Source organism: Populus trichocarpa, chromosome 13 (genome assembly GCF_000002775.5).
Source record: "Populus trichocarpa isolate Nisqually-1 chromosome 13, P.trichocarpa_v4.1, whole genome shotgun sequence".
Taxonomy (NCBI): Eukaryota; Viridiplantae; Streptophyta; class Magnoliopsida; order Malpighiales; family Salicaceae; genus Populus; species Populus trichocarpa.
Window position 1 is genome coordinate 8,548,438 of NC_037297.2, and position 72,089 is coordinate 8,620,526.

Sequence of the window (72,089 nt, forward strand, 5' to 3'; positions counted from 1 at the left end):
CAGCTGAAGCTCAAATCTTCAGCGCGCATAGACTACTGCAGAAGCAAAAATCATTGACGAAAATTGAGTCGCTGCAGACCCGAAAATCAACACCGGAAGCCAGTTCTCCAGCTGGCGGTCAAATCTTCTTTACACATAGACTACTGTAGAATCAGAAATCATTGACGAAAACTGAGTCAATGGACACCCGGAAATTAACACCGGAAGCCAGTTCTACAGCTGAAGCTCAAATCTTCAACGCGCATAGACTACTACAGAATCAGAAATCATTAACGAAAACTGAGTTGCTGCAAACCCACAAATCATCATCGGAAACCAGTTCTGCGGTTGCCCCTGAAATCCTTAGTGCACATAGACTGCTACAGAATCAGAAATCATTGACGAAAACTACGTCGCTGTAGACCCAGAAATCATCACCGGAAACCAGCTCAACAACTGACAATGAAATCTTCTCAGCGCATAGACTGCTGCAGAATCAGAAATCCTTGACGAAAACTAAGTCGCTGCACACCCGGAAATCATCACCGGAAGCCAGGTCTACAGCTGAAGCTCAAATCTTCAGCGCACATAGACTACTGTAGAATCAGAAATTATTAACGAAAACTGAGTCGCTGCAGACCCACAAATCATCACCAGAAACCAGTCGAACAACTGACAATGAAATCTTCTCGGCGCATAGACTGCTGCTGAATCAGAAATCATTCACGAAAACCAAGTCGCTGCACACCCGGAAATCATCACCGGAACCCAATTCTCCAGCTGAGGCTGAAATCTTCAGCACTCCTAGACTCCTGCAGAATCATAAATCACTGACAAAAACTGAGTCGCTACAGCAGCGAAAATCATCACCGAAACCCAGTTCTACGGCTGACGGTGAAATCTTCTTTACAAATAGACTACTGCAGAATCAGAAATCATTGACGAAAACTGAGTCGCTGTACACCCGGAAATCAACACCGGAAGCCAGTTTTACAGCTGAAGCTCAAATCTTCAGCGCGCATAGACTACTGCAGAAGCAGAAATCATTGACGAAAACTGAGTCGCTGCAGACCCGCAAATCAACACCGGAAGCCAGTTCTACAGCTGAAGCTCAAATCTTCATGGCGCATAGACTACTGCCGAATCAGAAATTATTAACGAAAACTGAGTCGCTGCAAACCCACACATCATCACCGGAAACAAGTTCTGCGGGTGCCGCTGAAATCGTTAGTGCACATAGACTGCTACAGAATTAGAAATCACTGATAAAAACTGAGTCGCTACAGAACCGGAAATCATCACCGGAACCCAGTTCTACGGCTGACGGTGAAATCTTCTTTACACATAGACTACTGCAGAATCAGAAATCATTGACGAAAACTGAGTCGCTGTACACCCGGAAATCAACACCGGAAGCCAGTTCTACAGCTGAAGCTCAAATCTTCAACGCGCATAGACTACTCCAGAATCAGAAATCATTAACGAAAACTGAGTTGCTGCAAACCCACAAATCATCATCGGAAACCAGTTCTGCGGTTGCCGCTGAAATCCTTAGTGCACATAGACTGCTACAGAATCAGAAATCATTGACGAAAACTACGTCGCTGTAGACCCTGAAATCATCACCGGAAACCAGCTCAACAACTGACAATGAAATCTTCTCGGCGCATAGACTGCTGCAGAATCAGAAATCATTGACGAAAACTAAGTCGCTGCACACCCGGAAATCAACACCGGAAGCCAGTTCTCCAGCTGACGGTGAAATCTTCTTTACACATAGACTACTGCAGAATCAGAAATCATTAACGAAAACTGAGTCGCTGCAGACCCGGAAATCAACACCGGAAGCCAGTTCTCCAGCTGACGGTGAAATCTTCTTTACACATAGACTACTGCAGAATCAGAAATCATTGACGAAAACTGAGTCTTTGGACACCCGGAAATCAACACCGGAAGCCAGTTCTACAGCTGAAGCTCAAATCTTCAACGCGCATAGACTACTCCAGAATCAGAAATCATTAACGAAAACTGAGTTGCTGCAAACCCACAAATCATCATCGGAAACCAGTTCTGCGGTTGCCGCTGAAATCCTTAGTGCACATATACTGCTACAGAATCAGAAATCATTGACGAAAATTACGTCGCTGTAGACCCTGAAATCATCACCGGAAACCAGCTCAACAACTGACAATGAAATCTTCTCGGCGCATAGACTGCTGCAGAATCAGAAATCATTGACGAAAACTAAGTCGCTGCACACCCGGAAATCAACACCGGAAGCCAGTTCTCTAGCTGACGGTGAAATCTTCTTTACACATAGACTACTGTAGAATCAGAAATCATTGACGAAAACTGAGTCAATGGACACCCGGAAATTAACACCGGAAGCCAGTTCTACAACTGAAGCTCAAATCTTCAACGCGCATAGACTACTACAGAATCAGAAATCATTAACGAAAACTGAGTTGCTGCAAACCCACAAATCATCATCGGAAACCAGTTCTGCGGTTGCCCCTGAAATCCTTAGTGTACATAGACTGCTACAGAATCAGAAATCATTGACGAAAACTACGTCGCTGTAGACCCAGAAATCATCACCGGAAACCAGCTCAACAACTGACAATGAAATCTTCTCGGCGCATAGACTACTGCAGAATCAGAAATCATTGACGAAAACTGAGTCGCTGTACACCCGGGAATCAACACCGGAAGCCAGGTCTACAACTGAAGCTCAAATCTTCAGCGCGCATAGACTACTGTAGAATCAGAAATTATTAATGAAAACTGAGTCGCTGCAGAACCACAAATCATCACCGGAAACCAGTTGAACAACTGACAATGAAATCTTCTCGGCGCATAGACTGCTGCTGAATCAGAAATCATTCACGAAAACCAAGTCGCTGCACACCCGGAAATCATCACCGGAACCCAGTTCTCCAGCTGAGGCTGAAATCTTCAGCACTCCTAGACTCCTGCAGAATCATAAATCACTGACAAAAACTGAGTCGCTACAGCAGCGAAAATCATCACCGAAACCCAGTTCTACGGCTGACGGTGAAATCTTCTTTACAAATAGACTACTGCAGAATCAGAAATCATTGACGAAAACTGAGTCGCTGTACACCCGGAAATCAACACCGGAAGCCAGTTTTACAGCTGAAGCTCAAATCTTCAGCGCGCATAGACTACTGCAGAAGCAGAAATCATTGACGAAAACTGAGTCGCTGCAGACCCGCAAATCAACACCGGAAGCCAGTTCTACAGCTGAAGCTCAAATCTTCATGGCGCATAGACTACTGCCGAATCATAAATTATTAACGAAAACTGAGTCGCTGCAAACCCACACATCATCACCGGAAACAAGTTCTGCGGGTGCCGCTGAAATCGTGAGTGCACATAGACTGCTACAGAATTAGAAATCACTGATAAAAACTGAGTCGCTACAGAACCTGAAATCATCACCGGAACCCAGTTCTACGGCTGACGGTGAAATCTTCTTTACACATAGACTACTGCAGAATCAGAAATCATTGACGAAAACTGAGTCGCTGTACACCCGGAAATCAACACCGGAAGCCAGTTTTACAGCTGAAGCTCAAATCTTCAGCGCGCATAGACTACTGCAGAAGCAGAAATCATTGACGAAAACTGAGTCAATGGACACCTGGAAATCAACACCGGAAGCCAGTTCTCCAGCTGACGGTGAAATCTTCTTTACACATAGACTACTGCAGAATCAGAAATCATTGACGAAAATTGAGTCGCTGCACACCCGGAAATCAACACCGGAACTAGTTCTACGGCTGACGCTGAAATCTTCAGCGCACATAGACTACTACAGAAGCATAAATCATTGACGAAAACTGAGTCGCTGCAGACCCGGAAATCAACACCGGAAGCCAGTTCTACAGCTGAAGCTCAAATCTTCAGCACGCATAGACTGCTACAGAATCAGAAATCATTGACGAAAACTGAGTCGCTGCACACCCGGAAATCAACACCGGAACTAGTTCTACGGCTGATGCTGAAATCTTCAGCGCACATAGACTACTGCAGAAGCAGAAATCATTGACCAAAACTGTGTCGCTGCAGAACCACAAATCATCACCGGAAACCAGTTGAACAACTGACAATGAAATCTTCTCGGCGCATAGACTGCTGCACAATCAGAAATCATTCATGAAAACCAAGTCGCTGCACACCCGAAAATCATAACCGGAACCCAGTTCTCCAGCTGAGGCTGAAATCTTCAGCACTCCTAGACTCCTGCAGAATCAGAATTCACTTACAAAAACTGAGTGGCTACAGAACCGGAAATCAACACTGGAAATAGTTCTACGGCCGACGCTGAAATCTTCAGCGCACATAGACTACTGCAGAAGCAGAAATCATTGACGAAAACTGAGTCGCTGCAGACCAGGAAATCAACACCGGAAGCCAGTTCTCCAGCTGACGGTGAAATCTTCTTTACACATAGACTACTGCAGAATCAGAAATCATTGACGAAAACTGAGTCAATGGACACCTGGAAATCAACACCAGAAGCCAGTTCTACAGCTGAAGCTCAAATCTTCAACGCGCATAGACTACTCCAGTATCAGAAATCATTAACGAAAACTGAGTTGCTGCAAACCCACAAATCATCACCGGAAACCTGTTGAACAACTGACAATGAAATCTTCTCGGCGCATAGACTGCTGCACAATCAGAAATCATTCATGAAAACCAAGTCGCTACACACCCGAAAATCATAACCGGAACCCAGTTCTCCAGCTGAGGCTGAAATCTTCAGCACTCCTAGACTCCTGCAGAATCAGAATTCACTTACAAAAACTGAGTGGCTACAGAACCGGAAATCAACACTGGAAATAGTTCTACGGCCGACGCTGAAATCTTCAGCGCACATAGACTACTGCAGAAGCAGAAATCATTGACGAAAACTGAGTCGCTGCAGACCAGGAAATCAACACCGGAAGCCAGTTCTCCAGCTGACGGTGAAATCTTCTTTACACATAGACTACTGCAGAATCAGAAATCATTGACGAAAACTGAGTCAATGGACACCTGGAAATCTACACCAGAAGCCAGTTCTACAGCTGAAGCTCAAATCTTCAACGCGCATAGACTACTCCAGTATCAGAAATCATTAACGAAAACTGAGTTGCTGCAAACCCACAAATCATCACCGGAAACCAGTTGAACAACTGACAATGAAATCTTCTCGGCGCATAGACTGCTGCACAATCAGAAATCATTCATGAAAACCAAGTCGCTGCACACCCGAAAATCATAACCGGAACCCAGTTCTCCAGCTGAGGCTGAAATCTTCAGCACTCCTAGACTCCTGCAGAATCAGAAATCACTTACAAAAACTGAGTGGCTACAGAACCGGAAATCAACACTGGAAATAGTTCTACGGCCGACGCTGAAATCTTCAGCGCACATAGACTACTGCAGAAGCAGAAATCATTGACGAAAACTGAGTCGCTGCAGACCCGGAAATCAACACCGAAAGCCAGTTCTACAGCTGACGGTGAAATCTTCTTTACACATAGACTACTGCAGAATCAGAAATCATTGACGAAAACTGAGTCAATGGACACCCGGAAATCAACACCGGAAGCCAGTTCTACAGCTGAAGCTCAAATCTTCAGCGTGCATAGACTACTGTAGAATCATAAATTATTAACGAAAACTGAGTCGCTGCAAACCCACAAATCATCACCGGAAACCTGTTGAACAACTGACAATGAAATCTTCTCGGCGCATAGACTGCTGCAGAATCAGAAATCATTCACGAAAACCAAGTCGCTGCACACCCGGAAATCATAACCGGAACCCAGTTCTCCAGCTGAGGCTGAAATCTTCAGCACTCCTAGACTCCTGCAGAATCAGAAATCACTGACAAAAACTGAGTGGCTACAGAACCGGAAATCAACACCGGAAATAGTTCTACGGCCGACGCTGAAATCTTCAGCGCACATAGACTACTGCAGAAGCAGAAATCATTGACGAAAACTGAGTCGCTGCAGACCCGGAAATCAACACCGGAAGCCAGTTCTCCAGCTGACGGTGAAATCTTCTTTACACATAGACTACTGCAGAATCAGAAATCATTGACGAAAACTGAGTCAATGGACACCCGGAAATCAACACCGGAAGCCAGTTCTACAGCTGAAGCTCAAATCTTCAGCGTGCATAGACTACTGTAGAATCATAAATTATTAACGAAAACTGAGTCGCTGCAAACCCACAAATCATCACCGGAAACCTGTTGAACAACTGACAATGAAATCTTCTCGGCGCATAGACTGCTGCACAATCAGAAATCATTCATGAAAACCAAGTCGCTGCACACCCGGAAATCATAACCGGAACCCAGTTCTCCAGCTGAGGCTGAAATCTTCAGCACTCCTAGACTCCTGCAGAATCAGAAATCACTGACAAAAACTGAGTGGCTACAGAACCGGAAATCAACACCGGAAATAGTTCTACGGCCGACGCTGAAATCTTCAGCGCACATAGACTACTGCAGAAGCAGAAATCATTGACGAAAACTGAGTCGCTGCAGACCCGGAAATCAACACCGGAAGCCAGTTCTCCAGCTGACGGTGAAATCTTCTTTACACATAGACTATTGCAGAATCAGAAATCATTGACGAAAACTGAGTCAATGGACACCCGGAAATCAACACCGGAAGCCAGTTCTACAACTGAAGCTCAAATCTTCAGCGCGCATAGACTACTGTAGAATCATAAATTATTAACGAAAACTGAGTCGCTGCAAACCCACAAATCATCACCGGAAACCTGTTGAACAACTGACAATGAAATCTTCTCGGCGCATAGACTGTTGCAGAATCAGAAATCATTCACAAAAACCAAGTCGCTGCACACCCGGAAATCATAACCGGAAACCAGTTCTCCAGCTGAGGCTGAAATCTTCAGCAATCCTAGACTCCTGCAGAATCAGAAATCATTGACAAAAACTGAGTGGCTACAGAACCGGAAATCATCACCGAAACCCAGTTCTACGGCTGACGGTGAAATCTTCTTTACACATAGACTACTGCAGAATCAGAAATCATTGACGAAAACTGAGTCGCTGCAGACCCGGAAATCAACACCGGAACTAGTTCTACGGGTGAAGTTGAAATCGTCAGTGCACATACTCTACTGCAGAAGCAGAAATCATTGATGAAAACTGAGTCGCTGCAGACACGGAAATCAACACCGGAAGCCAGTTCTACAGCTGAAGCTCAAATCTTCAGCGTGCATAGACTACTGTAGAATCATAAATTATTAACGAAAACTGAGTCGCTGCAAACCCACAAATCATCACCGGAAACCTGTTGAACAACTGACAATGAAATCTTCTCGGCGCATAGACTGCTGCAGAATCAGAAATCATTCACGAAAACCAAGTCGCTGCACACCCGGAAATCATAACCGGAACCCAGTTCTCCAGCTGAGGCTGAAATCTTCAGCACTCCTAGACTCCTGCAGAATCAGAAATCACTGACAAAAACTGAGTGGCTACAGAACCGGAAATCAACACCGGAAATAGTTCTACGGCCGACGCTGAAATCTTCAGCGCACATAGACTACTGCAGAAGCAGAAATCATTGACGAAAACTGAGTCGCTGCAGACCCGGAAATCAACACCGGAAGCCAGTTCTCCAGCTGACGGTGAAATCTTCTTTACACATAGACTATTGCAGAATCAGAAATCATTGACGAAAACTGAGTCAATGGACACCCGGAAATCAACACCGGAAGCCAGTTCTACAACTGAAGCTCAAATCTTCAGCGCGCATAGACTACTGTAGAATCATAAATTATTAACGAAAACTGAGTCGCTGCAAACCCACAAATCATCACCGGAAACCTGTTGAACAACTGACAATGAAATCTTCTCGGCGCATAGACTGTTGCAGAATCAGAAATCATTCACAAAAACCAAGTCGCTGCACACCCGGAAATCATAACCGGAAACCAGTTCTCCAGCTGAGGCTGAAATCTTCAGCAATCCTAGACTCCTGCAGAATCAGAAATCATTGACAAAAACTGAGTGGCTACAGAACCGGAAATCATCACCGAAACCCAGTTCTACGGCTGACGGTGAAATCTTCTTTACACATAGACTACTGCAGAATCAGAAATCATTGACGAAAACTGAGTCGCTGCAGACCCGGAAATCAACACCGAAACTAGTTCTACGGGTGAAGTTGAAATCGTCAGTGCACATACTCTACTGCAGAAGCAGAAATCATTGACGAAAACTGAGTCGCTGCAGACACGGAAATCAACACCGGAAGCCAGTTCTACAGCTGAAGCTCAAATCTTCAGCGTGCATAGACTACTGTAGAATCATAAATTATTAACGAAAACTGAGTCGCTGCAAACCCACAAATCATCACCGGAAACCTGTTGAACAACTGACAATGAAATCTTCTCGGCGCATAGACTGTTGCAGAATCAGAAATCATTCACGAAAACCAAGTCGCTGCACACCCGGAAATCATAACCGGAACCCAGTTCTCCAGCTGAGGCTGAAATCTTCAGCACTCCTAGACTCCTGCAGAATCAGAAATCACTGACAAAAACTGAGTGGCTACAGAACCGGAAATCAACACCGGAAATAGTTCTACGGCCGACGCTGAAATCTTCAGCGCACATAGACTACTGCAGAAGCAGAAATCATTGACGAAAACTGAGTCGCTGCAGACCCGGAAATCAACACCGGAAGCCAGTTCTCCAGCTGACGGTGAAATCTTCTTTACACATAGACTACTGCAGAATCAGAAATCATTGACGAAAACTGAGTCAATGGACACCCGGAAATCAACACCGGAAGCCAGTTCTACAACTGAAGCTCAAATCTTCAGCGCGCATAGACTACTGTAGAATCATAAATTATTAACGAAAACTGAGTCGCTGCAAACCCACAAATCATCACCGGAAACCTGTTGAACAACTGACAATGAAATCTTCTCGGCGCATAGACTGTTGCAGAATCAGAAATCATTCACAAAAACCAAGTCGCTGCACACCCGGAAATCATAACCGGAAACCAGTTCTCCAGCTGAGGCTGAAATCTTCAGCAATCCTAGACTCCTGCAGAATCAGAAATCATTGACAAAAACTGAGTGGCTACAGAACCGGAAATCATCACCGAAACCCAGTTCTACGGCTGACGGTGAAATCTTCTTTACACATAGACTACTGCAGAATCAGAAATCATTGACGAAAACTGAGTCGCTGCAGACCCGGAAATCAACACCGAAACTAGTTCTACGGGTGAAGTTGAAATCGTCAGTGCACATACTCTACTGCAGAAGCAGAAATCATTGACGAAAACTGAGTCGCTGCAGACACGGAAATCAACACCGGAAGCCAGTTCTACAGCTGAAGCTCAAATCTTCAGCGTGCATAGACTACTGTAGAATCATAAATTATTAACGAAAACTGAGTCGCTGCAAACCCACAAATCATCACCGGAAACCTGTTGAACAACTGACAATGAAATCTTCTCGGCGCATAGACTGTTGCAGAATCAGAAATCATTCACGAAAACCAAGTCGCTGCACACCCGGAAATCATAACCGGAACCCAGTTCTCCAGCTGAGGCTGAAATCTTCAGCACTCCTAGACTCCTGCAGAATCAGAAATCACTGACAAAAACTGAGTGGCTACAGAACCGGAAATCAACACCGGAAATAGTTCTACGGCCGACGCTGAAATCTTCAGCGCACATAGACTACTGCAGAAGCAGAAATCATTGACGAAAACTGAGTCGCTGCAGACCCGGAAATCAACACCGGAAGCCAGTTCTCCAGCTGACGGTGAAATCTTCTTTACACATAGACTACTGCAGAATCAGAAATCATTGACGAAAACTGAGTCAATGGACACCCGGAAATCAACACCGGAAGCCAGTTCTACAACTGAAGCTCAAATCTTCAGCGCGCATAGACTACTGTAGAATCATAAATTATTAACGAAAACTGAGTCGCTGCAAACCCACAAATCATCACCGGAAACCTGTTGAACAACTGACAATGAAATCTTCTCGGCGCATAGACTGTTGCAGAATCAGAAATCATTCACAAAAACCAAGTCGCTGCACACCCGGAAATCATAACCGGAAACCAGTTCTCCAGCTGAGGCTGAAATCTTCAGCAATCCTAGACTCCTGCAGAATCAGAAATCATTGACAAAAACTGAGTGGCTACAGAACCGGAAATCATCACCGAAACCCAGTTCTACGGCTGACGGTGAAATCTTCTTTACACATAGACTACTGCAGAATCAGAAATCATTGACGAAAACTGAGTCGCTGCAGACCCGGAAATCAACACCGGAACTAGTTCTACGGGTGAAGTTGAAATCGTCAGTGCACATACTCTACTGCAGAAGCAGAAATCATTGACGAAAACTGAGTCGCTGCAGACACGGAAATCAACACCGGAAGCCAGTTCTACAGCTGAAGCTCAAATCTTCAGCGTGCATAGACTACTGTAGAATCATAAATTATTAACGAAAACTGAGTCGCTGCAAACCCACAAATCATCACCGGAAACCTGTTGAACAACTGACAATGAAATCTTCTCGGCGCATAGACTGCTGCAGAATCATAAATCATTCACGAAAACCAAGTCGCTGCACACCCGGAAATCATAACCGGAACCCAGTTCTCCAGCTGAGGCTGAAATCTTCAGCACTCCTAGACTCCTGCAGAATCAGAAATCACTGACAAAAACTGAGTGGCTACAGAACCGGAAATCAACACCGGAAATAGTTCTACGGCCGACGCTGAAATCTTCAGCGCACATAGACTACTGCAGAAGCAGAAATCATTGACGAAAACTGAGTCGCTGCAGACCCGGAAATCAACACCGGAAGCCAGTTCTCCAGCTGACGGTGAAATCTTCTTTACACATAGACTACTGCAGAATCAGAAATCATTGACGAAAACTGAGTCAATGGACACCCGGAAATCAACACCGGAAGCCAGTTCTACAACTGAAGCTCAAATCTTCAGCGCGCATAGACTACTGTAGAATCATAAATTATTAACGAAAACTGAGTCGCTGCAAACCCACAAATCATCACCGGAAACCTGTTGAACAACTGACAATGAAATCTTCTCGGCGCATAGACTGTTGCAGAATCAGAAATCATTCACAAAAACCAAGTCGCTGCACACCCGGAAATCATAACCGGAAACCAGTTCTCCAGCTGAGGCTGAAATCTTCAGCAATCCTAGACTCCTGCAGAATCAGAAATCATTGACAAAAACTGAGTGGCTACAGAACCGGAAATCATCACCGAAACCCAGTTCTACGGCTGACGGTGAAATCTTCTTTACACATAGACTACTGCAGAATCAGAAATCATTGACGAAAACTGAGTCGCTGCACACCCGGAAATCAACATCGGAACTAGTTCTACGGGTGAAGTTGAAATCGTCAGTGCACATACTCTATTGCAGAAGCAGAAATCATTGACGAAAACTGAGTCGCTGCAGACACAGAAATCAACACCGGAAGCCAATTCTACAGCTGAAGCTCAAATCTTCAGCGCGCATAGACTACTGCAGAATCAGAAATCATTAACGAAAACTGAGTCGCTGCAAACCCACAAATCATCATCGGAAAGCAGTTCTGCGGGTGCCGCTGAAATCCTTAGTGCACATAGACTGCTACAGAATAAAAAATCATTGACGAAAACTACGTCGCTGTAGACCCAGAAATCATCACCGGAAACCAGCTCAACAACTGACAATGAAATCTTCTCGGCGCATAGACTGCTGCAGAATCAGAAATCATTGACGAAAACTAAGTCGCTGCACACCCGGAAATCATCACCGGAACCCAGTTCTCCAGCTGAGGCTGTAATCTTCAGCACACCTAGACTCCTGCAGAATCAGAAATCACTGACAAAAACTGTGTCGCTGCAAACCCGGAAATCATCACCGGAACCCAGTTCTACGGCTTACGGTGAAATCTTCTTTACACATAGACTACTGTTGAATCAAAAATCTTTGACGAAAACTGAGTCGCTGCACACCCCGAAATCAACACCGGAACTAGTTCTACGGCTGACGCTGAAATATTCAGCGCACATAGACTACTGCAGAAGCAGAAATCATTGACGAAAACTGAGTCGCTGCAGACCAGGAAATCAACACCGGAAGCCAGTTCTACAGCTGAAGCTCAAATCTTCAGCGCGCATAGACTACTGCAGAATCAGAAATAATTCACGAAAACTGAGTCGCTGCAAACCCACAAATCATCACCGGAAACCAATTCTGCGGGTGCCGCTGAAATCCTGAGTGCACATAGACTGCTACAGAATCAGAAATCATTGACGAAAACTACGTCGCTATAGACCCAGAAATCATCACCGGAAACCAGCTCAACAACTGACAATGAAATCTTCTTTACACATAGACTACTGCAGAATCAGAAATCATTGACGAAAACTGAGTCGCTGCACACCCGGAAATCAACACCGGAACTAGTTCTACGGCTGACGCTGAAATCTTCAGCGCACATAGACTACTGCAGAAGCAGAAATCATTGACGAAAACTGAGTCGCTGCAGACCCGGAAATCAACACCGGAAGCCAGTTCTACAGCTGAAGGTCAAATCTTCAGCGCGCATAGACTACTGTAGAATCATAAATTATTAACGAAAACTGAGTCGCTGCAAACCCAAAATAATCAACCTTTATCTATAGGATTATTCAAACCAATGGATTCATTTGCACTAGGAAAATTATCAAAGTAAGGTTTCAAACGATGTCCATTTCCCTTAGAAACATTGTCATTCTTTGGATTCTCAATATCAAAGGCCCCATAAGGATACACATGTTTCTCAATAAATGGACCGCTCCATCTTGATCTTAGCTTTCCAGGAAATAAATGGAGTCGAGAATTATAAAGCAAAACTTTTTGACCAGTATCAACTTTTTGACAATTTTCACAAGTTTTGCAGAATGCATGTGTGTCCTTGAACATGGTGGGCCAATAAAATCCATTTTGTAAGATTTTCACAGCTGTCTTTTTTGACGAGAAATGACTCCCACATGCTTCAGAATGACAAAGTTTAATGACATTACTTACCTCATTGTCAGGAATGCATCTTCGAAATATTTGATCAGGACAATATTCGAATAAGTAAGGGTCATCCCAATAAAATTTCTTCACTTCGTTCAAAAACTTACCTTTGTCTTCGGTACTCCAATGAGTTGGCAAATCTCCTGTAGCAAGAAAATTGATATTTTTAGCAAACCAAGGCATTGAACTAAGAGAAAGTAAGGATTCATCAGGAAAGTAATCGTCGATTGGTGTGATGTCGGATGCTGAATCTGTTGTCACTCTTGACAAAAGATCCGCATCAACATTTTTCGGTGTCTTTTTCATCCGTGATTTCTTCCTGAGAATACATCATTTGCAAATCTTCAGATTCATCCAATTCAATTTTACTCAAAGTAGATTCAAGTTGATCATAAACTAATTCTTCAATAGAATCTACTTCTTGTACATCATTATCATCTCCAGGTTGCTTGCAAATGTTGAAAATATTCATCTCCAATGTCATGTTTCCAAAAGATAGCTTCATCAGTCCATTCCTACAATTAATCAATGCATTAGAAGTTGCAAGAAATGGACGTCCTAAAATAACAGGAAATGAATTACATGCTTCAACAGGTTGTGTGTCCAAGACAATAAAATCTACAGGGTAAATGAATTTATCGACTTGTACTAACACATCTTCAACTATTCCTCTAGGCACTATTACAGATCTATCGGCAAGTAAAAGAGTCACAGAAGTTGGTTTTAACTCACCTAGATTGAGACTTTGAAAAACTGAATATGGAAGTAAATTCACACTAGCTCCAAGATCAAGTAAGGCTCTTTCAATTTTATGTTCTCCAATAAAGCATGAAATTGTAGGACAACCAGGGTCTTTATATTTCAAAGCATTATTGTTTTGAAGAATAGCACTTACTTGTTCGGCTAAAAAGGCTTTCTTTTTCACATTCAATTTTCTCTTCACAGTGCATAGATCTTTCAAAAATTTAGCATAAGAAGAAACCTGTTTAATAGCATCCAACAAAGGTATATTGATCCTTACCTGTTTGAAAGTTTCAAAGATTTCAGAGTTGTGATTAACTTTCCTTTGTTTGGTCATGGCATGAGGAAATGGAAGTGCTGGCGGGGAATCAGTCTTTTCTTTGTAATGATCAGATTCAACCCCTTCCTTACCCTCATAGATTGACTCATCATCATTCTCACAAGGTTCAAGAATGGGTTTTTCAATAACCTTACCACTGCGAAGAGTGATGACTGATTTGGCTTGATCAATGTGTTGGCTTCCAGAACTACTTGCATTCGCATTGTATTGCCCCTTTGGATTTTGTTGAGGTTGAGATGGAAACTTACCTTTCTCTTGGAAACTGAGAGCAGTTGTGAACTTTGCAAGAGTATCTTTAAAATCTGTCATGCTTTGAGCAAGTTGAGTGTTAATTGCCTCTTGCTTTTCCATAAATGCATGCAATGTTTCCTCAAGATTTCTTCTTGGAGGCGGAGCATAAGGAGGTGCATATCCATGAGAATTTTGGAAATTATGGTGTGCTTGAAACGGTGGCTGTGAGGTTTGAGCATTATTGTTCTCACTCTTCCAATTAAAATTTGGGTGATTTCTCCAACCAGGGTTGTATGTTTGCGAGTATGGGTTATGATTGGGCCTTTGGAAACTGTTTAATGCATGGGCTTGTTCATGGAGACATTCTTTAAAAGAAGGCAAGGTTGGACAATCATTGGTTGAATGTTCGTTGGTTTCACAGATTTGACACGCAATGTCTTGAACAGATTTTAATTGACCACTCTTTTTCAATTCTAGTGCCTCGACTTTTCTAGCTAAGGATGCAAACTTGGCTTGGAGGTCATGATCTTCCCTAAGGTTGTACATACCCCCATTAGATGTATGAGGTTGGGTTTTACTTGGTGCCTCATAAGTACCTGTGGTGTCCCAATTTTGTGCATTTTCAGCTAGCAAATCTAAGTACTCCATTGCTTCATTAGGGTCTTTATCTTCAAAAGTTCCATTGCACATCAATTCAACCATTTGCCTATCTCTAGGTATTAATCCTTCATAGAAATGTGAAACTAATCTCCATGTTTCAAAACCATGATGGGGGCAAGTATTAAGCAAGTCTCGATATCTATCCCAACATTGGTAAAATGTTTCTCCTGGTTTTTGAGTGAAAGTGATGATTTGTCTTTTGAAAGAGTTTGTTCTGTGGGACGGAAAAAACTTCTTTAAAAATTGTTGTTGCATTTCATCCCAAGCACGAATGGATCCAGGTCTCAAATTTTGTAGCCATGTTTTAGCTTTATCTTTTAGTGAAAAAGGAAAAAGCTTTAACCTAATGGTGTTCATGCTACAATTTGAGTCATTATACGTGTTGCAAACCTCCTCAAATTCCCTTAAATGCAAGTATGGATTTTCTAAATCTAAGCCATGAAAAGATGGTAAAAGTTGAATAATGCCTGTCTTAAAATTAAAATGAGATGCATCAGGAGGAAAAACTATGCATGAGGGTGCACTTGTTCTTGTGGGATTCATGTGGTCTCTAAGTGTTCTAACCCGAATATTCTCATTATTCTCATTGTGAAGCGATTGGTTATCTTCTTCGGCCATATTTTCTGAAAATGATGAGGATACCCTACAAAGTCTACCACTTAATGTACATGACCACACTCTCATACACGTGCAGGAAGAGAATAAAAGAAAGAAAAGAAAAACAATAGAAAAAGAAACAACACAAAAGAAACAAAGTTAAATACAAGAAAAGTAAAAAGAGAAAATAAAATAAACACTATAATTTGTACAAGAATTTACCTCCCCGGCAACGGCGCCAAAAACTTGACACGACCAAAAGATTGATGTCTTCTCCCAAGTGCAGGAGTGTCGAAGTAATAAATAACCCGGTAAGACCGGGGTCGAACCACAGGGAGGTTAATTGTATAAATTATAGATAACAATAATACAACAACAACAATAATAATAATAGTGAAGAAGAAGAGGAAGAAGTTGATGAGAACTTTGAGATGAAAGATTAACGTAAGGATTAAACAATGATAACAACAAATGTCAAGGTTAGAGGATCCACTAATGGTATTTCAAACAAGTATAGTATAAACTCTTTTTATTCAATTGGAAACCACACACAAAGGAGGTTCCAATCAGATTATAAATTGTTAACATGATTACATTAGTTATCTTATTCGAATAATGCTAATACTTGTAAATGTTGTCAGGCATTCATGATTATAACTTATGTTAACAACAAATCAAGTTCCTTTCATAGCTCAGGTGTCGGTTATACCATACAGTATGGGCTATGAAAGTGCCAAGTATTTGTTGTACCAAGTGTTATACAACATAAATCTAGATTAACCATTTAACAAGCAAAGTATTAAAAGTGAACAAGATAACAAATATAAAGCATGTTAGTATCCAACATTAAGGTCCATGTTAAGTTTATATTATACTTATTCTTACACCATTAGTGTACCCTTTTCACCTTGACATAATTAACTTAGTTAAACATAATCAAAGAAAGAAACATAAAGAAACAAGGAAAGGAAATGAAAAGCATAAGCAAGAAATTAATATAAGCAAAACTTAAGCATTACAAAATATAAAGAGAGAGCAAGAGCATGATCTTGATCTGAACACCAAGATGCCTGAATACATGGCAAATGCCTCCTTTTATAGGCCAAAATTCGGAACTATTGATTTGTTGACTAATTGATGAGTGGGTGGCCACATCTTGACTTGGTGACAATTCTTAACTCGAGAAAGTTGGTGACATCATGAAAGTTCTAGGGAATTGTCTCATCTTTCCAGGATAAAAATTTGAGATCATTTGGACTTCTAGAACTCGAGATATGGGCTGAACACTGAACAGTGTCTGGGTTGCAGGACAGATTCGGGCTTCTTCATTGTTGCTACAATTTGGACTTGAAAACGGCCTTATTAAATCTTGGGCTCCGCATGAAAGTTGTAGGCCTATGTCTTACCTTTCCATCCATATAAAGTAGACCTAAATCCGAGATCTACAGCTCCAGATATAGCCCGATTACCGAACAATGTTCCAGTTTGGACTGCACCAACATCTCTTTTCTAAGTTTGGCCATCTCTTTGTCCTTTCAATTTCAGTACTTCAACTCATCAATCAATTCTTTCATTTATGTGATAGGCCTGCATTTAAGATGAACATTTACCATAAATTAAAGGTATCTTATATTATTAGATACGTTATTATAAAACATGCTTTAGTTAAGGAGTTATTGATACTTCAAGTGCAAAATAATGATATAAAACCTTGATAAAAATGCACTTTTAAGTACTAATCAGTCTGCAGCGATTCAGTTTTCGTTAATGATTTATGATCTTGTAGTAGTCTATGTGTCGTGAAGATTTCTGCGTAAGCCGTAGAAATGGAATCCGGTGATGATTTCTGGTTCTGCAGCGACTCAGTTTTCGTCAAAGATATCTGATTCTGCAGTAGTCGAGGTGTGCTGACGATTTCAGCCTAAGCAGGAGAACTGGGTTTCGGTGATGATTTCCGGGTGTGCAACTACTGTAGTTTTTGTCAATGATTTCTGATTCTGCAGTAGTCTATGTGGGCTGAAGATTTCAAAGCTAGCCGTAGAACTGGGTTATAGTGATGATATCTGGGTCTGTAGCGACGTAGTTTTCGTTAATTATGTATGATTATGTAGTAGTCTATGTACACTAAAGATTTCAGCGGCACCTGCAGAACTGGTTTCCGGTGATCATTTGTGGGTATGAAGCGATTCAGTTTTCGTTAATGATTTCTGATTCTGCAGTAGTCTATGTGTAAAGAAGATTTCACCGTAAGCCGTAGAACTAGATTTCGGTGATGATTTCAGGGTTTGCAGCGACAAAGTTTTTGTCAGTGATTTCTGATTCTGCATGAGTGTAGGTGTGCTGACGATTTTAGCCTCAGCAGGAGAACTGGGTTCCGGTGATGATTTCCGGGTGTGCAGCGACTCAGTTTTCGTCAATGATTTCTGATTCTGCAGTAGTTTATGTGGGCTGAAGATTTCAAAGCCAGCCGTAGAACTGGGTTTCAGTGATGATTTTTTGGTCTGTAGCGACGCAATTTTCGTCAATTATTTATGATTCTGTAGTAGTCTATGTACACTAAAGATTTGAGCGGCACCTGCAGAACTGGTTTCCGGTAATGATTTGTGGGTCTGCAGCGATTCAGTTTTCATTAATGTTTTATGATCTTGTAGTAGTCTATGTGTCGTGAAGATTTCTGCGTAAGCCGTACAAATGGAAGCCGGTGATGATTTCTGGTTATGTAGCGACTCAGTTTTCATCAAAGATTTTTGATTCTGCAGGAGTCTATGCGCCGAGAAGATTTCATTGTCAGTTACAAACCAACGGAATCTCCTGTAAAAATTTAAGCACGATCCAACGGTCGGATCAAGAGTTACAAACCTCTTGAGCCGGTACTCTTGTCTTGTCCATGGTGTGGGTCGACAAGACGATGATGGTGTCAAGTAGCAATTTTAGTGCGACGCCAAGGAAAACTGCCTCCGGAAACTCTTGTAAAATTTTAAGCACGATCCAATGGTCGGATCAAGAGTTATGGACCATTTGAGCCGGTACTCTAGTCTGGCCCGACGAGACTGCACAGGCGTCTCATGGCGATTTCATTGCAATGCCAAGGAAACGAGCCTCTTGAAACCCCTGTAAAACTTTGAGCACCATCCAACGGTCGGATCAAGAGTTATGGACCATTTGAGCCGGTACTTTAGTCTGGCCCGACAAGACACCACAGGCGTCTCTTGGCAATTTAATTGCGACGCCAAGGAAACAAGCCTCTTGAAACTCTTGTAAAAATTTGAGCACGATGCAAAGGTCGGATCAAGAGTTACGGACCTGTTGAGCCGGTACTCTTGTCTGGCCCGAAGAGACACCACCGGCGTCTAATGGCGATTTCATTGTGACGCCAAGGAAACAAGCCTCTTGAGACTCCTGTAAATATTTGAGAACGATCCAACGGTCGGATCAAGAGTTACGTACCTCTTGAGCCGAAACTCTAGTGTGGTCCTTGGTCTTGCCCGACAAGACGCTAGTGGTGTCGAGTTGCAATATTAGTGCGACGCTAAGGAAAATTGCCCCCGTAAACTTCAGTAAAAATTTGAGCACGATCCAACGGTCGGATCAAGAGTTATGGACCTCTTGAGCGGGTACTCTGGTCTGGCCCGACTAGTCACCTGCGGCGTCTCATGGCAATTTCATTGTGACGCCAAGAAAACACGCTTCTTCAAACTCCTGTAAAAAATTAAGGACGATCCAACAATATGATCAAAAGTTACGAACCTCTTGAGCCGATACTCTTGTCTGGTTCTTCATGTGGCCCGACAAGACAATGTGAGTGTCGAGTAGCAATTTTAGTGCGATGCCAAGGAAAACAGCCTCCAGAAACTCTTGTAAAATTTTGAGAACGATCCAACGGTCGGATCAAGAGTTATGGACCATTTGAGCTGGTACTCTAGTCCGGCCCGACGAGACCCCACAGGCGTCTCATGGCGATTTCATTGCGATGCCAAGGAAACAAGCCTTTTGAAACACCTGTAAAAATTTGAGCACCATCCAACGATCAGATCAAGAGTTATGGACCTCTTGAGCCGGTACTCTAGTCTGGCCCGACGAGACACCACTATTGTCATAAGACGATTTTATTACAACGCCAAGGAAACAAGCCTCTTGCAACTCCTGTAAAAATTTGAGCACGATCCAACGGTCGTATCAAGAGTTAGGGACCTGCTGAGCCGGTACTCTTCTCTGGCCCGACTAGACACCAGTGGTACTCTCATTGCGATTTCATTGTGACGCCAAGGAAACAAGCTTCTTCAAACTCCTGTAAAAAATTAAGGACGATCCAACAGTAGGATCAAAAGTTACGAACCTCTTGAGTCGGTACTCTTGTCTGGTTCTTCGTGTGGCCCGACAAGACACTGTGAGTGTCGAGTAGCAATTTTAGTGCGACGCCTAGGAAAACACCCTCCAGAAACTCCTGTATAAATTTAAGCACGATCCAACGGTCGGATCAAGAGTTACGTATCTCTTGAGCCGGTACTCTTGTCTGGTACTTGGTGTGGCCTGACCAGACGATGACGGTGTCGAGTAGCAATTTTAGAGCGACGCCAAGGAAAACAGCCTTCGGAAACTCTTGTAAAATTTTGAGCACGATCCAACGGTCGAATCAAGAGTTATGGACTGTAAACACCCAAAAAGAAATATATATATATATATATATATATATATATATATATATATATATATATATATATATATATATATATAGAATTGATGACTCAGTTTTCGCTGGCGATTTCTTGATCGGCAGTGACGCAGTTTTCGCTGCCGATTTCTGCATCGGCAGCGATGCGGTTTTTGCTGCCAATTTCTTGATCGGCAGCGACGCGGTTTTGGTTGCCGATTTCTGCATCGGCAGCGACACAATTTTCTGTTTTTAAAAAAATAATTAACTTAAAGAGCTGGGAGGGAGGGGTAAAACCGGTTTTAGATAGACCAAAACAAGGATAAGAACACATCTAAACCAACCCCCAAACAACCCACCTCATTTGATGGGGAGTATAAATACAAGGAGGAGAGAGAGGATGATCCATCCTCTTCCCAAACAGCAGCTGCATGTCGTTCTTCCCTTCCTCTTTCACAACAGAAACCTAAACCAAACCAGTAGAGAGTGCTTTGTGAACGTGTGAGGGAAAGATGAGACCTTGAGAGAAGATTGGACAGCTGCCTAAAGGGAAAGGAAAAAGAGGGCTGGAAAACGTGAGAGGAAGAAGAAGGAGGAGAACCAGCAGGAGAAGAGAAAGAATAGTGTCAAACCTTCCTCAAACTTAGTTAGATTCGAAAGGTATGGGTCATGAAACTCCCTTCCTCTTCTCCTTAAGACCAGAAACGGAAATGAAGAAGAAAACCCTAAGAAAATTGACCTAAGACCTAAGTTAGCTGTGAAGGAAACTGAAATTAACTAGGAGGACAAGGAAACATAAATGAAATGAAGCCAATTTCAGAACATCTAACAAAGAAAAATGAATAAAATGGAAATAACAAATCATGGTAGAGGGTTGGCTTTAACTATGGGGTTGGCCAGCATGCATGTGTGTGTTCTACTGGGATTTGTTGAAGGATTATGTGCTGAAATTGATGGTTTCAATGTGTGTGTTCTGCTGGAATTTATTGAAAGATTATGTGCTGTAATTGATGGTTTTCAATGTGTGTGTTCTGCTGGGATTTTGTTGAAGGATTATGTGCTGAAATTGATGGTTTCAATGTATGTGTTCTGTTGGAACTTAGTGACAGTGTATATGTTGGGGTTGTTACAGCATGTGTAGTGTGTGTTCATGCTAAAATGTGTGTTGTGCAGCGAAATTGTGATTCGCTGCCGAAACTGCGTCGGCTGTAGCGAATTAGCATTCGCTGCCGAAACTGAGTTGTCTGCAGCGAATTTGTGATTCGCTGCCGAAACTGTGTCGGCTGCAGCGAATTAGCATTCGCTGCCGAAACTGAGTCTTCTGCGGCGAATTAGCATTCGCTGCCGAATTGTGTGTTGTGCAGCGAAATTGTGATTCGCTGCCGAAATTGTGTCGGCTGCAGCGAATTAGCATTTGCTGCCGAAACTGAGTTGTCTGCAGCGAATTTGTGATTCGTTGTCGAAACTGAGTCTTATGCATCGAATTAACATTCGCTGCCGAATTGTGTGTTGTGCAGCGAAACTGTGATTCGCTGCCGAAACTGTGTCGGCTGCAGCGAATTAGCATTCGCTGCCGAAACTGAGTTGTCTGCAGCGAATTTGTGATTCGCTGCCGAAACTGAGTCTTCTGCAGCGAATTAGCATTTGCTGCCGAATTGTGTGTTGTGCAGCGAAATTGTGATTCGCTGCCGAAACTGTGTCGGCTGCAGGGAATTAGCATTCGCTGCATAAACTGAGTCTTCTGCAGCGAATTAGCATTCGCAACCGAATTGTGTGTTGTGCAGCGAATTTGTGATTCGCTGCCGAAACTGAGTCTTCTGCAGCGAATTAGCATTCGCTGCCGAATTGTGTGTTGTGCAGCGAAATTGTGATTCGCTGTCGAAACTGTGTCGGCTGCAGCGAATTAGCATTCGCTGCCGAAACTGAGTTGTCTGCAGTGAATTTGTGATTCGCCGCCGAAACTAGTCTTCTTCAGCGAATTAGCATTCGCTGCCGAATTGGGTATTCTGCAGCGAATTGTGATTCACTGCCGAAAATGTGTCGTCTGCAGCGAATTAACAATTCGCTGCCGAGTGGCGAGTTCTGCAGCGAACTTTCGATTCGCTGCCAAAGTGGAGTTGTCTGCATCAAATCGCTGCCGAAGTTGAGTTGGTTGCAGCGAAATTATGATTCGCTGCCGAAACTGAGTTGTCTGCTACGAGTTAGCATTTGCTGCCGAAATTGTGGCGCCAGCAGCGAAACAGTTTTCACTGCCGAACTACTGCCGGCAGCAAAACAGTTCTCGCTGCCGAATTGGGAGCCTGCAGCGAAACAGTTCTCGCTGCTGAATTGGGCAGCCTGCAGCGAACCAGTTCTCGCTGCCGATTTCTACAATAAGCCTCCTAGGCAGAAATGACTTAAATGCTAGTAACAATTTCATGGTATGATGGTGTAAAATGTAGAACACTTGAATGTGAACATATGAACTCTTGACATAAGTGTGGTGACGAATGTGATTCAAAAATACAAATGTACTGATTTGTGACCATTGATGTCTTAGGTGGTGCGGTCGGGATTGGACCATCGTCAAGACAAGAACAACCCACAGGTGGAGCACGTAGGTGACTTGCACCTTCCTTTTTCATACGTTGAATAATGAAATACTTTATCATGAATATTACCATATTGCGTTAGAACAGATATTAGATTGTCGAACGCTTAAATGTTGACAAATGGTTAATTAGCTTTGGCTAATGGCATCCGAAGGGATGACCGGGACGAACGACTGATTAGCTTCGGCTAATGGCATCCGAACGGATGACCGGGACGAACGACTGATTAGCTTCGGCTAATGGCATCCGAACGGATGGCTGGGACAAATGAATGATTAGCTTCGGCTAATGGCATCGGAATGGATGATCAGGACGAACGATTGATTAGCTTTGGCTAATGGCATCCGAAGTGGATGACCGGGGTGAGTGAACGGTTAACCTCAGCAAATGATGCCTTAAGAGGATAGCCGGGTTTAAGATTATGGTTGATTGCAAAAATTGATGCATCTATATGTACTACAAGTTGTTTATACCAAGTACATGAAGAAATTATAAATGTTAATGCTTCATTTAACTGCCAGACCGTTTAGTTACCATTATTATTATTATTAAGTAACTGCATTCTCTTAAATGTTTTGTACTGCAGCAGGGATGTCACACTAACGAGATGTCTAGGAAACCCAATACACGGGAACCTACTTTTGCAAGGAATCATGTAGATGCATTCTAAATCACAATGTATTTTGTATGAATTAGTGTACTGAATGTATAACTTTTATTAGATCCTTTTGTTTAAATTCGTAATGGCTATTAGTAGGATAGGAATGCAAACTCATGTCTATGTATGTATATTTTTAATATGATCTTCTAATCATGCAACCATAATATTATGTGTTTACGTAAGATTCACTTTTAAATGAAATGTTGATTGTATGGATTGTATTTTGATGATGTGAGGGATCAGGTTCGCTGATTACCGGCACCATGTGTGTCAGGTATATATATAAAAAAATTACTGTTGTTTTGGGCTTGAAAAGCCGGGTTGTTACATGGACCATTTGAGCCGGTACTCTAGTCCGGCCCGACGAGACCCCACAGGCGTCATATGGCGATTTCATTGCGAGGCCAAGGAAACAAGCCTCTTGAAACTCCAGTAAACATTTGAGCACAATCCAACAGTCAGATCAAGAGTTACGCACCTCTTGAGCCGGTACTCTCGTGTGGTCCTTGGTCTTTCCCGACGAGACGTTGTGGGTGTCGAGTTGCAATTTTAGTGCGACGCCAATGAAAACAGCCTCCAAAAACGCATGTAAAAATTTGAGCACGATCCAACGGTCGGATCAAGAGTTATGGACCATTTGAGCCGGTACTCTAGTTTGGCCCGACGAGAGCCCACAAGCGTCTCATGGGGATTTAATTCCGACGCCTAGGAAACAAGCCTCTTGAAACTCCTGTAAAAATTTGAGCACGATCCAATGGTCGGATCAAGAGTTCTGACCTCTTTGAGCCGGTAGTCTAGTCTTGTCCACGGTGTGGCCCGACCAGACGTTGACGATGTCGAGTAGCAATTTTAGTGCGGCACCAAGGAAACAAGTCTCTTCAAACTCCTGTAAAAATTTGAGCACGTTCCAACGGTCGGATCAAGAGTTACGAACCTCTTGAGCTGGTACTCTTATCTGGTTCTTGGTGTAGCCGACCAGACGCTGAGGGTGTCGAGTAGCAATATTATTGCGACGCCAAGGCAACAACCTCCACAAACACATGTAAATATTTGAGCACGATTCAACGGTCGGATCAAGAGTTATGGACCTCTTAAGCCGGTACTCTAGTCTGGCCCGACGAGACACTACCGGTGTCTCATTGTGATTTCATTGCGACGGCAAGGAAACAAGCCTCTTGAAACTCCAGTAAACATTTGAGCACCATCCAACAGTCAGATCAAGAGTTACCACCTCTTGAGCCGGTACTCTCGTGTGGTCCTTGGTCTTTCCAGACGAGACGTTGTGGGTGTCGAGTTGCAATTTTAGTGCGACGCCAATGAAAACAGCCTCCAGAAACGCATGTAAAAATTTAAGCACGATCAACGGTCGGATCAAGAGTTATGGACCATTTGAGCCGGTACTCTAGTTTGGCTCGACGAGAGCCCACAGACGTCTCATGGGGATTTAATTCTGACGGCAAGGAAACAAGCCTCTTGAAACTCCTGTAAAAATTTGAGCACGATCCAATGGTCGGATCAAGAGTTCTGGACCTCTTTGAGCCGGTAGTCGAGTCTTGTCCATGGAGTGGCCCGACCAGACGTTGACGATGTCGAGTAGCAATTTTAGTGCGGCACCAAGGAAACAAGTCTCTTCAAACTCCTGTAAAAATTTGAGCACGTTCCAACGGTCGGATCAAGAGTTACGAACCTCTTGAGCTGGTACTCTTGTCTGGTTCTTGGTGTAGCTGACCAGACGCTGAGGATGTCGAGTAGCAATATTATTGCGACACCAAGGCAACAACCTCCACAAACTCATGTAAATATTTGAGCACGATCCAACAGTCGGATCAAGAGTTATGGACCTCTTGAGTCGGTACTCTAGTCTGGCCCGACGAGACACTACCGGTGTCTCATTGCGATTTCATTGCAACGGCAAGGAAACAAGCCTCTTGAAACTCCTGTAAAAATTTGAGCACGATCCACCGGTCGGATCAAGAGTTACGTACCTCTTGAGCCGGTACTCTTGTGTGGTCCTTGGTCTTGCCCGCCCAGACGCTGTGGGTGTCGAGTAGCAATTTTAGTGCGACGCCAAGGAAACAAGCGTCTTGAAACTCCTGTAAAAATTTGAGGACGATGCAATGGTCGGATCAAGAGTTACGGACCTGTTGAGCCGGTACTCTTGTCTGGCCCGAAGAGACACCACCGGTGTCTAATGGCGATTTCATTCTGACGCCAAGGAAACAAGCCTCTTGAGAATATTTGAGAACGATCCAACAGTCGGATCAAGAGTTACGTACCTCTTGAGCCAAAACTCTAGTGTGGTCCTTGGTCTTGCCCAACAAGACGTTGGGGGTGTCGAGTTGCAATATTAGTGCGACGCCAAGGAAAACAGCCTCCGTAAACTCCAGTGAAAATTTGAGCACGATCCAACCGTCGGATCAAGAGTCATGGACCTCTTGAGCGGGTACTCTGGTCTGGCCCGACTAGTCACCAGCGGCGTCTCATGGTGATTTCATTGTGACGCCAAAGAAACAAGCTTCTTCAAACTCCTATAAAAATTTAAGGACGATCCAACAGTAGGATCAAAAGTTACGAACCTGTTGAGCCGGTAATCTTGTCTGGTTCTCTGTGTGGCCCGACCAGACACTGTGAGTGTCGAGTAGCAATTTTAGTGCGACGCCTAGGAAAACAACCTCCGGAAACTCCTGTAAAAATTTAAGCACGATCCAACAGTGAGATCAAGAATTACGAACCTCTTGAGCCGGTACTCTTGTCTTGTCCATGGTGTGGCCCGACCAGACGATGATGATGTCGAGTAACAATTTGAGTGCGACGCCAAGGAAAACAGCCTCTGGAAACTCCTTTTAAAATTTGAGCACCATCCAACGGTCGGATCAAGTGTTATGGACCAATTGAGTCGGTACTCTAGTTTGGCCCGACGAGACCCCCAAGCGTCTAATAGGGATTTAATTGCGACGCCAAGGAAACAAGCCTCTTGAAACTCCTGTAAAACTTTGAGCACGATCCAACGGTCGGATCAAGAGTTACGAACCTCTTGAGCCTGTACTCTTGTTTGGTCCCCTGGTGTGGCCCTACCAGACGATGACGGTGTCGAGTAGCAATTTTGGTGTGACGCCAAGGAAAACAAGCCTACGGAAACTCCTGTAAAAATTTAAGCATGATCCAACGGTCGGATCAAGAGTTATGGACATGTTGAGCTAGTACTCTAGTCTGGCCCAAGGAGACACCATCGGCATCATATGATGATTTCATTGCGACGCTAAGAAAACAAGCCTCTTGAAACTCTTGTTAAAAATTTGAGCACGATCCAACGGTTGGACCAAGAGTGCTGGACCACATAAGCCGGTACTCTTGTCTGGTCCTTGGTGTGGCCCGACCAGACGATGACGGTGTCGACTAGCAATTGTAGTGCGACTCCAAGGAAAGAAACCTCTTGAAACTCCTGTAAAAATTTGAGCACGATCCAACGGTCAGATCAAGAGTTCTGGAACTCTTGGCCGGTAATCTAGTCTTGTCCATGGTGTGGCCCGACCAGACGCTGGCAATTTCGAGTAGCAATTTTAGTGCGACGCCAAGGAAAACACACTCAAGAAACTCCTGTAAAAATTTGAGCATGATCAAACGGTCGGATCAAAAGTTATGGACCATTTGAGCTGGTACTCTAGTCCGGCCCGACGAGACCCCACAGGCGTCTCATGGCGATTTCATTGCGACGCCAAGGAAACAAGCCTCTTGAAAGTCCTGTAAAAATTTGAGGACGTTCCAACGATCGGATCAAGAGTTACGTACCTCTTGAGCCGGTACTCTCGTGTGGTCCTTGGTCTTGCCCGACCAGACATTATGGGTGTCGAGAAGCAATATTAGTGCGACGCCAATGAAAACAGCCTCCAGAAACTCATGTAAAAATTTGAGCACGATCCAACGGTCGGATCAAGAGTTATGGACCTCTTGAGCCGGTACTTTGGTCGAGCCCGACGAGACACCACTAACGTTTCATTGCGATTTCATTGCGACGCTAAGGAAAATAGCCTCCGTAAACTTCAGTAAAAATTTGAGCACGATCCAACGGTTGGATAAAGAGTTATGGACCTCTTGAGCCGGTTCTCTAGTCGGGCTGACAAAAGACCACCATCATCACTTGGCGATTTCATTGCGACGCCTACGAAACAGCGTCCAGAAACTCATGTAAAACTTTGAGCACGATCCAACGGTCGATCAAGAGTTATGGACCTCTTGAGCCAGTACTTTGGTCGGGCCCGACGAGACACCAATGGCGTCTCATGGCGATTTCATTGCGATGCCAAGGAAACAAGCCTCTTCAAACTCCTGTAAAAATTTGACGACGATCCAACTGTCGGATCAAGAGTTACGAACCTCTTGAGCCGGTACTCTTGTCTGGTTCTTGGTGTGCCCCGACCAGACTTTGTGGGTGTCGAGTAGCAAGTTTAGTGCGATGCAAAAGGAAAACACCCTCCAGAAACTCATGTAAAAATTTGAGCACGATCCAACGGCCGGATCAAGAGTTATGGACCTCTTGTGCCGATACTTTGGTCAGGCCCGACGAGACACCACCAGCGTCTTATGGCTATTTCATTGCGACGCTAAGGAGACAGACCTCTTGAAACTCCTGTAAAAATTTGAGCATGATCCAACGGTGGGATCAAGAGTTACGAACCTCTTGAGCAGGTAGTCTTGTATGATCTTTGGTGTGGCCCGACCAGACGATGACGGTGTCAAGCAGCAATTTTAGTGGGACGCCAAGGAAAACAACCTCTAGAAACTTATTTAAAAATTTGAGCACGATCCAACGGTTGGATAAAGAGTTATGGACCTCTTAAGCCGGTTCTTTAATCGGGCCGACAAAAGACCACCAGCATCCCTTGGCGATTTCATTGCGACGCCTAGGAAACAGCCTCCAGATACTCATGTAAAAATTTAAGCGCGATCCAACGGTCGATCAAGAGTTATGGACCTCTTGAGCCGGTACTATAGTCGGGCCCGAAGAGACCCCACCAACGTCTCATGGCGATTTCATTGCGATGCCAAGGAAACAAGCCTCTTTAAACTCCTGTAAAAATTTAAGGACGATCCAACTGTCGGATCAAGAGTTACGAACCTCTTGAGCCGGTACTCTTGTCTAGTTTTTCGTGTGCCGGAACAGATGTTGTGGGTGTCAAGAAGCAATTTTAGTGCGATGCTAAAGAAAACAGCCACCAGAAACTCAAGTAAAAATTTGAGCACGATCCAACGGTCGGATCAAGAGTTATGGACCTCTTGAGCCGAAACTCATGTGTGGTCCTTGGACTTGCCCAACCAGACGCTAGAGGTGTCGAGTAGCAATTTTAGTGCGACGCTAAGGAAAACAGCTTCCAGAAACTCATGTAAAAATTTGAGCACGATCCAAAGGGCGGATCAAGAGTTATGCACCTCTTGAGACGACATTGTAGTCTGACCCGACGAGACACAACCGGCGTCTCGTTGCGATTTCATTGTGACGGCAAGGAAACAACCCTCTTGAAACTCCTGTAAAAATTTGAGCACGATCCAACGGTCGGATCAAGAGTTATGGACCTCTTGAGCCGGTACTCTAGTCGGGCCCGAAGAGACCCCACCAACGTCTCATGGCGATTTCATTGTGATGCCAAGGAAACAAGCCTCTTTAAACTCCTGTAAAAATTTAAGGACGATCCAACTGTCGGATCAAGAGTTACGAACCTCTTGAGCCGGTACTCTTGTCTAGTTTTTCGTGTGCCGGAACAGATGTTGTGGGTGTCAAGAAGCAATTTTAGTGCGATGCTAAAGAAAACAGACACCAGAAACTCCAGTAAAAATTTGAGCACGATCCAACGGTCGGATCAAGAGTTATGGACCTCTTGAGCCGAAACTCATGTGTGGTCCTTGGACTTGCCCAACCAGACGCTAGAGGTGTGGAGTAGCAATATTAGGGCGACGTCAAGGAAAACAGCATTCGTAAACTCTAGTAAAAATTTGAGCACGATCCAACGGTCGGATTAAGAGTTATGGACCTCTTGAGCAGGTACTCTGGTCTGGCCCGACGAGACCCCAGCGGCGTCGCATTGAGATTTGATTACAATGCCAAGGAAACAAGCCTGTTCAAACTCCTGTAAAAAATTAAGGACGATCCAACGGTCGGATCAAGAGTTACGTACCTTTTGAGCCGGTACTCTTGTCTGGTTCTTGGTGTGGTGCGATAAAACGATGTGGGTGTCGAGTAGCAATTTTAGTGCGACGCTAAGGAAAACAGCTTCCAGAAACTCATGTAAAAATTTGAGCACGATCCAAAGGGCGGATCAAGAGTTATGCACCTCTTGAGACGACATTGTAGTCTGGCCCGACGAGACACAACCGGCGTCTCGTTGCGATTTCATTGTGACAGCAAGGAAACAACCCTCTTGAAACTCCTGTAAAAATTTGAGCACGATCCAACGGTCGGATCAAGAGTTATGGACCTCTTGAGCCGGTACTCTAGTCGGGCCCGAAGAGACCCCACCAACGTCTCATGGCGATTTCATTGTGATGCCAAGGAAACAAGCCTCTTTAAACTCCTGTAAAAATTTAAGGACGATCCAACTGTCGGATCAAGAGTTACGAACCTCTTGAGCCGGTACTCTTGTCTAGTTTTTCGTGTGCCAGAACAGATGTTGTGGGTGTCAAGAAGCAATTTTAGTGCGATGCTAAAGAAAACAGCCACCAGAAACTCCAGTAAAAATTTGAGCACGATCCAACGGTCGGATCAAGAGTTATGGACCTCTTGAGCCGAAACTCATGTGTGGTCCTTGGACTTGCCCAACCAGACGCTAGAGGTGTGGAGTAGCAATTTTAGTGCGACGCTAAGGAAAACAGCTTCCAGAAACTCATGTAAAAATTTGAGCACGATCCAAAGGGCGGATCAAGAGTTATGCACCTCTTGAGACGACATTGTAGTCTGGCCCGACGAGACACAACCGGCGTCTCGTTGCGATTTCATTGTGACAGCAAGGAAACAACCCTCTTGAAACTCCTGTAAAAATTTGAGCACGATCCAACGGTCGGATCAAGAGTTATGGACCTCTTGAGCCGGTACTCTAGTCGGGCCCGAAGAGACCCCACCAACGTCTCATGGCGATTTCATTGTGATGCCAAGGAAACAAGCCTCTTTAAACTCCTGTAAAAATTTAAGGACGATCCAACTGTCGGATCAAGAGTTACGAACCTCTTGAGCCGGTACTCTTGTCTAGTTTTTCGTGTGCCAGAACAGATGTTGTGGGTGTCAAGAAGCAATTTTAGTGCGATGCTAAAGAAAACAGCCACCAGAAACTCCAGTAAAAATTTGAGCACGATCCAACGGTCGGATCAAGAGTTATGGACCTCTTGAGCCGAAACTCATGTGTGGTCCTTGGACTTGCCCAACCAGACGCTAGAGGTGTGGAGTAGCAATTTTAGTGCGACGCTAAGGAAAACAGCTTCCAGAAACTCATGTAAAAATTTAAGCACGATCCAAAGGGCGGATCAAGAGTTATGCACCTCTTGAGACAACATTGTAGTCTGGCCCGACGAGACACAACCGGCGTCTCGTTGCGATTTCATTGTGACAGCAAGGAAACAACCCTCTTGAAACTCCTGTAAAAATTTGAGCACGATCCAACGGTCGGATCAAGAGTTATGGACCTCTTGAGCCGGTACTCTAGTCGGGCCCGAAGAGACCCCACCAACGTCTCATGGCGATTTCATTGTGATGCCAAGGAAACAAGCCTCTTTAAACTCCTGTAAAAATTTAAGGACGATCCAACTGTCGGATCAAGAGTTACGAACCTCTTGAGCCGGTACTCTTGTCTAGTTTTTCGTGTGCCAGAACAGATGTTGTGGGTGTCAAGAAGCAATTTTAGTGCGATGCTAAAGAAAACAGCCACCAGAAACTCCAGTAAAAATTTGAGCACGATCCAACGGTCGGATCAAGAGTTATGGACCTCTTGAGCCGAAACTCATGTGTGGTCCTTGGACTTGCCCAACCAGACGCTAGAGGTGTGGAGTAGCAATTTTAGTGCGACGCTAAGGAAAACAGCTTCCAGAAACTCATGTAAAAATTTAAGCACGATCCAAAGGGCGGATCAAGAGTTATGCACCTCTTGAGACGACATTGTAGTCTGGCCCGACGAGACACAACCGGCGTCTCGTTGCGATTTCATTGTGACAGCAAGGAAACAACCCTCTTGAAACTCCTGTAAAAATTTGAGCACGATCCAACGGTCGGATCAAGAGTTATGGACCTCTTGAGCCGGTACTCTAGTCGGGCCCGAAGAGACCCCACCAACGTCTCATGGCGATTTCATTGTGATGCCAAGGAAACAAGCCTCTTTAAACTCCTGTAAAAATTTAAGGACGATCCAACTGTCGGATCAAGAGTTACGAACCTCTTGAGCCGGTACTCTTGTCTAGTTTTTCGTGTGCCAGAACAGATGTTGTGGGTGTCAAGAAGCAATTTTAGTGCGATGCTAAAGAAAACAGCCACCAGAAACTCCAGTAAAAATTTGAGCACGATCCAACGGTCGGATCAAGAGTTATGGACCTCTTGAGCCGAAACTCATGTGTGGTCCTTGGACTTGCCCAACCAGACGCTAGAGGTGTGGAGTAGCAATTTTAGTGCGACGCTAAGGAAAACAGCTTCCAGAAACTCATGTAAAAATTTGAGCACGATCCAAAGGGCGGATCAAGAGTTATGCACCTCTTGAGACGACATTGTAGTCTGGCCCGACGAGACACAACCGGCGTCTCGTTGCGATTTCATTGTGACGGCAAGGAAACAACCCTCTTGAAACTCCTGTAAAAATTTGAGCACGATCCAACGGTCGGATCAAGAGTTATGGACCTCTTGAGCCGGTACTCTAGTCGGGCCCGAAGAGACCCCACCAACGTCTCATGGCGATTTCATTGTGATGCCAAGGAAACAAGCCTCTTTAAACTCCTGTAAAAATTTAAGGACGATCCAACTGTCGGATCAAGAGTTACGAACCTCTTGAGCCGGTACTCTTGTCTAGTTTTTCGTGTGCCAGAACAGATGTTGTGGGTGTCAAGAAACAATTTTAGTGCGATGCTAAAGAAAACAGCCACCAGAAACTCCAGTAAAAATTTGAGCACGATCCAACGGTCGGATCAAGAGTTATGGACCTCTTGAGCCGAAACTCATGTGTGGTCCTTGGACTTGCCCAACCAGACGCTAGAGGTGTCGAGTTGCAATTTTAGTGCGACGCTAAGGAAAACAGCTTCCAGAAACTCATGTAAAAATTTGAGCACGATCCAAAGGGCGGATCAAGAGTTATGCACCTCTTGAGACGACATTGTAGTCTGGCCCGACGAGACACAACAGGCGTCTCGTTGCGATTTCATTGTGACGGCAAGGAAACAACCCTCTTGAAACTCCTGTAAAAATTTGAGCACGATCCAACGGTCGGATCAAGAGTTATGGACCTCTTGAGCTGGCAGTCTCGTCTGGCCCAACGAAACACAACTGGCGTCTCATTGCGATTTCATTGCGAAGGCAAGGAAACAAGCCTCTTGAAACTCCTGTAAAAATTGAAGGACGATGCAACAGTCAGATCAAGAGTTATGGACCTCTTGAGCCAGTACTCTTGTCTGGTTCTTGGTGTGGCCCCACCAGACGTTGTGGGTGTCGAGTAGCAATTTTAGTGCGACGCTAAGGAAAACAGCCTCCAGAAACTCATGTAAAAATTTGAGCACGATCCAAAGGGCGTGATCAAGAGTTATGGACCTCTTGAGCCGACACTCTAGTCCGGCCCGACGAGACACTACCGGCGTCTCCTTACGATTTCATTGCGACGGAAAGGAAACAAGCCTCTTGAAACTCGAGTAAAAATTTGAGCACGATCCCACGGTCGGATCAAGAGGTATGGACCTCTTAAGCCAGTACTCTAATCAAGCCCGAGGAGACACCACCGGCGTCTCATGGCGATTTCATTGCGACGCCAAGGACACAAGCCTCTTGAAACTACTGTAAATTTTTTAGCACGATCCAACGATCGGACCAAGAGTTACGTACCTCTTGAGCCGGTACTCTTGTCTGGTTCTTGGTGTGGCGCGATAAAATGATGTGGGTGTCGAGTAGCAATTTTAGTGCGACGCTATGGAAAACAGCTTCCAGAAACTCATGTAAAAATTTGAGCACGACCCAAAGGGCGGATCAAGAGTTATGCACCTCTTTAGACGACATTGTAGTCTGGCCCGACGAGACAAAACCGGCGTCTCGTTGTGATTTCATTGTGACGGCAAGGAAACAACCCTCTTGAAACTCCTGTAAAAATTTGAGCACGATCCAACGGTCGGATCAAGAGTTATGGACCTCTTGAGCTGGCACTCTAGTCTGGCCCAACGAAACACAACTGGCGTCTCATTGCGATTTCATTGCGAAGGCAAGGAAACAAGCCTCTTGAAACTCCTGTAAAAATTTAAGGACGATGCAACAGTCAGATCAAGAGTTATGGACCTCTTGAGCCGGTACTCTTGTCTGGTTCTTGGTGTGGCCCCACCAGACGTTGTGGGTGTCGAGTAGCAATTTTAGTGCGACGCTAAGGAAAACAGCCTCCAGAAACTCATGTAAAAATTTGAGCACGATCCAAAGGGCGTGATCAAGAGTTATGGACCTCTTGAGCCGGCACTCTTGTCCGGCCCGACGAGACACTACCAACGTCTCATGGCGATTTCATTGTGATGCCAAGGAAACAAGCCTCTTTAAACTCCTGTAAAAATTTAAGGACGATCCAACTGTCGGATCAAGAGTTACGAACCTCTTGAGCCGGTACTCTTGTCTAGTTTTTCGTGTGCCAGAACAGATGTTGTGGGTGTCAAGAAGCAATTTTAGTGCGATGCTAAAGAAAACAGCCACCAGAAACTCCAGTAAAAATTTGAGCACGATCCAACGGTCGGATCAAGAGTTATGGACCTCTTGAGCCGAAACTCATGTGTGGTCCTTGGACTTGCCCAACCAGACGCTAGAGGTGTGGAGTAGCAATTTTAGTGCGACGCTAAGGAAAACAGCTTCCAGAAACTCATGTAAAAATTTGAGCACGATCCAAAGGGCGGATCAAGAGTTATGCACCTCTTGAGACGACATTGTAGTCTGGCCCGACGAGACACAACCGGCGTCTCGTTGCGATTTCATTGTGACAGCAAGGAAACAACCCTCTTGAAACTCCTGTAAAAATTTGAGCACGATCCAACGGTCGGATCAAGAGTTATGGACCTCTTGAGCCGGTACTCTAGTCGGGCCCGAAGAGACCCCACCAACGTCTCATGGCGATTTCATTGTGATGCCAAGGAAACAAGCCTCTTTAAACTCCTGTAAAAATTTAAGGACGATCCAACTGTCGGATCAAGAGTTACGAACCTCTTGAGCCGGTACTCTTGTCTAGTTTTTCGTGTGCCAGAACAGATGTTGTGGGTGTCAAGAAGCAATTTTAGTGCGATGCTAAAGAAAACAGCCACCAGAAACTCCAGTAAAAATTTGAGCACGATCCAACGGTCGGATCAAGAGTTATGGACCTCTTGAGCCGAAACTCATGTGTGGTCCTTGGACTTGCCCAACCAGACGCTAGAGGTGTGGAGTAGCAATTTTAGTGCGACGCTAAGGAAAACAGCTTCCAGAAACTCATGTAAAAATTTGAGCACGATCCAAAGGGCGGATCAAGAGTTATGCACCTCTTGAGACGACATTGTAGTCTGGCCCGACGAGACACAACCGGCGTCTCGTTGCGATTTCATTGTGACAGCAAGGAAACAACCCTCTTGAAACTCCTGTAAAAATTTGAGCACGATCCAACGGTCGGATCAAGAGTTATGGACCTCTTGAGCCGGTACTCTAGTCGGGCCCGAAGAGACCCCACCAACGTCTCATGGCGATTTCATTGTGATGCCAAGGAAACAAGCCTCTTTAAACTCCTGTAAAAATTTAAGGACGATCCAACTGTCGGATCAAGAGTTACGAACCTCTTGAGCCGGTACTCTTGTCTAGTTTTTCGTGTGCCAGAACAGATGTTGTGGGTGTCAAGAAGCAATTTTAGTGCGATGCTAAAGAAAACAGCCACCAGAAACTCCAGTAAAAATTTGAGCACGATCCAACGGTCGGATCAAGAGTTATGAACCTCTTGAGCCGAAACTCATGTGTGGTCCTTGGACTTGCCCAACCAGACGCTAGAGGTGTGGAGTAGCAATTTTAGTGCGACGCTAAGGAAAACAGCTTCCAGAAACTCATGTAAAAATTTGAGCACGATCCAAAGGGCGGATCAAGAGTTATGCACCTCTTGAGACGACATTGTAGTCTGGCCCGACGAGACACAACAGGAGTCTCGTTGCGATTTCATTGTGACGGCAAGGAAACAACCCTCTTGAAACTCCTGTAAAAATTTGAGCACGATCCAACGGTCGGATCAAGAGTTATGGACCTCTTGAGCTGGCACTCTAGTCTGGCCCAACGAAACACAACTGGCGTCTCATTGCGATTTCATTGCGAAGGCAAGGAAACAAGCCTCTTGAAACTCCTGTAAAAATTTAAGGATGATGCAACAGTCAGATCAAGAGTTATGGACCTCTTGAGCCGGTACTCTTGTCTGGTTCTTGGTGTGGCCCCACCAGACATTGTGGGTGTCGAGTAGCAATTTTAGTGCGACGCTAAGGAAAACAGCCTCCAGAAACTCATGTAAAAATTTGAGCACGATCCAAAGGGCGTGATCAAGAGTTATGGACCTCTTGAGCCGACACTCTAGTCCGGCCCGACGAGACACTACCGGCGTCTCCTTACGATTTCATTGCGACGGAAAGGAAACAAGCCTCTTGAAACTCGAGTAAAAATTTGAGCACGATCCCACGGTCGGATCAAGAGGTATGGACCTCTTAAGCCAGTACTCTAATCAAGCCCGAGGAGACACCACCGGCGTCTCATGGCGATTTCATTGCGACGCCAAGGACACAAGCCTCTTGAAACTACTGTAAATTTTTTAGCACGATCCAACGATCGGACCAAGAGTTACGTACCTCTTGAGCTGGTACTCTTGTCTGGTTCTTGGTGTGGCGCGATAAAATGATGTGGGTGTCGAGTAGCAATTTTAGTGCGACGCTAAGGAAAACAGCTTCCAGAAACTCATGTAAAAATTTGAGCACGACCCAAAGGGCGGATCAAGAGTTATGCACCTCTTTAGATGACATTGTAGTCTGGCCCGACGAGACAAAACCGGCGTCTCGTTGCGATTTCATTGTGACGGCAAGGAAACAACCCTCTTGAAACTCCTGTAAAAATTTGAGCACGATCCAACGGTCGGATCAAGAGTTATGGACCTCTTGAGCTGGCAGTCTAGTCTGGTCCAACGAGACACAACCGGCGTCTCATTGCGATTTCATTGCGAAGGCAAGGAAACAAGCCTCTTGAAACTCCTGTAAAAATTTAAGGACGATGCAACGGTCAGATCAAGAGTTATGGACCTCTTGAGCCGGTACTCTTGTCTGGTTCTTGGTGTGGCCCCGCCAGACGTTGTGGGTGTCGAGTAGCAATTTTAGTGCAACGCTAAGAAAAACAGCCTCCAAAAACTCATGTAAAAATTTGAGGACGATCCAAAGGGCGGATCAAGAGTTATGGACTTTTTGAGCCGGCACTCTAGTCCGGCCCGACGAGACACTACCGGCGTCTCCTTACGATTTCATTGCGACAGAAAGGAAACAAGCCTCTTGAAACTCGAGTAAAAATTTGAGCATGATCCAACGGTCGGATCAAGAGGTATGGACCTCTTGAGCTAGTACTCTAGTCAAGCCCGAGGAGACACCACCGGCGTCTCATGGCGATTTCATTGCGACACCAAGGACACAAGCCTCTTGAAACTACTGTAAATTTTTGAGCACGATCCAACGGTCGGACCAAGAGTTACGTACCTCTTGAGCCGGTACTCTTGTCTGGTTCTTGGTGTGGCGCGATAAAATGATGTGGGTGTCGAGTAGCAATTTTAGTGCGATGCTAAGGAAAACAGCTTCCAGAAACTCATGTAAAAATTTGAGCACGATCCAAAAGGCGGATCAAGAGTTATGCACCTCTTGAGACGACATTGTAGTCTGGCCCGACGAGACACAACCGGCGTCTCGTTGCGATTTCATTGTGACGGCAAGGAAACAAGCCTCTTGAAACTCCTGTAAAAATTTGAACACGATCCAACGGTCGGATCAAGAGTTATGGACCTCTTGAGCTGGCACTCTAGTCTGGCCCAACGAGACACAACCGCCGTCTCATTGTGATTTCATTGTGAAGGCAAGGAAACAAACCTCTTGAAACTCCTGTAAAAATTTAAGGACGATGCAACGGTCAGATCAAGAGTTATGGACCTCTTGAGCCGGTACTCTTGTCTGGTTCTTGGTGTGGCCCCACCAAATGCTATGGGTGTTGAGTAGCAATTTTAGTACGACGCTAAGGAAAACAGCCTCCAGAAACTCATGTAAAAATTTGAGCACGATCCAAAGGGCGTGATCAAGAGTTATGGACCTCTTGAGCCGACACTCTAGTCCGGCCCGACGAGACACTACCGGCGTCTCCTTACGATTTCATTGCGACGGAAAGGAAACAAGCCTCTTGAAACTCGAGTAAAAATTTGAGCACGATCCAACGGTCGGATCAAGAGGTATGGACCTCTTAAGCCAGTACTCTAGTCAAGCCCGAGGAGACACCACCGGCGTCTCATGGCGATTTCATTGCGACGCCAACGACACAAGCCTCTTGAAACTACTGTAAATTTTTTAGCACGATCCAACGGTCGGGCCAAGAGTTACGTACCTCTTAAGCCGGTACTCTTGTCTGTTCTTGGTGTGGCGCGATAAAACGATGTGGGTGTCGAGTAGCAATTTTAGTGCGACGCTAAGGAAAACAGCTTCCAGAAACTCATGTAAAAATTTGAGCACGATCCAAGGGGCGGATCAAGAGTTATGCACCTCTTGAGACGACATTGTAGTCTGGCCCGACAAGACACAACCGGCGTCTCGTTGCGATTTCATTGTGACGGCAAGGAAACAAGCCTCTTGAAACTCCTGTAAAAATTTGAGCACGATCCAACGGCCGGATCAAGAGTTATGGACCTCTTGAGCTGGCACTCTAGTCTGGCCCAACGGTCGGATCAAGAGTTAGCGACCTCTTGATCCGATACTCTAGTCAGGCCTGACGAGACACCACCGGCGTCTCATGGCGATTTCATTGCGACACCAACGACACAAGCCTCTTGAAACTACTGTAAATTTTTTAGCACGATCCAACGATCGGACCAAGAGTTACGTACCTCTTGAGCTGGTACTCTTGTCTGGTTCTTGGTGTGGAGCGATAAAATGTTGTGGGTGTCGAGTAGCAATTTTAGTGCGACGCTAAGGAAACCAGCCTCATGAAACTCATGTAAAAATTTGAGCACAATCAACGGTCGGATCAAGAGTTATGGACCTGTTGAGCGCGTACTATGGTCTGGCCCGAGTAAACACTAGCGGCGTCTCATTGCGACGCCAAGGAAACAAGCCTCTTCAAACTCCTATAAAAATTTAAGGACGATCCAACAGTCGGATCAAGAGTTACGAACCTATGGAGTCGGTACTCTTGTCTGGTTCTTGGTGTGGCCCGACTAGACACCGGGGGTGTCAAGTGGCAATATTAGTGCGACGCCAAGGCAAACAGCCTCCGTAAACTCCAGTAAAAATTTGAGCCCGATCCAATGGTCGGATCAAGAGTTATGGACCTCTTGAGCGGGTACTCTCGTCTGGCCCGACTAGACACCAGCGGCGTCTCATTGCGATTTGATTGCGACGCAAAGGAAACAAGCCTCTTCAAACTCCTGTAAAAATTTAAGGACTATCCAACGGTCGGATCAAGAGTTACGAACCTCTTGAGCTGATACTCTTGTCCGGTTCTTGGTGTGGCTCGACCAGAAGCCAGGGGTGTCGAGTCGCAATATTAGTGCGACGGAAAGGAAAACAGCCTCCATAAACTCCAAAAAAAATTTGAGCACGATCTACGGTCGGATCAAGAGTTATGGACCTCTTGAGCGGGAACTCTGGTCTAGCCCGATGAGACACCAGCGCGTCTCATTGCGATTTGAATACGACGCCAAGGAAACAAGCCTCTTCAAACTCCTGTAAAAATTTAAGGACTATCCAACGGTCGGATCAAGAGTTACGAACCTCTTGAGCTGATACTCTTGTCCGGTTCTTGGTGTGGCCCGACCAGAAGCCAGGGGTGTCGAGTCGCAATATTAGTGCGACGGAAAGGAAAACAGCCTCCATAAACTCCAAAAAAAATTTGAGCACGATCGACGGTCGGATCAAGAGTTATGGACCTCTTGAGCGGGAACTCTGGTCTAGCCCGATGAGACACCAGCGCGTCTCATTGCGATTTGATTACGACGCCAAGGAAACAAGCCTCTTCAAACTCCTGTAAAAATTTAAGGACGATCCAACGGTCGGATCAAGAGTTACGAACCTCTTGAGCCGGTACTCTTGTTTGGTTCTTGGTGTGGCCAGACAAAACGTTGTGGGTGTCGAGTAGCAATTTTAGTGCGACGCTAAGGAAAACAGCCTCCAGAAAGTCATGTAAAAATTTGAGCACGATCCAACGGTCGGATCAAGGGTTATGGACCTCTTGAGCGAGTACTCTAGTCTGGCCCAACTAGACCCTAGCGACGTCTCATTCTGACGCCAAGGAAACAAGCCTCTTCAAACTCCTGTAAAAATTTAAGGACTATCCAACGATCGGATCAAAAGTTACGAACCTCTTGAGCCGATACTCTTGTCCGGTTCTTGGTGTGGCCCAACCAGACGCCGGGGGTGTCGAGTCGCAATATTAGTGCGACGGTAAGGAAAACAGCCTCCGTAAACTCCAAAAAAAAATTTGAGCACGATCAACGGTCGGATCAAGAGTTATGGACCTCTTCAGCGGGAACTCTGGTCTGGCCCGACGAGACACCAGCGCGTCTCATTGCGATTTGATTACGACGCCAAGGAAACAAGCCTCTTCAAACTCCTGTAAAAATTTAAGGACGATCCAACGGTCGGATCAAGAGTTACGAACCTCTTGAGCCGGTACTCTTGTTTGGTTCTTGGTGTGGCCAGACAAAACGTTGTGGGTGTCGAGTAGCAATTTTAGTGCGACGCTAAGGAAAACAGCCTCCAGAAAGTCATGTAAAAATTTGAGCACGATCCAACGGTCGGATCAAGGGTTATGGACCTCTTGAGCGAGTACTGTAGTCTGGCCCAACAAGACCCTAGCGGCGTCTCATTCTGACGCCAAGGAAACAAGCCTCTTCAAACTCCTGTAAAAATTTGAGGACGATCCAACGGTCGAATCAAGAGTTACGAACCTATTGAGCCAGTACTGTTGTCGGGTTCTTGGTGTGGCCCGACCAGACATCGGGGGTGTCGAGTGGCAATATTAGTGCGACGCTAAGGGAAACAGCCTCCAGAAACTCATGTAAAAATTTGAGCACGATCCAAAGGGCGGATCAAGAGTTATGGACCTCTTGAGCCGGCACTCTAGTCTAGCCCGACGAGACACTACCGGCTTCTCATTGCGATTTCATTACGACAGAAAGGAAACAAGCCTCTTGAAACTCGAGTAAAAATTTGAGCACGATCCAACGGCCGGATCAAGAGTTATGGACCTCTTGAGCTGGCACTCTAGTCTGGCCCAACGGTCGGATCAAGAGTTAGCGACCTCTTGATCCGATACTCTAGTCAGGCCTGACGAGACACCACCGGCGTCTCATGGCGATTTCATTGCGACACCAACGACACAAGCCTCTTGAAACTACTGTAAATTTTTTAGCACGATCCAACGATCGGACCAAGAGTTACGTACCTCTTGAGCTGGTACTCTTGTCTGGTTCTTGGTGTGGAGCGATAAAATGTTGTGGGTGTCGAGTAGCAATTTTAGTGCGACGCTAAGGAAACCAGCCTCATGAAACTCATGTAAAAATTTGAGCACAATCAACGGTCGGATCAAGAGTTATGGACCTGTTGAGCGCGTACTATGGTCTGGCCCGAGTAAACACTAGCGGCGTCTCATTGCGACGCCAAGGAAACAAGCCTCTTCAAACTCCTATAAAAATTTAAGGACGATCCAACAGTCGGATCAAGAGTTACGAACCTATGGAGTCGGTACTCTTGTCTGGTTCTTGGTGTGGCCCGACTAGACACCGGGGGTGTCAAGTGGCAATATTAGTGCGACGCCAAGGCAAACAGCCTCCGTAAACTCCAGTAAAAATTTGAGCCCGATCCAATGGTCGGATCAAGAGTTATGGACCTCTTGAGCGGGTACTCTCGTCTGGCCCGACTAGACACCAGCGGCGTCTCATTGCGATTTGATTGCGACGCAAAGGAAACAAGCCTCTTCAAACTCCTGTAAAAATTTAAGGACTATCCAACGGTCGGATCAAGAGTTACGAACCTCTTGAGCTGATACTCTTGTCCGGTTCTTGGTGTGGCTCGACCAGAAGCCAGGGGTGTCGAGTCGCAATATTAGTGCGACGGAAAGGAAAACAGCCTCCATAAACTCCAAAAAAAATTTGAGCACGATCGACGGTCGGATCAAGAGTTATGGACCTCTTGAGCGGGAACTCTGGTCTAGCCCGATGAGACACCAGCGCGTCTCATTGCGATTTGAATACGACGCCAAGGAAACAAGCCTCTTCAAACTCCTGTAAAAATTTAAGGACTATCCAACGGTCGGATCAAGAGTTACGAACCTCTTGAGCTGATACTCTTGTCCGGTTCTTGGTGTGGCCCGACCAGAAGCCAGGGGTGTCGAGTCGCAATATTAGTGCGACGGAAAGGAAAACAGCCTCCATAAACTCCAAAAAAAATTTGAGCACGATCGACGGTCGGATCAAGAGTTATGGACCTCTTGAGCGGGAACTCTGGTCTAGCCCGATGAGACACCAGCGCGTCTCATTGCGATTTGATTACGACGCCAAGGAAACAAGCCTCTTCAAACTCCTGTAAAAATTTAAGGACGATCCAACGGTCGGATAAAGAGTTACGAACCTCTTGAGCCGGTACTCTTGTTTGGTTCTTGGTGTGGCCAGACAAAACGTTGTGGGTGTCGAGTAGCAATTTTAGTGCGACGCTAAGGAAAACAGCCTCCAGAAAGTCATGTAAAAATTTGAGCACGATCCAACGGTCGGATCAAGGGTTATGGACCTCTTGAGCGAGTACTCTAGTCTGGCCCAACTAGACCCTAGCGACGTCTCATTCTGACGCCAAGGAAACAAGCCTCTTCAAACTCCTGTAAAAATTTAAGGACTATCCAACGATCGGATCAAAAGTTACGAACCTCTTGAGCCGATACTCTTGTCCGGTTCTTGGTGTGGCCCGACCAGAAGCCAGGGGTGTCGAGTCGCAATATTAGTGCGACGGAAAGGAAAACAGCCTCCATAAACTCCAAAAAAAATTTGAGCACGATCGACGGTCGGATCAAGAGTTATGGACCTCTTGAGCGGGAACTCTGGTCTAGCCCGATGAGACACCAGCGCGTCTCATTGCGATTTGATTACGACGCCAAGGAAACAAGCCTCTTCAAACTCCTGTAAAAATTTAAGGACGATCCAACGGTCGGATCAAGAGTTACGAACCTCTTGAGCCGGTACTCTTGTTTGGTTCTTGGTGTGGCCAGACAAAACGTTGTGGGTGTCGAGTAGCAATTTTAGTGCGACGCTAAGGAAAACAGCCTCCAGAAAGTCATGTAAAAATTTGAGCACGATCCAACGGTCGGATCAAGGGTTATGGACCTCTTGAGCGAGTACTCTAGTCTGGCCCAACTAGACCCTAGCGACGTCTCATTCTGACGCCAAGGAAACAAGCCTCTTCAAACTCCTGTAAAAATTTAAGGACTATCCAACGATCGGATCAAAAGTTACGAACCTCTTGAGCCGATACTCTTGTCCGGTTCTTGGTGTGGCCCAACCAGACGCCGGGGGTGTCGAGTCGCAATATTAGTGCGACGGTAAGGAAAACAGCCTCCGTAAACTCCAAAAAAAAATTTGAGCACGATCAACGGTCGGATCAAGAGTTATGGACCTCTTCAGCGGGAACTCTGGTCTGGCCCGACGAGACACCAGCGCGTCTCATTGCGATTTGATTACGACGCCAAGGAAACAAGCCTCTTCAAACTCCTGTAAAAATTTAAGGACGATCCAACGGTCGGATCAAGAGTTACGAACCTCTTGAGCCGGTACTCTTGTTTGGTTCTTGGTGTGGCCAGACAAAACGTTGTGGGTGTCGAGTAGCAATTTTAGTGCGACGCTAAGGAAAACAGCCTCCAGAAAGTCATGTAAAAATTTGAGCACGATCCAACGGTCGGATCAAGGGTTATGGACCTCTTGAGCGAGTACTGTAGTCTGGCCCAACAAGACCCTAGCGGCGTCTCATTCTGACGCCAAGGAAACAAGCCTCTTCAAACTCCTGTAAAAATTTGAGGACGATCCAACGGTCGAATCAAGAGTTACGAACCTATTGAGCCAGTACTGTTGTCGGGTTCTTGGTGTGGCCCGACCAGACATCGGGGGTGTCGAGTGGCAATATTAGTGCGACGCTAAGGGAAACAGCCTCCAGAAACTCATGTAAAAATTTGAGCACGATCCAAAGGGCGGATCAAGAGTTATGGACCTCTTGAGCCGGCACTCTAGTCTAGCCCGACGAGACACTACCGGCTTCTCATTGCGATTTCATTACGACAGAAAGGAAACAAGCCTCTTGAAACTCGAGTAAAAATTTGAGCACGATCCAACGGCCGGATCAAGAGTTATGGACCTCTTGAGCTGGCACTCTAGTCTGGCCCAACGGTCGGATCAAGAGTTAGCGACCTCTTGATCCGATACTCTAGTCAGGCCTGACGAGACACCACCGGCGTCTCATGGCGATTTCATTGCGACACCAACGACACAAGCCTCTTGAAACTACTGTAAATTTTTTAGCACGATCCAACGATCGGACCAAGAGTTACGTACCTCTTGAGCTGGTACTCTTGTCTGGTTCTTGGTGTGGAGCGATAAAATGTTGTGGGTGTCGAGTAGCAATTTTAGTGCGACGCTAAGGAAACCAGCCTCATGAAACTCATGTAAAAATTTGAGCACAATCAACGGTCGGATCAAGAGTTATGGACCTCTTGAGCCAGTACTCTAGTCAGGCCCGAGGAGACACGACCGCCGTCTCATGGCGATTTCATTGCGATGCCAAGGAAACAAGCCTCTTGAAACTCCTGTAAATATTTGAGCACGATCCAACGGTCGGATCAAGAGTTACGTACCTCTTGAGCCGGTACTCTTGTCTGGTTCTTGGTGTGGAGCGATAAAATGTTGTGGGTGTCGAGTAGCAATTTTAGTGCGACTCTAAGGAAAAAAGCTTCCAGAACTCATTTAAAAATTTGAGCACGATCCAAAGGGCGGATCAAGAGTTATGGACCTCTTGAGCCGGCACTCTAGTCTTGCCCGACGAGACACAACTGGCGTCTCATTGCGATTTCATAGCGACGAAAAGGAAACAAGCCTCTTGAAACTCGACTAAAAATTTGAGCACGATCCAATGGTCGGATCAAGAGTTGTGGACCTCTTGAGCCGGTACTTTAGTCAGGCCGGACGAGACACCACTGGCGTCTCATGGCGATTTCATTGTGACGTCAAGGAAACAAGCCTCTTGAAACTCCTGTAAAAATTTAAGAACGATCCAACGGTCGGACCAAGAGTAATGGACCTCTTGAGCTGGTAAACTAGTCTTGCCCGACGAGACACCACCGGTGTCATATGGCGATGTTGTTGCGACGCCAAGGAAACAAGCCTCTTGAAACTCCTGTAAAAATTTGAGCACGATCCAACGGTCGGATCAAGAGTTATGGACCTCTTGAGCCGGCACTCTAGTCTGGCCCGACGAGACACTACCGGCGTCTCATTGTGATTTCATTGCGACGAAAAGGAAACAAGCCTCTTGAAACTCCTGTAAAAATTTAAGAACGATCCAACGGTCGGACCAAGAGTAATGGACCTCTTGAGCTGGTAAACTAGTCTTGCCCGACGAGACACCATCGGTGTCATATGGCGATGTTGTTGCGACGCCAAGGAAACAAGCCTCTTGAAACTCCTGTAAAAATTTCAGCACGATCCAACGGTCGGATCAAGAGTTATGGACCTCTTGAGCCGGCACTATAGTCTGGCCCGACGAGACACTACCGGCGTCTCATTGCGATTTCATTGCTACAAAAAGGAAACATGCCTCTTGTAACTCGAGTAAAAATTTGAGCACGATCCAACGGTCAGAGCAAGAGTTATGGACCTCTTGAGCCAGTACTCTAGTCAGGCCCTAGGAGACACCACCGCCGTCTCATGGCGATTTCATTGCGACGCCAAGGAAACAAGCCTCTTGAAACTCCTGTAAATATTTGAGGACGATCCAACGGTCGGATCAAGAGTTATGGACCTCTTCAGCGGGAACTCTGGTCTGGCCCGACGAGACACCAGCGCGTCTCATTGCGATTTGATTACGACGCCAAGGAAACAAGCCTCTTCAAACTCCTGTAAAAATTTAAGGACTATCCAACGGTCGGATCAAGAGTTACGAACCTCTTGAGCCGGTACTCTTGTTTGGTTCTTGGTGTGGCCAGACAAAACGTTGTGGGTGTCGAGTAGCAATTTTAGTGCGACGCTAAAGAAAACAGCCTCCAGAAAGTCATGTAAAAATTTGAGCACGATCCAACGGTCGGATCAAGGGTTATGGACCTCTTGAGCGAGTACTGTAGTCTGGCCCAACTAGACCCTAGCGGCGTCTCATTCTGACGCCAAGGAAACAAGCCTCTTCAAACTCCTGTAAAAATTTGAGGACGATCCAAAGGTCGAATCAAGAGTTACGAACCTATTGAGCCGGTACTGTTGTCGGGTTCTTGGTGTGGCCTGACCAGACATCGGGGGTGTCGAGTGGCAATATTAGTGCGATGCTAAGGGAAACAGCCTCCAGAAACTCATGTAAAAATTTGAGCACGATCCAAAGGGCGGATCAAGAGTTATGGACCTCTTGAGCCGGCACTCTAGTCTACCCGACGAGACACCACCGGCTTCTCATTGCGATTTCATTGCGACAGAAAGGAAACAAGTCTCTTGAAACTCGAGTAAAAATTTGAGCACGATCCAACGGTCGGATCTAGAGTTATGGACCTCTTGAGCCAGTACTCTAGTCAGGCCCGAGGAGACACGACCGCCGTCTCATGGCGATTTCATTGCTACGAAAAGGAAACAAGCCTCTTGAAACTCGAGTAAACATTTGAGCACGATCCAACGGTCGGATCAAGAGTTATGGACTTTTTGAGCGGGTACTCTGGTCTGGCCCGACTAGACAATAGCGGCGTCTCATTGTGACGCCAAGGAAACAAGCCTCTTCAAACTCCGGTAAAACTTTAAGGATGATCCAACGGTCGGATCAAGAGTTACGAACCTATCGAGCTGGTACTCTTGTCTGGTTCTTGGTGTGGCCCGACCAGTCGCCGGGGTGTCGAGTTGCAATATTAGTGCGACGTCAAGGAAAACAGCCTACGTAAACTCCAGTAAAAATTTGAGCATGATCAACGGTCGGATCAAGAGTTATGGACCTCTTGAGCTAGTACTCTAGTCAGGCCCGAGGAGACACCACCGGCGTCTCATGGCGATTACATTGCGACGCCAAGGAAACAAGCCTCTTGAAACTCCTGTAAATATTTAAGCACGATCGAACGGTCGGACCAAGAGTTACGTACCTCTTGAGCCGGTACTCTTGTCTGGTTCTTGGTGTGGCGCGATAAAACGCTGTGGGTGTCGAGTTGCAATTTTAGTGCGACGCTAAGGAAAAAATCTTCCAGAAACTCATGTAAAAATTTGAGCACGATCCAAAGGGAGGATCAAGAGTTATGGACCTCTTGAACTGGCACTCTAGTCTAGCCCGACGAGACACAACCGGCATCTCATTGCGATTTCATTGCGACGGCAAGGAAACAAGCCTCATGAAACTCCTGTAAAAATTTGAGCACGATCCAACAGTCGGATCAAGAGCTATGGACCTCTTGAGGTGGCACTCTAGTCTAGCCCGACGAGACACAACCTGCGTCTCATTGCAATTTCATTGTGAAGGCAAGGAAACAACCTTCTTGAAACTCCTGTAAAAATTTAAGGACGATCCAACGGTCGGATCAAGAGTTAGGCACCTCATGAGCCGGTACTCTTGTCAGGTTCTTGGTGTGACCCGACCATACGCTGTGGGTGTCGAGTAGCAATTTTAGTGCGACGCTAAGGAAAACATCCTCCAGACTTATGTAAAAATTTGAGCATGATCCAAATGGCGGATCAAGAGTTATGGACCTCTTGAGCCGACACTTTAGTCTACCCTTACGAGACACTACAGGCGTCTCATTGCGATTTCATAGCGACGAAAAGGAAACAAGCCTCTTGAAACTCAACTAAAAATTTGAGCACGATCCAATGGTCGGATCAAGAGTTGTGGACCTCTTGAGCCGGTACTTTAGTCAGGCCCGACGAGACACCACTGGCGTCTCATGGCGATTTCATTGTGACGTCAAGGAAACAAGCCTCTTGAAACTCCTGTAAATATTTGAGCACGATCCAACGGTCGGATCAAGAGTTACGTACCTCTTGAGCCGGTACTCTTGTCTGGTTCTTGGTGTGGAGCGATAAAATGTTGTGGGTGTTGAGTAGCAATTTTAGCGCGATGCTAACGAAAAAAGCTTCCAGAAACTCATTTAAAAATATGAGCACGATCCAAAGGGCGGATCAAGAGTTATGGACCTCTTGAACCGGCACTCTAGTCTTGCCCGAAGAGACACAACCGGCGTCTCATTGCGATTTCATTGCGAAGGCAAGGAAACAAGCCTCTTGAAACTCCTGTAAAAATTTGAGCACGATCCAACGGTCGGATCAAGAGTTATAGACCTCTTGAGCCGGCACTCTAGTCTGGCATGACGAGACACTACCGGCGTCTCATTGCGATTTCATTGCGACGAAAAGGAAACAAGCCTCTTGAAACTCCTGTAAAATTTTGAGTACGATCCAACGGTCGGATCAAGAGTTACGTACCTCTTGAGCCGGTACTCTTGTCTGGTTCTTGGTGTGCCCCGACCAGACGCTGTGGGCGTCGAGTAGCAATTTTAGTGCGACGCTAAGGAAACCAGCCTCTTGGAACTCGAGTAAAAATTTAAGCACGATCCAAAGGGCGGATCAAGAGTTATGGACCTCTTGAACTGGCACTCTAGTCTGGCCCGACGAGACACAACCGGCGTCTCATTGCGATTTCATGGCGATGGCAAGGAAACAAGCCTCTTGAAACTCCTGTAAAAATTTGAGCACGATCCAACGGTCGGATCAAGAGTTATGGACCTCTTGAGCCGGCACTCTAGTCAGGCCCGACGAGACACCACCGGCGTCTCATGGCGATTTCATTGCGACGCCAAGGAAACAAGCCTCTTGAAACTCCTGTAAATATTTAAGCACGACCGAACGGTAGGACCAAGAGTTACGTACCTCTTGAGCCGGTACTCTTGTCTGGTTCTTGGTCTTGCCTAACCAGACGGTGTTGGTGTCGAGTAGCAATTTTAGTGCGACGCTAAGGAAAAGAACCTCCAGAAACTCATGTAAAAATTTGAGCACGATCTAGTGGTCAGATCAAGAGTTAAAGACCTCTTGAACCGGTACTCCAGTCTGGCCAGACGAGACACGACCGGCGTCTCATTTCGATTTCATGGTGATGGATAGGAAACAAGCCTCTTGAAACTCCTGTAAAAATTTGAGAACGATCCAACGGTCGGACCAAGATTAATGGACCTCTTGAGCTAGTAAACTAGTCTGGCCCGACGAGACACCACCGGTGTCATATGGCAATGTTGTTGCGACGCCAAGGAAACAAGCCTCTTGAAACTCCTATAACAATTTGAGCTCGATCCAACGGTCGGATCAAGAGTTATGGACGTCTTGAGCTACCACTCTAGTTTGGCCCGACGAGATACTATCGGCGTCTCCTTGTGATTTCATTGCAACGACAAGGAAACAAGCCTCTTGAAACTCGAGAAAACATTTGAGCACGATCCAACGGTCGGATCAAGAGTTATGGACCTCTTGAGCCGGTACTCTAGTCTTGCCCAATGAGACACGACCGGCGTCTCATTGCGATTTCATGGCGACAGATAGGAAACAAGCCTCTTGAAACTACTGTAAAAATTTGAGCACGATCCAACGGTCGAATCAAGAGTAATGGACCTCTTGAGCCGGTACTCTAGTCTAGCGCGACGAGACACCACCGGTGTCATATGGCGATGTCATTGCGACTCCACGGAAACAAGCCTCCTGAAACTCCTATAACAATTTGATCACGATCCAACGGTCAGATCAAGACTATGGACCTCTAGAACCGGCACTCTAATGTGGCTTGACAAGACAGTAACGGTGTCTCAATGCGATTTTATTGCGATGGCAAGGAAACAAGCCTCTTGAAACTCGAGTAAACATTTAAGCACGATCTAACGGTCGGATCAAGAGTTATCGACCTGTTAAGCTCGGACTCTAGTCTGGCCCGACGAGACACCACCGACGTCTCATTTTGATTTAATAGCGACGGATAGGAAACAAGCCTATTGAAACTCCTGTAACAATTTGTGCACGATCCAACGGTCGGATCAAGAGTTATGGACCTCTTGAGCTGGCACTCTAGTCTGGCCCGACGAGACACGACCGACATCTCATTGCGATTTCATGGTGATGGGAAAGGAAACAAGCCTCTTGAAACTCCTCTAAAAATTTGAGCACGATCCAACGGTCGGATCAAGAGTAATGGACCTCTTGAGCTGGTACTCTAGTCTGGCCCGACGAGACACCACCAGTGTCATATGGCGATGTCGTTGCGACGCTAAGGAAACAAGCCCCTTGAAACTCCTGTAACAATTTGAGCACGATCCAACGGTCGGATCAAGAGTTATGTACCTCTTGAGCTGGCACTCTAGTCTGGCCCGACGAGACACGACCGACATCTCATTGCGATTTCATGGTGATGGGATAGGAAACAAGCCTCTTGAAACTCCTATAAAAATTTGAGCACGATCCAACGGTCGGATCAAGAGTAATGGACCTCTTAAGCAGGTACTCTAGTCTGGCCTGACGAGACACCACCAGTGTCATATGGCGATGTCGTTGCGACGCTAAGGAAACAAGCCCCTTGAAACTCCTGTAAATATTTGAGGATGATCCAACGGTCGGATCAAGAGTTACGAACCTCTTGAGCCGGTACTCTTGTCTGGTTCTTGGTGTGCCCCGACCAGACACGGTGGGGTGTCGAGTAGCAATATTAGTGCGACACCAAGGAAAACAGCCTCCGTAAAGTACTGTAAAAATTTGAGCACGATCCAACGGTCGGATCAAGAATTAATAACCTATTGAGTCGGTACTCTAGTATGGCCCGACGAGACACCACTGGCGTCTCCTGGCGATTTCATTGCGACGCCAAGAAAAAAAGCCTCTTGAAACTCCTGTAAAAATTTGAGCACGATCCAACTTTCGGATCAGGAGTTACGTACCTCGTGAGCCGGTACTCTTGTCTGGTCCTTGGTCTTGCCTAACCAGACGGTGTTGGTGTCGAGTAGCAATTTTAGTGCGACGCCAAGGAAAACAAACTCCAGAAACTCACGTAAAAATTTAAACACGATCCAACGATCGAATCAAGAGTTAATGACCTATTGAGCCGCTACTCTAGTCTGGCCCGACGAGACACCACTGGCGTCTCTTAACGATTTCATAGCGACGCCAAGGAAACAAACCTTTTGAAACTCCTGTAAATCTTGTGTGGTACTTGGTCTTGCCCGACCAGACAGTGTTGGTGTCGAGTAGCAATTTTAGTGCGACGCCAAGAAAAACAACCTCTAGAAACTCATGTAAAAATTTGAGAACGATCCAACGGTAGGATCAAGAGTTACGTACCTCTTGAGCCGGTACTCTTGTGTGGTCCTTGGTCTTGCACGACTAGACGGTGTTGGTGTCGGTGTCGAATAGCAATTTTAGTGCGACGCCAAGGCAAACAGCCTCTAGAAACGCATGTAAAAATTTGAGAACGATCCAACAGTCGGATCAGGAGTTACGTACCTCTTGAGCCGGTACTCTTGTGTGGTCCTTGGTCTTGCCCGACCAGACGGTGTTGGTGTCGAGTAGCAATTTTAGTGCGACGCCAAGAAAAACAACCTCTAGAAACTCATGTAAAAATTTGAGCACGACGCAATGGTCGGATCAGGAATTATGGATCTCTTGAACGGGTACTCTAGTTTGGCCCGACGAGACACCACCGGCGTCTCATGGCGATTTCATTGCGACGCCAAGGAAACAAGCCTCTTGAAACTCCTGTAAAAATTTGAGCACGATCCAACGGTCGGATCAGGAGTAACGTACCTCTTGAGCCGGTACTCTTGTGTGGTCCTTGGTCTTGCCCGACGAGGAAGTGTTGGTGTCGAGTAGCAATTTTAGTGCGACGCCAAAGAAAGCAACCTCTATAAACTCCTGTATAAATTTGAGCACGGTCCAGCGGTCGAATCAAAAGTTAATGACCTATTGAGCCGGTACTATAGTCTGGCCCGACGAGACTCCACCAGCGTCTCTTGACAATTTTATAGCGACGCCAAGGAAACAAGCCTTTTGAAACTCATGTAAAAATTTGAGCACGATCCAACGGTCGGATCAGGAGTTACGTACCTCTTAAGCCGGTACTCGTGTGGTCCTTGGTCTTGCCCGACTAGAGGGTGTTGGTGTTGGTGTCGAGTAGCAATTTTAGTGCGACGCCAAGGCAAACAGCCTCTAGAAACTCATGTAAAAATTTGAGAACGATCCAACAGTCGGATCAAGAGTTACGTACCTCTTGAGCCGGTACTCTTGTTGGGTTCTTGGTGTGGCCTTCCCAGATGTTTTGGGTGTCTAGTAGCAATTTTAGTGCGACGCCAAAGAAAGCAACCTCTATAAACTCCTGTATAAATTTGAGAACGATCCAACGGTCGGATCAAGAGTTACGTACCTCTTGAGCCGGTACTCTTGTGTGGTCCGTGGTCTTGCCTGATTAGACGGTGTTCGTGTCGAGTAGCAATTTTAGTGCGACGCCAAGGCAAACAACCTTTAGAAACTCATATAAAAATTTGAGAACGATCCAACGGTCGAATCAAGAGTTACGTACCTCTTGAGCCGGTACTCTTGTGTGGTCCTTGGTCTTGCCCGATTATACGGTGTTCGTGTCGAGTAGCAATTTTAGTGCGACGCCAAGGAAAACAGCCTGTAGTACTCATGTAAAAATTTGAGAACGATACAATGGTCGGATCAACAGTTACTTACCTCTTGAGCCGGTACACTTGTCAGGTTCTTGGTGTGGCCTTTCCAGACGCTTGGGGTGTCGAGTAGCAATTTTAGTGCGACGCTAAAGAAAGCAACCTCCATAAACTCCTGTATAAATTTAAGCACGATCCAGCGGTCTGATCAATAGTTAATGACCTATTGAGCCGGTACTTTAGTCGGGCCCCACGAGACACCACCGGTGTCTCTTGACGATTTCATATCGACGCCAAGGAAACCAGCCTTTAGAAACTCATATAAAAATTTGAGAACGATCCAACGGTCGGATCAAGAGTTACGTACCTCTTGAGCCGGTACTCTTGTGTGGTCCTTGTTCTTGCCCGAATAGACGGTGTTGGTGTCGAGTAGCAATTATAGTGCGACGCCAAGGAAAACAACCTCTAGAAACTCATGTAAAAATTTGAGCACGATCCAACGGTAGGATCAAGAGTTAATGACCTATTGAGCTGGCACTATAGTCTGGCCGGACGAGACACCACCGGCGTCTCTTGACGATTACATAGTGACCCCAAGGAAACAAGCCTTTTGAAACTCATGTAAAAATTTAAGCACGATCCAACGGTCAGATCAGGTGTTACGTATCTCTTGAGCCAGTACTCTTGTGTGGTCCTTAGTCTTGCCCGACGAGACGGTGTTGGTGTCGAGAAGCAATTTTAGGGCGACGCAAGGGCTAACAACCTCTCGAAACTCATATAAAAATTTGAGAATGATCTAACGATCGGATCAAGAGTTACGTACCTCTTGAGCCGGTACTCTTGTGTGGTCCTTGGTCTTGCCCGACTTGACGGTGTTGGTGTCGAGTAGCAATTTTAGTGCGACGCCAAGGCAAACAGCCTCTAGAAACGCATCTAAAAATTTAAGAGCGATCCAACGGTCGGATCAACAATTACGTACCTCTTGAGCCGGTACTCTTGGTGTGGCCTTTCCAGGCGCTTGGGGTGTTGAGTAGCAATTTTAGTGCGACGCCAAAGAAAGCACCCTCCATAAACTCCTGTATAAATTTGAGCGCGATCCAGCGGTTGGATCAAGAGTTAATGACCTATTAAGTCGGTACTCTAGTCTGGCCCGACGAGACACCACCAGCGTCTCTTGACAATTTCATAGTGACGCCAAGGAAACAAGCCTTTTAAAACTCATGTAAAAATTTGAGCACGATCCAACGGTCGGATCAGGAGTTACGTACCTCTTGAGCCGGTACTCTTGTGTGGTCCTTGGTCTTTGCCAGACTAGATGGTGTTGGTGTTGGTGTTGGTGTTGGTGTCGAGTAGCAATTTTAGTGCGACGCCAAGGGAAACAGCCTGTAGAAACTCAGGTAAAAATTTGAGAACGATCCAACAGTCGGATCAAGAGTTACGTACCTCTTGAGCCGGTACTCTTTTCTGGTTCTTGGTGTGGCCTTTCCAGACGCTTTGGGTGTCGAGTAGCAATTTTAGTGCGATGCCATGGAAAACAACGTTGATAAACTCCTGTAAAAATTTGAGCACGATCCAGCGGTCGGATCAAGAGTTAATGACATATTGAGCCGGTACTCTAGTCTGGCCCGACGAGACACCACTGGCGTCTCTTGACGATTTCATAGCGACTCCAAGGAAACAAGCCTTTTTGAAACTCATGTAAAAATTTGAGCACGATCCAACGGTCGGATCAAGAGTTCCGTACCTCGTGAGCCGGTACTCTTGTGGGGTCCTTGGTCTTGCCCAAATAGATGGTGTTGGTGTCGAGCAGCAATTTTAGTGCGACGCCAAGGAAAACAACCTCTGGAAACTCATGCAAAAATTTGAGCATGATCCAACGGTCGGATCAAGAGTTACGTACCTCTTGAGCCGGTACTCTTGTCTGGTTCTTGGTGTGGCCTTTCCAGATGCTTGGGGTGTCGAGTAGCATTTTTAGTGCGATGCCAAGGAAAACAACCTCGATAAACTTCTGTAAACATTTGACTACGATTCAACGATCGGATCAAAAGTTACTGACCTATTGAGCCGGCACTCTAGTCTGGCCCGACGAGACACCACCGACGTCTCTTGACGATTCCATAGCGACGCCAAGGCAACAAGCCTTTTGAAACACCTATAGAAATTTGAGAACGATCCTCCAAAAAAATTTGAGCACGATCCAATGGTCGGATGAATAGTTACGTACCTCTTGAGCCGGTACTCTTATCTGGTTCTTGGTGTGCCTCGTCCAAATGCTAGGGGTGACGAGTAGCAATTTTAGTGTGATGCCAAGGAAAACAACCTCCATAAACTCCTGTAAAAATTTCAGTATCATCCAACGGTCGGATCAAGAGTTAATGACCTATTGAGCCGGCGCTCTAGTCTGGCCCAACGAGACACCACCGGCGTCTCGTGACGATTCCATGGCGACACCAAGGAAAAAGCCTTTTGAAACTCCTGTGAAAATTTAAGCGCGATCCAACGGTCGGATCAGGAGTTACGTACGTCTTAAGCTGGTACTCTTGTGTTGTCCTTGGTCTTGCCCGACCAGACGGTGTTGGTGTCGAGTAGCAATTTTAGTGCGACGCCAAGGAAAACAACCTCTAGAAACTCATGTTAAAATTTGAGCACGATGCAACGGTCGGATCAAGAGTTATGAACCTCTTGAGCCGGTACTCATGTCTGGCCTGAAAAGACACCACTGGCGTCTCATGGTGATTTCATTGCGACACCAAGCAAAGAAGCCTCTTGAAACTCCTGTAAAAATTTGAGCACGATCCAACGGTCGGATTAGGAGTTACGTACCTCTAAAGTTGGTACTTTTGTGTTGTCCTTGGTCTTGCCCGACCAGATGGTGTTGGTGTCGAGTAGCAATTTTAGTGCGATGCCAAGGAAAACAACCTCTAGAAACTCATGTAAAAATTTGAGCTCAATGCAACGGTCGGATCAAGAGTTATGGACCTCTTGAGCCGGTACTCTAGTGTGGCCCGATTTGACACCACCGGCGTCTCTTGGCGATTTTATTGCGATGCCATAGAAACAAGCCTCTTGAAACTCCTATAAAAATTTGAGCACAATGCAACGGTCAGATCTAGAGTTATGGACCTCTTCAGCCGGTACTCTAGTTCGGCCCGACGAGACACCACCAGCGTCTCTTTACGATTTCATACCGATGCCAAGGAAACTAGCCTGTTGAAACTCCTGTAAAAATTTGAGCACGATCCAACGGTCGGATCAGGAGTTACGTACCTCTTGATCCGGTACTCTTGTGTGGTCTTTGGTCTTGCCTGACCAGATAGTGTTGGTGTCGAGTCGCAATTTTACTGCGACGCTAAGGAAAACAACCTGTAGAAACTCGTGTAAAAATTTGAGCATGATCCAACGGATAGTATCTTTTGGCGATTTCATTGTGACGCAATGGAAACAAGCCTCTTGAAACTCCTCTAAAAATTTAAGAACGATCCAACGGTCGGATCAAGAGTTATGAACCTCTTGAGCCGGTACTCGTGTCTGGCCCGAAAAGACACCACTATCATGGCGATTTCATTGCGACACCAAGCAAAGAAGCCTCTTGAAACTCCTGTAAAGATTTGAGCACGATCCAACGGTCGGATCAGGAGTTACGTACCTCTTGATCCGGTACTCTTGTGTGGTCTTTGGTCTTGCCCGACCAGACAGTGTTGGTGTCGAGTAGCAATTTTACTGCGATGCCAAGGAAAACAACCTGTAGAAACTCGTGTAAAAATTTAAGCACGATCCAACATACGGTATCTTTTGGCGATTTCATTGTGACGCAATGGAAACAAGCCTCGTGAAACTCCTGTCAAAATTTGAGAACAATCCAACTGTCCGATCAAGAGTTACGTACCTCTTGAGCCGGTACTCTAATCTGGTTCTTGGTGTGGCCCGTCCAGACGCTGGGGATGTCGAGTAGCAATTTTAGTGTGAGGCCAAGGAAAACAACCTCCATAAACTCTTGTAAAAAATTGAGAACAATGCAACGGAAACAAGCCTCTTGAAACTCCTCTAAAAATTTGAGCATGATATAACGATTGGATCACGAGTTATGGAACTCTTGAGCCGGTACACAAATCTGGCCCGACGAGACACCACCGTCGTCTCATGGCAATTTCATTGCGACGGCAAGGAAACAAGCCTCTTGAAACTCCTGCAAAATTTTAAGCACGATCCAACGGTCGGATCTAGAGTTACGTACCTCTTGAGTCGGTACTCTTGTGTGGTTCCTGGTGTGGCCCGTCCAGACGCTGGGAGTGTCGAGCAGCAATTTTAGTGCGAGGCCAAGGAAAACAGCCTTCATAAACTCCTGTAAAAATTTGAGCATGATCCGACGGTCGGATCAAGAGTTATTGACCTATTGAGCCAGTACTCTAGATTGGCCCGACGAGACACCACCGGCGTCTCATGGCGATTTCATTGCGACGCCAAGGAAACAAGTCTCTTGAAACTCCTGTAAAAATTTGAGCACGATCCAACGGTCGGATAAAGAGTTACGTACCTCTTGAGACGGTACTCTTGTCTGGTCCTTGGTGTGGCCCGTCCAAACGCTGGGGGTGTCGAGTAGCAATTTTAGTGCGACGCCCAAGAAAACAACCTCCATAAACTCCTGTAAAAATTTGAGCGCGATCCAACGGTCGGATCAAAATTTAATGACCTATTGAACTGGTACTCTAGTCTGGCCCGACGAGACGCCACCAGCGTCTCTTGACGATTTCATAGCGACCCCAAGGAAACAAGCCTTTTGAAATCCTGTAAAAATTTGAGCACGATCCAACGGTCGGATCAGGAGTTACGTACCTCTTGAGCCGGTACTCTAGTTTGGCCCGACGAGACACCACCGGCGTCTCATGGCGATTTCATTACGACACCAAGGAAACAAGCCTTTTGAAGCTCCTGTAAAAATTTGCGCACGATCCAACGGTCAGATCAGGAGTTACGTACCTCTTGATCCGGTACTCTTGTGTGGTCCTTGGTCTTGCCCAACCAGACAGTGTTGGTGTCGAGTAGCAATTTTACTGCGACGCCAAGGAAAACAGCCTGTAGAAACTCGTGTAAAAATTTGAGCACGATCCAACGCACGGTATCTTTTGGCGATTTCATTGTGACGCCATGGAAACAAGCCACTTGAAACTCCTGTCAAAATTTGAGCACGATCCAACTGTCCGATCAAGAGTTACGTACCTCTTGAGCCGATACTCTTGTCTGGTTCTTGGTGTGGCCAGTCCAGACGTTGCGGGTGTCGAGTAGCAATTTTAGTGCGATGCCAAAGAAAACAGCCTCCATAAACTCTTGTAAAAATTTGAGCACAATCCAACGGTCGGATCAAGAGTTAATGACCTATAGAGCCGGTACTCTAGTCTGGCCCGACGAGACACCACCGGCGTCTCCTGGTGATTTGATTGCGACTCCACGAAAACAAGCCTCTTGAAACTCCTATAAAAATTTGACCACGATACAACGGTCGGATCAACAGTTATGGACCTCTTGAGCCGGTGCTCTAGTTTGGCCCCTACGAGACACCACCGGTATCTTTTGGCGATTTCATTGTGACGCCAAGGAAACAAGCCTCTTGAAAGTCCTATCAAAATTTGAGCACGATCCAACTGTCCGATCAAGAGTTACGTACCTCTTGAGCCGGTACTCTAATTTGGTTCTTGGTGTGGCCCGTCCAGACGCTGGGGATGTCGAATAGCAATTTTAGTAGGAGGCCAAGGAAAACAGCCTCCATAAACTCCTGTAAAAATTTGAGCATGATCCAATGGTCGGATCAAGAGTTAATGACTTATTGAGCCGGTACTCTAGTCTGGCTTGACGAGACACCACCAGCGTCTCAAGGCGATTTCATTGTGACGCCAAGGAAACAAGCCTCTTGAAACTCCTATAAAAATTTGAGCACGATCCAACGGTCGGATCAAGAGTTATGGACCTCTTGAGCCAGTATTCTAGTCTGGCCCGACGAGACACCACAGGCGTCTCAAGGCGATTTCATTGCGACGCCAAGGAAACAAGCCTCTTGAAACTCCTGTAAAAATTTGAGCACGATCCAACAGTCGGATAAAGAGTTACGTACCTCTTGAGACGGTACTCTTGTCTGGTTCTTGCTGTGGCCCGTCCAGACGCTGGGTGTGTCGAGTAGCAATTTTTGTGTGACGCCCAAGAAACCAGCCTCCATAAACTCCTCTAAAAATTTGAGCACGATCCAACGGTCGGATCAAGAGTTAATGACCTATTAAGCCGGTACTCTAGACTAGCCCGACGAGACGCCACCGGCGTCTATTGACGATTTCATAGCGACGCCAAGGAAACAAGTCTTTTGAAATGCCGTAAAAATTTGAGCACAATCCAACGGTCGGATCAGGAGTTACGTTCCTCTTGAGCCGGAACTCTAGTTTGGCCCGACGAGACGCCACCAGCGTCTCATGACGATTTCATTGCGACGCCAAGGAAAGAAGCCTCTTGAAACCCCTGTAAAAATTTGAGCACGATCTAAAGGTCGGATAAAGAGTTAATTACGTCTTGAGACGGTACTCTTGTGTGGTTCTTGGTGTGGCTCATCCAGACGCTGAGGGTGTCGAGTAGCAATTTTAGTGCGACGCCAAGGAAAACAGCCTCCATAAACTCCTGTAAAAATTTGAGCACGATCCAACGGTCGGATCAAGAGTTAATCACCTATTGAGCCGGTACTCTAGTCTTGCTAACAAGACAACACCAGCGTCTCTTGACGATTTCATAGCGATGCCAAGGAAACTAGCCTTTTGAAACTCGTGTAAAAATTTGAGCACGATCCAACGGTCGAATCAGGAGTTACGTACCTCTTGAGCCGCTACTCTTGTGTGGACCTTGGTCTTGCCCGACCAGACGGTGTTGGTGTGAGTAGCAATTTTAGTGCGACGCCAAGCAAAACAACCTCTGGAAACTCATGTAAACATTTGAGCACGATGCAAAGGTCGAATGAATAGTTATGGACATCTTGTGCTGGTACTCTAGTGTGGCCCGACGAGACCCTACCAGCGTCTCATGGCGATTTCATTGCGACGCCAAGGAAACAAGCCTTTTGAAGCTCCTGTAAAAATTTGAGCACGATCCAATGGTCGGACCAGGAGTTACATACCTCTTGATCCGGTACTCTTGTGTGGTCCTTGGTCTTGCCCGACCAGACAGTGTTGGTGTCAAGTAGCAATTGTAGTGCGACACCCAAGAAAACGGCCTCCATAAACTCCTGTAAAAATTTAAGCACGATCCAACAGTCGGATCAAGAGTTAATGACCTATTGAACCGATACTCTAGTCTGGCCCGACGAGACACCACCGGCGTCTCTTGACGATTTCATAGCGACGGCAAGGAAACAAGCCTTTTGAAATCCTGTAAAAATTTGAGCACGATCCAACTGTCGGAACAGGAGTTAATGACCTATTGAACTGGTATTCTAGTCTGGCCCGACGAGACACCACCGGCGTCTTTTGACGATTTCATAGCGACACCAAGGAAACAAGCCTTTTGAAATCCTGTAAAAATTTGAGCACGATCCAACGGTCCGATCAGGAGTTACGTACCTCTTAAGCCGCTACTCTAGTTTAGCCCGACGAGACACCACTAGCGTCTCATGGCGATTTCATTGCGACGCCAAGGAAACAAGCCTCTTGAAACTCCTGTAAAAATTTGAGCACGATCCAATGATCGGATAAAGAGTTACGTACCTCTTGAGACGATACTCTTGTCTGGTTCTTGGTGTGGCCCGTCCATACACTGGGGGTGTCGAGCAGCAATTTTAGTGCGAGGCTAAGGAAAACAGCCTCCATAAACTCGTGTAAAAATTTGAAAATGATCCAACGGTCGGATCACGAGTTAATGACCTATTGAGCCGGTACTCTAGTCTGGCCCGACGAGACACCACCGGCATCTCATTGTGATTTCATTGCGACGCCAAGGAAACAAGCCTCTTGAAACTCCTGTAAAAATTTAAGCACGATCCAACGGTCGGATCAGGAGGTACGTACCTCTTAAGCCGCTACTCTAGTTTAGCCCGACGAGACACCACCAGCGTCTCATGGCGATTTCATTACGATGCCAAGGAAACAAGCCTCTTGAAACTCCTGTAAAAATTTGAGCACGATCCAACGGTCGGATAAACATTTACGTACCTCTTGAGACTACTCTTGTCTGGTTCTTGGTGTGGCCCGTCCAGACGCTGGGGGTGTCGAGTAGCAATTTTAGTGCGACGCCAAGGAAAACAGCCTCCATAAACTCATGTAAACATTTGAGCACGATGCAAAGGTCGAATGAATAGTTATGGACATCTTGTGCTGGTACTCTAGTGTGGCCCGACGAGACCCTACCAGCGTCTCATGGCGATTTCATTGCGACGCCAAGGAAACAAGCCTTTTGAAGCTCCTGTAAAAATTTGAGCACGATACAACGGTCGGATCAAAAGTTACATACCTCTTGATCCGGTACTCTTGTGTGTTCCTTGGTCTTGCACAACCAGACAGTGTTGGTGTCGAGTAGCAATTTTAGTGCGACGCCCAAGAAAACAGCCTCTATAAACTCCTGTAAAAATTTAAGCACAATCCAACAGTCGGATCAAGAGTTAATGACCTATTGAACCGGTACTCTAGTCTGGCCCGACGAGACACCACCGGCACCTCATTGCGATTTCATTGCGACGCCAAGGAAACAAGCCTCTTGAAACTCCTTGAAAAATTTAAGCACGATCCAACGGTCGGATCAGGAGTTACGTACCTCTTAAGCCGCTACTCTAGTTTAGCCCGACGAGACACCACCGTCGTCTCATGGAGATTTCATTGCGACGCCAAGGAAACAAGCCTCTTGAAACTCCTGTAAAAATTTGAGCGCGATCCAACGGTCGGATAAAGAGTTACGTACCTCTTGAGACGATACTCTTGTCTGGTTCTTGGTGTGGCCCGTCCAGACATTGGGGGTGTCGAGCAGCAATTTTAGTGCGAGGCCAAGGAAAACAGCCTCCATAAACTCCTGTAAAAATTTAAGCACGATCCAACGGTCGGATCAAGAGTTATGTACCTCTTGAGCCGGTACTCTTGTCTGATTCTTGGTGTGGCTCGTCCAGACGCTGGGGGTGTCGAGTAGCAATTTTAGTGCGACGCCAAGGAAAACAGCCTCCATAAACTCATGTAAACATTTGAGCACGATGCAAAGGTCGAATGAATAGTTATGGACATCTTGTGCTGGTACTCTAGTGTGGCCCGACGAGACCCTACCAGCGTCTCATGGCGATTTCATTTGAGCACGTTCCAACGGTCGAATAAGGAGTTACATACCTCTTGAGCCGGTACTCTTGTGTGGTCCTTGGTCTTGCACGACCAGACGGTATTGGTGTCGAGTAGCAATTTTAGTGCGACGCCAAGGAAAACAACCTCTAGAAACTCATGTAAAAATTTGATCACGATCCAACGGTCGGATCAAGAGTTACGTACCTCTTGAGCGGGTACTCTTGTCTGGTTCTTGGTGTGGCCAGTCCAGATGCTAGGGTTGTGGAGTAGCAATTTTAGTGCGAAGCCAAGGAAAATAGTATCCATAAACTCCTGTAAAATTTTGAGCACGATCCAACGGTCGGATCAAGAGTTAATGACCTATAGAGCCGGTACTCTAGTCTGGCCCGACGAGACAACACCGGCGTCTCTTGACGATTTCATAGCGACGCCAAGGAAACAAGCCTGTTGAAACTCCTGTAAAAATTTGAGCACGATCCAACTGTGGGATCAGGAGTTACGTACCTCTTGAGCCGGCACTCTTGTGTGGTCCTTGGTCTTGCCCGACCAGACGGTTTGGTGTCGAGTATCAATTTTAGTGCGCCGCCAAGGAAAACAACCTCCATAAACTCCTGTAAACATTTGAGCACGATCCAACGGTCGGATAAAGAGTTACGTACCTCTTGAGACGATACTCTTGTCTGGTTCTTGGTGTGGCCCGTCCAGACGCTGGGGGTGTCGAGTAGCAATTTTAGTGCGACGCCAAGGAAAACAGCCTCCATAAACTCATGTAAACATTTGAGCACGATGCAAAGGTCGAATGAATAGTTATGGACATCTTGTGCTGGTACTCTAGTGTGGCCCGACGAGACCCTACCAGCGTCTCATGGCGATTTCATTTGAGCACGTTCCAACGGTCGAATAAGGAGTTACATACCTCTTGAGCCGGTACTCTTGTGTGGTCCTTGGTCTTGCACGACCAGACGGTATTGGTGTCGAGTAGCAATTTTAGTGCGACGCCAAGGAAAACAACCTCTAGAAACTCATGTAAAAATTTGATCACGATCCAACGGTCGGATCAAGAGTTACGTACCTCTTGAGCGGGTACTCTTGTCTGGTTCTTGGTGTGGCCAGTCCAGATGCTAGGGTTGTGGAGTAGCAATTTTAGTGCGAAGCCAAGGAAAATAGTATCCATAAACTCCTGTAAAATTTTGAGCACGATCCAACGGTCGGATCAAGAGTTAATGACCTATAGAGCCGGTACTCTAGTCTGGCCCGACGAGACAACACCGGCGTCTCTTGACGATTTCATAGCGACGCCAAGGAAACAAGCCTGTTGAAACTCCTGTAAAAATTTGAGCACGATCCAACTGTGGGATCAGGAGTTACGTACCTCTTGAGCCGGCACTCTTGTGTGGTCCTTGGTGTTGCCCGACCAGACGGTTTGGTGTCGAGTATCAATTTTAGTGCGCCGCCAAGGAAAACAACCTCCATAAACTCCTGTAAACATTTGAGCACGATCCAACGGTCGGATAAAGAGTTACGTACCTCTTGAGACGACGGTACTCTTGTCTGGTTCTTACTGTGGCCCGTCCAGACGCTGGGGGTGTCGAGTAGCAATTTTAGTGCGACGCCCATGAAAACAGCCTCCATAAACTCCTGTAAAAATTTTAGCACGATCCAACGGTCAGATCAAAAGTAAATGACCTATTGATCCGGTACTCTAATCTGGCCCGACGAGGCGCCATCGGCCTCTCTTGATGATTTCATAGCGACGCCAAGGAAAACAGCCTGCATAAACTCCTGTAAAAATTTGAGCACGATCCAACGGTCAGATCAAGAGTTGCGTACCTGTTGAGCCGGTACTATTGTCTGGTTCTTAGTGTGGCCCGTCCAGACGTTGGGGGTGTCGAGTAGCAATTTTAGTGCGAGGCAAAGGAAAACAGCCTCCATAAACTCCTGTAAAAATTTGAGCACGAACCAAAGGTCGGATGAAGAGTTAATGACCTATTGAGCCGGTACTCTAGTCTGGCCCGACGAGAGAACACCGGCATCTCTTGACGATTTCATAGCGACGCCAAGGAAACAAGCCTTTTGAAACTCCTATAAAAATTTGAGCACGATCAGGAGTTACGTATCTCTTGAACCGGTACTCTTTCGTAGTCCTTGGTCTTTCCCGACGAGACGGTATTGGTGTCGAGTAGCAATTTTAGTGCGACGCCAAGGAAAACAACCTCTAGAAACTCATGTAAAAATTTATGCACGATCCAACGGTCGGATCAAGAGTTAATGACCTAGTGAGCTGGTACTCTAGTTTGGCCCGACGAGAAAACACAAGCGTCTCTTGACGATTTCATAGCGACGCCAAGGAAACAAGCCTTTTGAAACTCCTGTAAAAATTTAAGCACGATCCAACTGTCGGGTCAAAAAGTTACGTACCTCTTGAGCTGGTACTCTTGTGTGGTCCTTGGTCTTGCCCGACCAGACAGTGTTAGTGTCGACTAGCAATTTTAGTGCGACGCCAAGGAAAACACCCTCTAGAAACTCATGTAAAAATTTGAGCACGATGCAACGGTCGGATCAAGATTTGTGGACCTCTTGAGCTGGTACTCTAGTTGGGCCCGACGAGACACGACCGGCGTCTCCTGGCGATTTCATTGCAACGCCACGGAAACAAGCCTTGTGAAACTGCTGTAAAAATTTGAGCACGATTCGACGGTCGGATCAGGAGTTACGTACCTGTTGAGCCGGTACTCTTTTGTGGTCCTTCGTCTTGCCCGACCAGACGGTATTGGTGTCGAGTGGCAATTTTAGTGCGACGCCAAGGAGAACAACCTCTAGAAACTCTTGTAAAAATTTGAGCACGATGCAACGGTCGGATCAAGATTTATGGACCTCTTGAGCCGATACTCTAGTTTGGCTCGACGACACACCACCACCGTCTCCAGGCGATTTCATTGCGACGCCAAGGAAACAAGCCTCTTGGAACTCCTGTTAAATTTTGAGCACGATCCAACGGTCTGATCAGGAGTTATGTAACTCTGGAGCTGGTACTCTTTTGTGGTCCTTGGTCTTGCCCGACCAGACGGTATTGATGTCGAGTAGAAATTTTAGTACGACGCCAAGAAAAACAACCTCTAGAAACTCATGTAAAAATTTGAGCACGATGCAACGGTCGGATCAAGGGTTACGTACCTCTAGAGCCGCTACTCTTGTCTGGTTCTTGGTGTGGCCCGTCCAAACGCTAGGAGTGTCGAGTAGCAATTTTAGTGCGACGCCATGGAAAACAGCCTCAATAAACTCCTGTAAATTTGAGCACGATCCAACGGTCGGATCAGGAGTTACGTACCTGTTGAGCCGGTACTCTTTTGTGGTCCTTAGTCTTGCCCTACCAGACGGTATTGGTGTGGAGTGGCAATTTTAGTGCGACGCCATGGAGAACAACCTCTAGAAACTCATGTAAAAATTTGAGCACGATGCAACGGTCGGATCAAGATTTATGGACCTCTTGAGACGGTACTCTAGTTTGGCCCGACGACACACCACCGACGTCTCCAGGCGATTTCATTGCGACGCCAAGGAAACAAGCCTCTTGGAACTCCTATTAAATTTTGAGCACGATCCAACGGTCGGATCAGGAGTTATGTAACTCTTGAGCCGGTACTCTTTTGTAGTCCTTGGTCTTGCCCGACCAGACGGTATTGGTGTCGAGTAGCAATTTTAGTGCGACACCAAGGGAAACAACCTCTAGAAACTCATGTAAAAATTTGAGCACGGTCCAACAGTCGGATAAAGAGATATGTACCTCTTGAGCCGGTACTCTTGTCTGGTTCTTGGTGTGGCCTGTCCATACGCTGGGGGTGTCGAGTAGGAATTTTAGTGCGAGGCCAAGGAATACAGCCTCCATAAACTCCTGTAAAAATTTGAGCACGACCCAAAGGTCAGATCAAGAGTTAATAACCTAGTGAGCCAGTACTCTAGTCTGGCCCGACGAGAGAACACCGGCATCTCTTGACGATTTCATAGCGACGCCAAGGAAACAAGCCTTTTGAAACTCCTATAAAAATTTGAGCACGATCCAACGATTGGATCAGGAGTTACGTACCTCTTGAGCCGGTACTCTTTTGCAGTCCTTGGTCTTTCCCGACCAGACGGTATAGGTGTCGAGTAGCAATTTTAGTGCGACGCCAAGGAAAACAACCTCTAGAAACTCATGTAAAAATTTGTGCACGATCCAACGGTCGGATCAAGAGTTAATGACCTAGTGAGCCGGTACTCTAGTTTGGCCCGACGAGAAAACACCAGCGTCTCTTGACGATTTCATAGCAACGCCAAGGAAACAAGCCTTTTGAAACTCCTGTAAACATTTAAGCACGATCCAACTGTCGGGTCAAAAAGTTACGTACCTCTTAAGCTGGTACTCTTGTGTGGTCCTTGGTCTTGCCCGACCAGACAGTGTTAGTGTCAAGTAGCAATTTTAGTGCGACGCCAAGGAAAACACCCTCTAGAAACTCATGTAAAAATTTGAGCATGATGCAACTGTCGGATCAAGATTTGTGGACCTCTTGAGCCGGTACTGTAGTTTGGCCCGACGAGACACGACCGGCGTCTCCTGGCGATTTCATTGCGACGCCACGGAAACAAGCGTTGTGAAACTCCTGTAAAAATTTGAGCACGATCCGACGGTCAGATCAGGAGTTACGTACCTGTTGAACCGGTACTCTTTTATGGTCCTTGGTCTTGCCCGACCAGACGGTATTGGTGTCGAGTGGCAATTTTAGTGCGACGCCATGGAGAACAACCTCTAGAAACTCATGTAAAAATTTGAGCACGATGCAACGGTCGGATCAAGATTTATGGACCTCTTGAGCCGGTACTCTAGTTTGGCCTCACGACATACCACCGCCGTCTCCTGGCAATTTCATTGCAACGCCAAGGAAACAAGCCTCTTGGAACTCCTGTTAAATTTTGAGCACGATCCAACGGTCGGATCAGGAGTTATGTAACTCTTGAGCTGGTACTGTTTTGTGGTCCTTGGTCTTCCTCGACCAGACGATATTGGTGTCGAGTAGAAATTTTTGTGTGAAGCCAAGGAAAACAACCTATAGAAACTCATGTAAAAATTTGAGTGCGATCCAACGGTCGGATCAAGAGTTACGTCCTTTTGAGCCAGTACTCTATTCTGGTTCTTGGTGTGGCCCATCCAGACACAGGGGGTGTCGAGTAGCAATTTTAGTGCGACGCCAAGGAAAACAGCCTCCATAAACGACTGTAAAAATTTGAGCACGATCCAACGTTCGGATCAAGAGTTAATGACCTATTGAGCCAGTACTCTAGTCTGGCCCGACAAGACAACACGAGCGTCTATTGACGATTTGATAGCTCGCCAAGCAAACAAGCCTTTTGAAACTCCTGTAAATATTTGAGCACGATCCAACGGTCGGATCAGGAGTTACGTACCTCTTGAGACGATACTCTTGTGTGGTCCTTGGTCTTGCCAGACCAGACGGTGTTGGTGTCGAGTAGCAATTTTAGTGCAACGCCAAGGAAAACAACCTCTAGAAGCTCATGTAAAAATTTGAGCACGATGCAACGGTCGAATCAAGATTTATGGACCTCTTGAGCCGATACTCTAGTTTGGCCCAACGAGACACCACCGGCGTCTCCTGTCGATTTCATTGCAACGCCACGTAAACAAGCCTCTTGAAACTCCTGTAAAAATTTGAGCACGATCCAACGGTCGGACCAAGAGTTACGTACCTCTTGAGCCGGTACTCTAGTCTGGCCCGACGAAACACCAGCGGCGTATCTTGATGATTTCATAGCGACGCCAAGGAAACAAGCCTTTTGAAACTCATGTAAAAATTTGAGCATGATCCAACGGTCGGATCAGGAGTTACGTACCTTTTGAGCCGGTACTCTTGTCTGGTTCATGGTGTGGCCAGTCCAGATGCTGGGGGTGTCGAGAAGCAATTTTAGTGCGAGGCCAAGGAAAACAGCCTCCATAAACACCTGTAAAAATTTAAGCTCGATCCAACGGTTGGATCAAGAGTTAATGACCTATTGAGCCGGTACTCTAGTCTGGTCCTATGAGAAAACACCAGCGTCTCTTGACGATTTCATAGCGACGCCAAGGAAACAAGCCTTTTGAAACTCCTGTAAAAACTTAAGCACGATCCAACTGTCGGTTCAAAACGTTACGTACCTCTTGAGCTGGTACTCTTGTGTGGTCCTTGGTCTTGCCCGACCAGACAGTGTTAGTGTCGACTAGCAATTTTAGTGCGACGCCAAAGAAAACACCCTCTAGAAACTCATGTAAAAATTTGAGCACGATGCAACGGTCGGATCAAGATTTGTGGACCTCTTGAGCCGGTACTCTAGTCTGGCTCGACGAGACAAGACCGGCGTCTCCTGGCGATTTCATTGCGACGCCACGGAAACAAGCGTTGTGAAACTCCTGTAAAAATTTGAGCACGATCCGACGGTCGGATCAGGAGTTACGTACCTGTTGAACCGGTACTCTTTTGTGGTCCTTGGTCTTGCCCGACCAGACGGTATTGGTGTCGAGTGGCAATTTTAGTGCGACGCCATGGAGAACAACCTCTAGAAACTCATGTAAAAATTTGAGCACGATGCAACGGTCGGATCAAGATTTATGGACCTCTTGAGCCGGTACTCTAGTTTTGCCCGACGACACACCACTGCCGTCTCCTGGCGATTTCATTACGACGCCAAGGAAACAAGCCTCTTGGAACTCCTGTTAAATTTTGAGCACAATCCAACGGTCAGATCAGGAGTTATGTAACTCTTGAGCTGGTAACCTTTTGTGGTCCTTGGTCTTGCCCGACCAGACGGTATTGGTGTCGAGTAGAAATTTTAGTACGACGCCAAGGAAAACAACCTCTAGAAACACATGTAAAAATTTGAGCACGATGCAACGGTCGGATCAAGGGTTACGTACCTCTTGAGCCGCTACTCTTGTCTGGTTCTTGGTGTGGCCCGTCCAGACGCTGGGAGTGTCGAGTAGCAATTTTATTGCGACGCCATGGAAAACAGCCTCAATAAACTCCTGTAAAAATTTGAGCACGATCCAACGGTCGGATCAAGAGTTAATGACCTAGTGAGCCGGTACTCTAGTCTGGCCCGACGAGAGAATACCAGCGTCTCTTGACGATTTCATAGCGATGCCATGGAACAATCCTTTTGAAACTCCTGTAAAAATTTGAGCGCGATCCAACGGTCGGATCAGGAGTTACGTACCTGTTGAGCCGGTACTCTTTTGTGGTCCTTGGTCTTGCCCGACCAGACGGTATTGGTGTCGAGTGGCAATTTTAGTGCGACGCCATGGAGAACAATCTCTAGAAACTCATGTAAAAATTTGAGCACGATGCAACGGTCGGATCAAAATTTATGGACATCTTGAGTCGGTACTCTAGTTTGGCCCGACAACACACCACCGGCGTCTCCTGGCTATTTCATTGCGACGCTAGGGAAACAAGCCTTTTGGAACTCCAATTAAATTTTGAGCACGATCCAACGGTCGGATCAGGAGTTATGTAACTCCTGAGCCGGTACCCTTTTGTGGTCCTTGGTCTTGCCCGACCAGACGGTATTGGTGTCGAGTAGCAATTTTAGTGCGACGCCAAGGGAAACAACCTCTAGAAACTCATGTTAAAATTTGAGCACGATCTAACGGTCGGATAAAGAGATACGTACCTCTTGAGCCGGTACTCTTGTCTGGTTCTTGGTGTGGCCTGTCCAGACGCTGGGGGTGTCGAGTAGGAATTTTAGTGCGACGCCAAGGAAAACAGCCTCTATAAACTCCTATAAAAATTTAAGCACGATCCAACGGTCGGATCAAGAGTTAATAACCTATAAAGCCGGTACTCTCGTCTGGTCCGACGACACTCCATCAGTGTCTCTTGACGATTTCATAGCGACGCCAAGGAAACAAGCCATTTGAAACTCCTGTAAAAATTTAAGCACGATGCAGCAGTCGGATCAGGAGTTATGTTCCTCGTGAGCCGACACTCTTGTGTGGTCATTGGTCTTGCCCGACCAGACGGTTTTGGTTTTGAGAAGCAATTTTAGTGCGACACCAAGGAAAAAATCTTTAGAAACTCATGTAAAAATTGGAGGACGATGTAACGGTCGGATCAAGAGTTATGGACCTCTTCACCAGGTACTCTAGTTTGGCCCGACAAGACACTACCAGCGTCTCCTATCGATTTCATTGCGACGCCACGGAAACAAGCGTCTTGAAACTCCTGTAAAAATTTGAGCACGATGCAACGGTCGGATCAAAGGTTATGGACCTCTTGATCCGGTACTCTAGTTTGGCCCGACGAGACTCCACCGGTGTCTCCTGGTGATTTCATTGCGACGCCACGGAAACAAGCCTCTTGAAACTCCTATAAATATTTGAGCACGATCCAACGGTCGGATCAGGAGTTACGTACCTCTAGAGCCAGTAATCTTGTGTGGTTCTTGGTCTTGCCCGACCAGACGGTGTTGGTGTTGAGTAGCAATTTTAGTGCGACGCCAAGGGAAACAACCTCTAGAAACTCATGTTAAAATTTGAGCACAATCCAACGGTCGGATAAAGAGATACGTACCTCTTGAGCCGGTACTGTTGTCTAGTTCTTGGTGTGGCCTGTCCAGACGCTGGGGGTGTCGAGTAGGAATTTTAGTGCGACGCCAAGGAAAACAACCTTTATAAACTCCTATAAAAATTTAAGCACGATCCAACGGTCGGATCAAGAGTTAATGACCTATAAAGCCGGTACTCTCGTCTGGTCCGACGACACTCCATCGGTGTCTCTTGACGATTTCATAGCGACGCCAAGGAAACAAGCCATTTGAAATTCCTGTAAAAATTTAAGCACGATGCAGTAGTCGGATCAGGAGTTATGTTCCTCTTGAGCCGACACTCTTGTGTGGTCATTGGTCTTGCCCGACCAGACAGTTTTTGTTTTGAGAAGCAATTTTAGTGCGACACCAAGGAAAAAATCTTTAGAAACTCATGTAAAAATTGGAGGACGATGCAACGGTCGGATCAAGAGTTATGGACCTCTTCACCAGGTACTCTAGTTTGGCCCGACAAGACACTACCGGCGTCTCCTATCGATTTCATTGCGACGCCACGGAAACAAGCCTCTTGAAACTCCTGTAAAAATTTGAGCACGATGCAACGGTCGGATCAAAGGTTATGGACCTCTTGATCCGGTACTCTAGTTTGGCCCGACGAGACTCCACCGGCGTCTCCTGGCAATTTCATTGCGACGCCACGGAAACAAGCCTATTGAAACTCCTATAAATATTTGAACACGATCCAACGGTCGGATCAGGAGTTACGTACCTCTTGAGCCAGTAATCTTATGTGGTTCTTGGTCTTGCCCGACCAGACGGTGTTACTGTCGAGTAGCAATTTTAGTGCGACGCCAAGGAAAACAACCTCTAGAAACTCATGTAAAAATTTGAGCAAGATCCAACGGTCGGATCAAGAGTTATGTACCTCTTGAGCCGTTACTCTTGTCTGGTTCTTTTTGTGGCCCGTCCAGACGTTGGGGGTGTCGAGTAGTAATATTAGTGCGACGCCAAGGAAAACATCCTCCATAAACTCCTGTAAAAATTTGAGCATAATCCAACGGGCGGATCATGAGTGATGGACCTCTCGAGCCGGTACTCTAGTCTCGCCCGACGAGACACCACCTGCGTCTCATGGCAATTTCATTGCGACACCAAGGAAACAAGCCTCTTGAAACTCCTATAAAAATTTGAGCATGATTCAACGGTCGGATCAAGAGTTACGTACCTCTTGAGCTGGTACTCTTGTCCGGATCTTGGTGTGGCCTGTCCAGACGTTGGGGGTGTCGAATAGCAATTTTAGTGTGACGCCAAGGAACACAACCTCCATAAACTCCTGTAAA